The sequence below is a fragment of the Mus caroli genome, chromosome X (assembly GCF_900094665.2).
Source record: "Mus caroli chromosome X, CAROLI_EIJ_v1.1, whole genome shotgun sequence".
Taxonomy (NCBI): domain Eukaryota; kingdom Metazoa; phylum Chordata; class Mammalia; order Rodentia; family Muridae; genus Mus; species Mus caroli.
Window position 1 is genome coordinate 152,207,272 of NC_034589.1, and position 72,089 is coordinate 152,279,360.

The following is a 72,089-nucleotide window of genomic DNA, read 5'->3' on the forward strand; positions in this document are numbered from 1 at the left end:
GAAAAATGTAATATACAAGAACTAGAACCAGCAGGCTGGCTCAGTGGATGGGTAAAGGTAGGAGAGAACAGATAGATGCCCATAAGTTGTTCTTTCACCCTCACATGAAAACCATGGTATACGTGTGTTCATGCGCGCGCGCGCGCGCGCGCACACACACACACTAACCATAAATAAAAATTAAAAGTCATAAAATGGCATTACTTCTTAACGTTTCGAATCCATTTAATTTACATTTTTGGATACCTACTCTGTGCAAGGCATTGGACAAAGTTATGAGGCATTATGATTAATTACTAAGACATCCTAACCTGATGGTTGCAAGGGTTTTTCTTAGCAGGCTGGCAACGTAAATACTTTGCCATCAAGCAGAGCAGTCAGAGATAGTAGAACTGAGGTTTATGTTTTGAGGCTTTGTGGGCTTTTCAAGTTCTCATTTTCTTTGTCTAGAGTTCACGGGCGAGTAAGCAGTGACATTAAACATAGTGTACCTTGGTGGGAAGAGCATTGCCTGTCTGAGAAAAGAACACAGGGTTCCTTGATTCTTCACCTCCCACTGGCTGGAACAAGTTGCTCAACTTCCTTTTAATTTTCTCATTTGTCAGATGAACTTCTAAAATGAAATGACCTTTAAATTTCTATTATTTTATATATTTGTCACATTTAAAATATGAAGCAGCTCTAAAACTTTTGCAATCATCTGATTAGAATGTCAGTGCAAATGAAGAACTACTAATATCACTTTAAGTGTACTAACATTTCCTATAATGTTTAGAAGCTAAGGTCGTAACATGGTCACACATGGCAGGCTTCGATTTCTTGATTCTAAGAGATGGATAATAATAGTTACCTTTGCCAGTTTGGGACAATTGGCTCAAATGTGCTTCGCACTCCACTTTCTCAGCCTTTCCAGCCTTATGATTGATTTTCTTTTTATTTTGCTTTTATGTATTGCCTAATAGGAATGCTAGTCTTTGTTAGAGGAATGCAAAGGAGTACTTCAAATAAGTGGGCTGATTTTTTTTTTTAAACCTGCTTTGATAAATGAGTCGTTTTAAATTCTGGACTCAGACCATGTGACAAATGTCTTCAAATATCAGTGGAAGTTAGATATATGAAGGCACACAAAAAATAGGATCAGAATCATTGAAAAGAGCTATTTCATCACCTGATCTTTTCTTTGTAACGAGGCATGCAACAGCTTACGAGAGTGGTCAGAAATGCTAGCGGCTGTAACAGATGAGCCCAGAAAGAGCAGTGACTTAAAATAAGGCCATCTCTCTTTCATTTACAGTACAATTGTCCGCAAGAGTGATGGTGGTGCTGATGTCTGCCCGTTCCACGCAGTCTGTCATTCAGGACAGGGACTCAGTTATTCTCAGGCACAACCTTTGACCTCCAAAGACGCCCAATTTGTTAACATTCAGATGTCAAAAGCAAAGTTTAAGAGTATGGGAGGGAGAGGTCTTACTTTTTGAATGTTTTGTGGAGTAGTGGCAGGATTTTGTTTTCTTTGTTGTCTTTTTGACACTGGGTCTTAGCAAAGTAACTCTGGCTAGTCTGGAACTCATTGTATAGACAAGGCTGGCCCCAAATTTAGAGCTCTGCCAGCCTCTGCCACCCAAGTGCTGGGGATTAAAGCCACGTGCCACCGTGCTCTGATGTTTGCTGAATGATTTTTGTGACTAGTCTTGGTTCTGTTCCTGTTCACATCCAGTTGGACTGACCTCAGCAAGATAGGCACACGTATTTGCAGCAGGGTTTGAGGAAGAGGATCTAGTTGTGTGCTAATGAAGAAAAATGGCACAGTTTGATTGCCCATGCTAGTCTTTGGTCTCTGCCTTACCCATGGACCCATGGATATTGCTTTTTTTTTCTACACGTTCCCTCTCAGCTGCCTCTTTTCTACCACGGCTACACTTGCTGATAAAATATTTCAGAGTTGATACCAACGTGCCACAAATAGTTGGAAAGCAGAATCCGAGTGTTGATATTCATCAAGTAAGCATGGTTTTCATGGTGCAAGCTTCAGGTTTCTCATTTGTGCCTTAGAATCTCAGTATGTCACTTCATACAGCGTAGATAGTGACCATATGTCACTCTGGATGACACATAGATTTAGCTTCAGGTTCATAAAACTATGAATATTACTTGCCTAATGTTATCAGGTTTAAGAGGTCAATGATTAAAAAGAAATCAGGCTTCCACTTTCCCTTAGGCCATTTATCTAGGAAATTAAATCATAGCTGCTGACTTTAAGAACCTTCCTCTAAGATCCGTAGCTTTTATTTTATGTATAGCAGTATTTCTCAAAATATAACCCCCAAAGTATTATCAGTTCTATATGGGAATTTGGTAATACAATTTTTCAGGTCTCAGTTCAAATTCTGTCATATATATGTGGCTAGCTTTTGCCGCAGTTTAGGTAATATTGCCCAGTAGTCTGCACAAGTCCTGTAATAGAGTATTCTAGAGCCACTAATCCAGTTATTTAGTAGAGTTGGATTGGGGAGGGGGAGTATTTCAAGAACCAAGTCTAAACACTATTTCTTTTTTTTTTTTCAACTTTTGTATATGATCTCTCTCTCTCTCTGCGCGTCTGTCTGTCTCTCTGTCTCTCTCCCCCCCCGTGTGTGTGTGTGTGTGTGTGTGTGTGTGTGTGTGTGTGTGTGCGCGCGCGTGCGCGCGTGCATGTGTATGTGTCCGGGGTAGTATGCGTGTAGAGGTCAGAAGATAACTTTGCTATAGTCCCAGCAGTCCTTGCCTTTTACCTTGCTTGAGACAGGGTCTCCTGCTTGCCTCCTGGCACCAGGGTAGCTGGCCTGAGAACTTCCAAGCATTCTGTCTCTGCCTCTCATCTCCCCCTAAGGAGTGCTGAGACTATAAATATACACTACCACTTCAGGCTTTACGTGGGTTCTGGAAATTTAAGCTCAGTTCCTCATCTTTGTACAGCAAGTGCTGTGCTCACTGAGCCATCATCCCAGAAAACAAACAACAAGCATAAACCTTCTCCTTTTTTCTCATGTTGCTGTGAATTAAGAGTGATGGAGTAAATTCCCCAAATGAAAATACTGCTGCTCTTGAGATAGCACAAAAGCACCTTTCAAAAATGTCAGTCACAAATATCTAAAGTTCTAATGAAGCATGTCTAGTGGCTTGTTTTTAAAAATGTAGTCATATATGTGAGCTATGACTGTCCCTTTGGCCATCCAGCGCTTGTCTCCAAGTCATGAGCATTGAGGCTCACAACTATAATGCCAGCAGTAAGAATAACGAGGCAGGACTGTTGTAGGTTCCAGGCCAGGCTGGGTCGGTGAGTTCAGAGCCAAATGTGAGATTGTGAAAAAATAAGTAAGAAGAGAAACAGAGAGATAAAGGAAGGGAGGAAAAGAAATTGTCAGAATTATGTTTGCTTAAGGACATAGCAAATACTGAATTTATCTTTATATCCCTATTGCCTTCTAGCAAAGATAGATAATAAGCATTTATGTTGAATGAATGAGTAGTCATTTCATGGATTCAAGTACCTTTGACTACTGTTCTGGAGTGGGGTCAGTTATTTTAATCACACTTGGGTGCTTTATTCTATTTAAGTATTATTAAAGAATTCTGACTGCCTTAGATATATGGATATCCTTTTCTGCAGCTTAAGATTTTATCTATCAAGTATTAAGACTAATACCTCCAACTCCTCTGACAGACACAGAAAAGGCTTTCCATGAAGGCTGTGCTGTTCCATTTCTGGAAATGTCTATAAAAGATCTGCTACTTCATGTTAACATTTGCAGTGACTAAGCCAGGCTTTGTCCCCCTGGTAGCATTGATATTTGGAGCTGGGTCATTCTTTGTTGTAGGGCTACCATGTACACTGTAGGAAGCACCTCTGTCCTCTGTTCATCCACTGGATGCCTATAGCACCATGGACTCCAGGTTGTGACAAGCCAGATATTACAGGTACTGCCAAGGATACCCTTATCCAGGAAGAGAATAACCTAATAATACTTTGTATAGAAAGAGCATACGTTCTCCATTTTTCTCTAGCTCACTGTTGAGGCCTCTGGCAGTGATAGAACTATTTTGAAAGGATCCAGTTCACAAACACTCATCATTCTATGTCTGCCCTCCCCCGGGACAACTTTTTTTTTATCATGAGATATGCAAATTTATAAACTCTAAGCATCATTTTTTGCACATAACTTATATGCCAATTTAATGCTGGATTCTATTATTGGTAATTTCTAAGTAATCTAAAGGCTGGCTAAAGGAACTCTGTATAAGTCAGTACTATAGAATGCATCTCTAACTAAATGGGTTTTAGCTACTTTAGGATTTGTCATTTAAAAATTGAAATATACTAATCTCTCTTGTTACATCCTACCTCAAGATTCTATCCATGGAAATTCACTATTGTTTCTGGAGGTTGCTTCCTAGAATCGAAGAAGGCTTCTTCAGCTTCTAGGCTTATTTCAGATATCATTTACTGCAACATTACTATAACCTCTCCTTACTTCTACTTGAATACCCCATATTTTCAATTTTTTAACTTTTTAAGTAAAAAGTATTCCAATATGTTGATAGTACACCCTGATATCCTGACTTCATCATATTCATGTCCCATCAAACCATCCATGTGGTCATGTTTTAGTTCTCTTTATAAATGTAATTTTATGTACAATGGTGTTTTGCCTACATGCATATCTGCACATCTCTTGTGTCCCTGGCTTCCAGAGAGGCCTAGAATCTTCTGGGATAGCAGCCAGTATTCTTAACCAATGAGCTGCCTTTCCAGCCTCATGCGGGCATGTTTTAAACACTGCACTGTTTTTCCCTTTTCATTTAGTCATATTTTGAGATGAAACAGACATAAAAATGTATGGGTATCACAAATTTAACAGGAAACTAAAATTATTTAATAAAACCTTAGATTTTATAGTATCCAAATTTTATTGCTAAAAAATAGCATCTCTATTTTACCATCGTGTCTTGTGTTTAGCATACATGACAGCAAAACAATTTTTGAAATTTAACAAACAATTATAAATTCTGGTTATTAATTTTTCACACATAATTTTGTATAATTTTCCACAGTCGCATAAAGAAGGCAATATCACCTTGTAAACAAACACAAAGGAATTTTATATATATATATATATATATATATATATATATATATATATATATATATATATATAAAACAAAGCCTACAATTTGAAAAATGTGGAAATCAAAGTCAAACTACTTAATTACTAACAAAGATGGCAGCCGTGCTTCCTTTTGTCTTTCACAGTGAATGCACCATTAGCACTTCGAACTAAGACTGGGGAATAAACCATCTATAATCTACTGAAAAAGACCATCTGCTTCTATAAATTTTGTTCTCATATACTTGCCAAAGGAAGAGAACGTATTAACAAAATAATGGGCCCTGCTCTGTTAATTGTAGGTTGTTTGCAGTTTTGCTGTTGGTATTAGAATTTAATAAGCCATTCCTTCTGCTAAATTAATAAGCAGCCAAGATTATGTAATAGCTGCTTTCAGCTGCTAATTATTTTCCCATAATTCCTTCTCTACCCCCCAGCCCTCCCCACTTTCCTCTCTCTCTCTTTTTGGCTAGGAACACAGAAATGAGACTGCCAATTTGCCAGTCTCCCATAATTTCCAGAGCTACTAACCAACATTAGTAACACATCCAATGAGTTTAAACTTGGGAGGTAGTGACTTAGGCACCCTGAGGACATAGGTGGTTTGAACACAAAAAGAAAAGGCAGTGTTTAGAAGGCCGTTTTTCATTGTGTAATATCATTGCTATCTTTGAACTGGCTAATGACATCTGTTTCTTGTGAGAAAGTACATTGGCATTTTAGAGGCATGTTTCAACAATAAACAGAGAAATTTGGGCCGGGGACCTAAAGACCTACCAAAAGCCAATTCTGCTTTCTATTGACCACTTTAATACTCCAGTATATTTCACTCACACACGTTTGTAGGAAACTTTCCAAGAAGCATAGTATTGCTGAGAAGGGGAAAGTATTCTAGTTTTATTTTTGCTAAACAAAAGCATATACAAAATGACCTCAAATTCCTAAGGTATAAGATCCTATTACATTGGCACTGTAAGACATAAAAATCAACATTGATGTCTAATAAGGGGGTTCTTTCAATTAAGTAAACACAGCTTCGCTAAAAATGTAGCATCTTTTTTTTCTTACATTAGTTAATTTACAATTCCTTTTTAGTAATCTCTGCAAAGAAGGCATGCCCAACAAATACTCTGTTCTGGCTTTTGTTGTAGAGACAGAGGTGACAGTAGTAATGAGTAGCATTTGACAGGGGAAATCCATGGCTGTCCAAGCAAGGTCACCTAATCCTGTGGATCTCCATTCCCCTTATCTATAAAAGATGAGTTGAACTCGATGATCCATCCATTCCACCACTCAAATAAAACACAGACATCCATCATACGCCCAGAACTAAGTCAGCATTTCAGCTCTTTAACAAGTCTATCATCATTTTATAATTTTATTAAGCAACTCACATTTATCAGTAGTGTTAAAACCAGGCAGAGAACTATGTTGTTAAACGAATAAAATCCAAGGTGCGCTAAACAGAAGCATGTGGGTAAAAGAGGAATTCGTTGTTCCGGGGCTTTAGGGTGAGGCTTTATAGATGTGACATTAGAGGAAGGACATGCCAAGGCGAGCAAGTCATCAGCCAAGGCTAAACTGGAACCCGGGATGGGGAAGGTGGGGGGCGAGACCGTGAGAAGGAAGCGCGATCTAAAGGGACTAAGCGCTGTCTGGATTTTTTTTTTTTTTTTTTTTTTTTTTTTTTGCAGCAAAGAGCGGACCACAACTCCTCCAGACCGCCGCACTGCTGGGGGAAGCAAGCCCTGCAGAGAGGCTCTTGCAAAGCTTGTGGAGAGAAGTGTCTAGGCTAGCTGGGGCTGGAGCTGGAGCCCGGCGATGGAAAGGAGGGGCCTCCCTGCAAACGCGGGCACGAGCACCGCGACAGCGCTGACTTGTTTTCCCCTGAGTTGCAGCACTCCTGTCCTTGGCTCCCACCATCACCGCCGACTGTCACACCTCCCCGCCCAACCCTCTGGAGACCCACGTAGTCACTGGCGCTCGGAATCAGCCCCTTTGCGGTGCGGACCATCCTTTAGCCTGCACCACGGGGTCAGCTAAGGGCGCCGCGGAGCCCCATCACCCTGCCACCGAAGGAGCCAGGACAGCCGCGCGCGCCGCGTCCCGGCAGCACAGCCCAAAGTACGCAAGCGCGCTGGCCACAGCCTAAGCCGCTTCCGGGTCACGTGGCCAGACTTCCGGCCCTCGCCACGCCTACCCTGCGGTCATTTGACCAATCGGCTTCTCGTTCTTGCCGGCAACTGCGCTCACTCTAGAGGCGGTTGGCGCCCCCTCGGCAGCTTGGCGCGCGGCCTCCGGTCCGCCTCTCCGCTCGCCGCAGCCCGGGCTCCTCCTCCGTCCAGCCTCCAGGGCGGGATCTGTTGGCTCGCCCTACCCTCGCAGCCTAAGCCTGCCCTCCACCAGACGGGTCCCCTCCCCGCGGCACCACGGCTTCCCTTCCACAGCACGGCGACGGGGGCTTCCCCTCAGCAGCTGCCGGCGCCTCAGTCTCTGCGGCCAGCCCAGCTCCGCCGCGTCCGCGGCCCGCCGCCGCCGTAAGTGCTGAAGGAGTCCGCTGAGCTGGCAGGGATGGAAAAAGGGAGCGATGGCTGGGACGCGCCCCCCGCCGCCCCGTGAGCGCCCCGACGACCCCACCCCGGGTCCTCCCGGGGCGCCGCGCCCCGAAACTCACTTCTGCCGGCGGTAGCGCTCCGCTCTCCACTCGGCAGCGCGCCGGTGATGCAGGGGAACCGGTCCTAGGTTCCGCGGGGACCCCGCGGCACCTGTGGTTCCCTGATCGCCTCAAGTTTGACGGGGCGTTTTGGGGAGGGGCCGGGGTGACGGCGACCGAGGACTTGGCGCCCCTGGCGGGCCAGCGGATGCCATTGTCTCCGCTCCACTCCTTGCCGGTCACCTCGCCCAGCTTTGGGTACTGATGGAGTGTAGTCCCGGGAGGAGGGGAGGCGTCCGAGACTGCGGGACCCCAGGGATGCTGGACCAGAGCCCACTCCAAGGCTGAGCTCATTGTTGGTTTTTTTGTTTTGTTTTGGTTTGGTTTGGTTTTAATACCAATCTGGAGAAATTGTTGTCCCGGGATTTGCGGCAAAATCAAAGCGAGGGAAAAGGAATACTTGTGCCGCGGGGTTTCGTCCCATGTTAGCACATCATTTGTTTTGAGGAAAATGTTTGGTTTCTTCGTCCTCCAAAGTGGTAGGGCGGATACTGGACCCCGCTACAGATAGCCTAGAGCACTCTCCAGTCATTAGCAAACCGTCTCTCCTGGTCAAGATTTAAGAAAACCGATCGGTCCCTTCCCCAAGTTCTGATAACGGTTTGCGTTCAATGTCCAGTTCTTTCGATGCCGTTCTTTTCAATGCCGCTGTCTTCAGGACTTACACTTTGCTCTCAATGAATTATATAGTGTTGTGTGGGGTAATAGCCAATTTTAACTTTATTAAAGTTAAATGGCTACGCCATAAATATCGGATGTTTTCTTGATGCCTTTTTGGGATATTGCGAGGTGGATTTCCTGTCTAGAGCCAATTTGATTTTATATTAGTTACGTAAATTCCTCCTCCGGGTGTTCAAATTTAAGGTTGTGTGGTGAATATTAAGAATCGCCCTTGGGTGGATCTTACTTGCACTGTCACTGTTAAAGGAACTTAAAAAGGTTAAAACAAAACACCTATCCAATTTTTACCTTCAAATTAGCTTTACAATACAGCTCGGTTTTACCAGTTGAATTATAAAATACATGCCTTAGAAAATATAGACTGACCAACAGACATGCAAATACTAAGTAAATCTATGCAAATTAGCTTCGGTATAAAACATACTCAAATCCAGCATAACATTCAAATGTGGTTTTTTTTTTAAAGAAGTATTCTGTGCACTGTCCCAAAAATTTGTTGTTTTAGATTAAATAACCTGTGTCTCAATATGAGTAACTTTGAGTAAAGCTTTTTAAGCGTGTATTTTCTTTTACATACATTAACTCAGTTCTTGAGTGCTTGTTTGTGTTGGATTTTATGAAATGCAAACATAAAAATCGGGCTTTTGTCTTTAAAATGTGTTGTTTGTGAGATCTTTTTGATTAATATTGTGTTTTTGCTTAAAATATGCTAGCATAAATTGAAGGGAATGCTTTAAATGATAAGCAGTTTTTCTGCAAGAAATTCAGCCTGGAACTAGAATAGCCTCAGGGTGAAAAATAGTAGGTCTCCTCTTTCCTAGAAATGTACCTAAATCAACTACCTGATGTCTGCATTTGCCTTTAATGCACATAGAGTGGTGGAGTGTGGAACAGGTAGAAAATTGTTTCTTGAAATTATCAGAGTTTTTTGTTCTTCAAAATTTTCACTCCAGCTTACCACCTGTTCTGATTTCCACACACTCTTCCACACTTACCTACATATAGTAAGATCTTTCCAATAGAATTTCCTGCTATTATAACCTGCTTAGAAATGTTGATGGCTTATTGATCATGTGTCAGGGTGTTTACTGTACCCCCCAAAGCAGCTCTGAAACATCATGTGATCTTGACTGTTGATCCTAGGTAATTGTATGTAATTTTGATTTTACTTATTTTAACAGATGCAGTTTATGTTGCTTTTTAGTCGCCAGGGAAAGCTTCGACTGCAGAAATGGTATGTCCCACTGTCAGACAAAGAAAAGAAGAAGATCACAAGAGAACTTGTTCAAACCGTTTTAGCACGGAAACCCAAGATGTGCAGCTTCCTTGAGTGGAGAGATCTGAAGATTGTTTATAAAAGGTATTTTTGTTTGTTTTTTTTTTATCAGAAAGGTGAAATACTGTCAAATATTAGGGTTATTTCTAATGAGGAAATTGCAGACTTTTATGTCAATAAACAAAGATTAATAAATATTAAATGAAATAAATTTAAAGGAAAACTTTCCATTTAAAAATAAGTAACTGCTATTTTGATTGCTTGCCTTAGGCTGAAGCAATAGCAGCAGGGAATCATTTTTAAATTAATTAATTATATAAAAAAGACAGACAATTATTTCTGCTTAATCACCATTTTAGAAAAATTTAGTAAATTCATTACTGGGGTAAATAGGGTATTTTAAATTTTTAAGTACTTCGCTAAATTCAGGCATGCATAGATAACAGTGTAATAATTCCTTGTTATAACAAATCTATAAAATAATTACTGATATTTGGTATTTCTTTTCTGACTTTTAGAATTAATCTTATTCATAAAGATCCTGGACACATAGACCATCTCAGTATACAGATGTTTAAATATTTTGTGTATATACAGAATGTCTTTCCTAGTAGCATTTATTAATTTAAAATGGACTTTTTGCTGTGAAGGAGTTATGTTTAGATATGATAATTTTACCAAGGATAGATTTTTTTTAAAGTGATGTTTCGAAATAACTTGTAAAAAAAATAGCTTTTTACACAGTTTTTTCTTTAATGGTACATATCTTTATTTTGTTGGTAACCAAAAGTTTTCTAAGCAGCTTAAAAGAAATATAATTTCTTCTTTTATAGAATTTTTTGAGGGAACATTTCCTTATTTCTTCCCCATTTCTGGTCCCCTTTGAATAATTTACTGAATTCAACATAAAAGCATGTCTTCATATAAAACATTGTCTTGTATGGGGAGTGCTCAGAGAACAGAATGGAATTCAATGATGGTGGAGAGAAGTCTAATTTTCTATCACTATATTTCAAATATGGATGGGTTTTATGGAAGAGGTGGCAGGGGAAAACAGAGATTAATAGGACATTGAGACCATTAGCCTTCTCTTTCTTTCATAGTGAATTTCATCAGGTTGGGTGATTTTTGTATCCTATGTTTGGTTTAGTATTTGTTGAGAAAGATCATACATAGCATTTGAGAACTGGAAGATGCCTTAAGAACACACTTACAATCTTTTTGCCCAGGGTTAGAATCTTGAATAAAGCAAATAGAAATAGAATTGCTTTTGTGGAATCAGAAAAAGGAACCTTGTACTCTGGCTCAGTTGGTCTCTGCTCTCTGCACAAGAGACAGGTACTGGATTTGAAAAACATAGTTTATTGTTCAAATTTCAATTTATAAAAGATGAGAATTTGTGAGTGGTGACTTGGCCCAAGGTCATATACTAGTGATGGGCTTTGGACTACAATCTAAGTCTTAAATGTGGAGGCAATAGTTTTAAATAGGTGTGGAAAGACATAGAGATCAGATTTGCATTTTCTGCAAAGATTGCAGTAAAACAATGGCTGAGGAGTGGGCTGAGACTGGCACCTGCAGGATCAGTAGGGGACTGCATGATAATTGGTTCCTGAGCTGAGAGGCCAGAAAGACCTCTGAGAGAGCTGTTTGTTACCTAGGAAAGGAAGTGGAGTCACCATGTGGCCTTTTATTGTTCCCTTGGCTCTCTGATGGGATGTGGTGGGAATAGACATGGAACTTGAGGGTGAAAGTTAGACATAACATAGCAGATAATCAGCAGGTGGAAGGGATAAAGAAGCCACCGAGTATGTCAGGTCAGTAAAGTCATGGAGGGAGGCAGAGCCATTGGAGAGTAAGAACACTAATGCCAGGTTTACATGAAGTTCACTAAGAGTGAGAACTCTTGGAGTCTTACGGTGAGCGTTTCATGCATTGACTGTTGCCAGAACATTTTCAGTGGAGTAGAGACAGAACTTTTGATATAATGAGGCAAAGGTGGAGAGGTGGAGAAATCAAAACAGCATGTATAGAGAGTATTTAGGAGAGCTTTGCCAAGGCCAGAAGAGGTTGTAACTACCCATAGACATGAATTCTGGATTCCTGGACAGGGTTTATAAAAGGTGTGAGAAGTTTAAGCTTATTGTAGATAGTGAAAGGAGTCCCCCGTGTGGAGGAGGAAAATTCTAACAAGAGAACAAGCCCATGAATAGGCCATTCGGAGGGGAAAGGAAAGAGCGGTTGGGGTGCACAGACAGCTGCCACGCAGCCCGTCCCTGTCCATCTGTCCATCTCCCTACCTTTTTCAGAATTTCAAAAAGAACTCCAACCTGATCTGATAATTAGATCAAAGATTTTTTTCAAACCTAATTTGGACTTTTATTGAGATGTTTTGTATACTGAAGACAAAATGTATAATGCTTTTCTTTATCCAGATCATCCTGAAACCCTCATCTGCTAGCCACTTAACTGTGTGTACTTTGTTATTATCAGGTGATGTGTTTTCCCTGTTCCGACTGGAAGACCTTTTAAGCCAGAGACTTTCTACTGAGCGTCTAAGAAATTGTGCCCTAGCACTTGAACTGTTCCTCTTAGCATGTTTGTTATGCCGCCGTTGTTCCCTGAGCATTTGCCATACATGTTTTCCCTTGTGAGAGGAAGCACTGGCTAGTATACTTACTATTAATAATCTCTGCAATAGAATTATTTGGGTAATATCGTTGAAAATCTGAGGACTTGGGTTGTGTCCCCATGTGCCATTGTCTAGTATTTTGACTTTGACTAGGCTGGGTTTTGCCTTTTTGTCCATCTTTTAAGTAAGTGCCCCTGAAGCTCACTTAGAGACAGGACACTATATGCCGAGTTTGTGCAGCATTTCAGAGGAAAGGCAATTGAATTTTGGTCTTTTAAAATTAATGTTAAAATGCATCCCCATGTTACTAGCTTGAGAATTTGTTGAAGGATACTTAATAATTTTCTTTACTAACAAAAGAAATGTTACCAACATACCAGTGGGTGTTGAGAATTGTTTAGCTACATTCACGCACAGTCAGCTGATATTTAGCTGACTGCGGAGAAGTCATGTGTTTTGAATATAAGAATAGGCACTTTCAGATGTTCTGAGTGCCAGTAATTAGAGTAAGCCCTAATCCATGGTGCTAAAAATAACTAACCATACCTCTCTCCTTACTAGTCTATTATTAATTTTACTTCAGATTTAGACTTACAAATATGTACTTAGAGAACAAAATGAGCCCATTAGTGAGTTTTAAAGCACCATTTGGCCCTAAAAATAGGGAGTATTCTCCAGGTTCTCCTAGTAATCTTTTACTAAATCTTTTTTTTTTTTAATCTCTTTCCCTTCTTCAAAGCTCTTAATATATTGCGTTGAGCATATTTTAATTTTAACCAGGTGCAGGATTATTTTAATACAGTTTGCAGCTGTGGTTTTTAATAGAAAACTTGGGCTCCAGGGTCAAATTTCTGTTCTGAGCCCGTTACTCAAGCCTGGGTCTCCTATAAATGCAAATAGTAATGATATCTTAGTAAGGCTGTTGTGAAGATTAAGATGTAAAGTATGCAAAAGCCTTGGCTAACATTTATTGTCTCACTGATGGTGAGGCTCTTCCTGGAGCTTGCTACTCTACTTGCTTCTTCTGAAGAGGTGTTCTTATCATGCTAATAAGGAATACTTCTTCAAGGTGGCTTTTTCTCCCCCAGTCTCAGTGAAGGAAGCATTTGGAGGATTGAAGTTGCCACTGAATAGCATAGGAAACCCTGCTTGGATCTCTAGTATGACTGAAAAAAAAATTAACTGCTGTTGGGTAGTTTTCTTCTTACAGTGTTTTAGGTTGGTGCCTAGACAATCAGTCCTGCTTATTTTTAAATGCATGGCTGGTATAATTTAGGACCTTCAGATGTTTTGTTGCTTAAATATTTTTTTTTATTTGTAAAGAAAGAGGCAGTATGTAGATCAAGAAACGAGGAGAGAGTTTCCATACCAGATGCCTAACAATAGCATGGGACAAGTTTGAAAATAATCTTATTCCAAATTTACTATTAATAATCTCTGCAAAAGAATTATTTGTTATTCTGTTCATAGAAACAATTGTATCAGCCTTTTGGTCTGTCATTTTTATATCATTTCATCTTTAGTTTTCATAATTCAAAGAATCCCCTATATCGGTGATTCTCAACCTGTGGGTCACAACCCCTTTGGCAAACCCCCATCTCTAAAAATATTTACATTATAGCTCATAACAGTAACAAAAGTATGGTTTTGAAGTAGCAATGAAAATAATTTTATGATTGGGGGGGTCTCCACAACATGAGGAGCAGTCTTAAAATATGGAGCATTTAGTAAGGGGGAGAACCAATACCCTATGAAGTTTGTGCCAGGCTCTCCAGATGCTGGCATGGATTAGGGAGGATGGAGAGTCGGAATAGCCCTTGCTTTTCTAAATAAACAAAACAAGGTTAGGATGGGAGCAAGAGCAAGTGTTTTGCTCAAGTTAGAGATGGTGCCCTGTTTTGTCTTTCCTGACTTCTCTTACTCTGGACAAGGGAACACACTGAAAGGTAGATGTACTTTGAGAGACCACAGGCTTACAGATTAGAGATTTCTGTGTATACATTGTCCTTCAATAACATGTTCTAAAACATTGACAAGATCTTCAATAAGCTCTTCAGTTGGGATAAATTGACAGCTTGTTTTCTCCCATTTGCTTGTAGCGTGAATCAATCACACTGTATATTTTGTTCTAATTAAGTAAACTTAAGAAAACTGGCTCAATTATATTTTTCAAATGTGTAGAAAGCAATCTGAAAGAAAGAAGAGCAAGAGCAATTACTCCTTCTAAGAGACATGATGAATTATTTTTCTCTTTTTCTTTTTGCCTGTGTTTTCCAAAATTTCTCTTGCACATTGATTACTTTTGTAATCTAGGAGAAAAAGAATTTGTTTTAAAAGAAGAATAAACATGATTATAATAAGCATGAGGACTTGACAACAGGGCATGAAAATATATTTAGATAACATGATTATAGGGGTAACATTTTTCTGTAATTCTGTCTCATTACAGATATGCCAGTCTATATTTTTGCTGTGCTATTGAGGATCAGGACAATGAACTGATTACCCTGGAAATAATCCATCGTTACGTGGAATTACTTGACAAGTATTTTGGCAGTGTGAGTAGTAGTTTTAGGGTTTTTTTTTTTTATCCTGTCTCTTACAGGCTTATTATTTGAGGATTCTAACTTAAGGAGAGGACAGGGCTGGCTCTTCTTGTTGTCAGTGTTTCTAGTCAACTTTTCAGAATCTCTGGCCCCACAGATGTACTCATTTAATTGTAATGATGAGAATAAGTTTTAAAATAGTAAAATAGGGATGCTGGAAAGATAACTCAGTTGGTGATGTGCTTGCTACTCAAGTATGAGAACCTGAATTCAATCCCAAGTATGCACATAAAAAGCCAGTGCTGGCTGCTGCTGCTGCTGCTTTTTAAATTTTGTTATGTATGGGTGTTTTGCCTACATAGACATCTGTGCATCAATTGTACACTGGTGTCCACAAAAGCCAAAAGAAGATGTCAAATCCCCTGGAAGTAAAGATACAGATGGTGATGAGCTATAATGTAGGTGCTAGGAAATGAACCTTGGTCATTTGCAAGTGCAGACAGTCTTTTTAAATGATGAACCATCTGTCTGGCCCCTGGCTTTTGCTTCTAATTCCCAGGGTGGTGTTGACAGATGGATCTTTGGAGCTCACTGATCAGCCAGCCCTATCCTAGTCAGTGAGGCCTAGGTCCCAGTGAGAGACCTTGTCTCTAAAATCCAGGTAGATGGCTCCTGAGGAACAACAGCCATTTGTACACCAGTGTACACATGCACACACATACATGCACCCACACACGCACACACGTGTGAAATAGAAGAATTCTATTACTGACATTAACATTCTGGAAGAGTAAAGTAAGTCATTCAGAATTGTTAGCAGCTTAATCACATTACTCAAAAACTGTGTATTTAAAGATCAGTTTTAATGAGTGGAAAATTATTAAGTTGACTACATAGGGAGTGTGCAGAGCTAGATCTTGTAGGCATTGTGCTGTCAAGTGCTTGAGATTTGACAATTAAGCTTACTTAAATCAATGGTGCTTAATCAGCAAGATTTCCATTTGGAAAAGAATTAAGATCAATTCAGTCTGATGAGATTTTCTTCACTGCCCAGTAGTGAATAAGCATCTTTGGCTTAAGTTTTATCAGGCCTTGTTTTTGTCTGCTTATTTCTTTTGTTGTTGCTTTTCAGGTATGTGAACTTGATATCATCTTTAATTTTGAGAAGGCCTATTTTATTTTGGATGAATTTCTCTTGGGAGGAGAAGTTCAGGAAACATCCAAGAAAAATGTCCTTAAAGCAATTGAGCAGGCCGATCTCCTGCAGGAGGTAAGCTACTTAGGCTCCTGAAAAGGAACTAGCATGTTTCGCTTTGCTAGGGAAATCTCAGTCATCATTCCTTCGAGTTTTAGCAGTGACCTCAAAGCATGCTTTGTATGGAGTGTTCATGTGTCAGTCACATCAACTCAGTTATCTATGAATGGGTGGTTCTCTGGGGAGATGGGCCTCCCCATCAGGCTTAGAGGAAAGACAGCTTTAATTCAAATAAATAAATGAATCAATAGAGAAATAAATGCATATATTAAAAGGGGGAAACAATTGGCCAAAAGTAACCATCATTTAAGAACTTGTCATCCTTTGTTTTGAATTACTTAAAGCCCCTCCACCTTTTTCATTAGTTTGGATAATTAGGAGTTGACTGTGAGATTATGGCATTTCCTTTCCAAATTGGTTCATGCTTGCACCTCATGTCCATTAAGAGGAAATGTAGTCAAGCAATTGTTCGTGTTTTCTAATTAAACTTTTTAGAGAACCCTCTGGCTTTGTGTTAACAAAATTAACTTAAAATGAATTAGTACTTCTTTGTTCTTTTGAAATAACTAACCATATTCTGTCAAAACTGTTATATTCTTGTCTTAACTTCCATATCCCAGAACCATAGCAACCCCTTTCCTTTCTAATTGCCTTCACCATCCTGAGCTAATCATGTGTTTGATGCTGAGATACCAAGTTAAATTATGGTTTAGAGCTTATGGTGGCTATTAAAATATAGAGAGTTTAGCATGAAAATGTGTTACTAAAGAAAATATAGGGTGTTTTCATTAAGGCATATATATATATATATATATATATATATGAGATATATATATATATATGAGATATATATATATATGAGACATAAATATTTGTGTCCTATGGGTTCATTTACTAGAAGTATTAAAAGTAGATTTGTATTTCTCATTTATTTAACCCTTTCTTATCTATTACATATTAATTTTTAATTAGTAAAATAGACTTTAAATTCAGTGTTTTCTAGTATTTCTGAAATTGCTACCTTTAAAGGAATAACTAAGAGAAGAAGACTAACTTAATTTTCCATTATAATTTCTTTACTTTTGGTATTTGTAGTGGAGGGTACTCCTAGTCAATCCTCTGTATCAGCTGTAGGGCCTGCTTAAAGTTTTCTTGATATCACCCAGACTCTATCTACAACTGCTAAATGTGAGACTACAGACTGTGTGTTTAACGTAGTGGTTGTCAGAAAATAGGTTGGTGAGTACAAAACTGTAGTATTTCAGTGGCGGCCTTCACACCATCTGCTGTTTGGTAGTCAAATGAACACAGACCGTTTTCCTTGTGTGCACAGTTTGCCATGGTGGATTATTGATTACAAACATGCCATTTCGGAGGTTTGTAATTCTAACATCAGGTATGCTGACTTTAAGACTATAGTCTACTGTTATAAAATTGGTTTTAAAGTTAGCATCTCCTTTTGTTGTTTACTATCAAACTTAAGAGAAAACAAACAAAAATGATGAGGTTAAGTTAGGGGTGTCGAATGTTTGCTTACCTTTCATGAAGCCCTGAGTTCAGTCCCTAGCTCAGCATAAACCAAGATATGGTGGTGTATGCCTGAATATTAGCACTTGGGAAGTGGAGACCGAAGAATCAGGAGTTAAAGGTCTGGGCTACAAAGGAAGTTTTGAGGGAAACCTCAGGGTAACCTGAGGCCCTGCCAAAAATAAAACTAACCAAAAGTTAGGCCCCAAGATTGGGAATTGAAAATTCTTCATATTTGTGTCTTGTCTTACTGTTTAATTATTATAGAACTATAATCTCTCACAGAACTTATTTCTTCTAAGTTTTTTCATTATTTTCTGGTGAATTTTTTGTTGTTTTCAAGACATTTTTAAAGCTGTTAAGAGTTCAGTATTTGCTTTTAATGATGTTCCCAGAGAGTAATGCTTAGGGCACTGGGATCTCCTTGATCCTGGGTTACTTTGTAAATGCTACTAGAAAATGGCTCCATGCTAGGAGCCATTTACACTAGGACAAGGCCATTGTGTTTACTTGATAGTGTGCATTTCCCTTGTGAGGGTTCAAAGCATTCTTAAAGCAGTATGTGCTATTTACCACTTCTTAGGCCTGAGGACAGTCACTGTTGTTGTTACCAGTAGTTAGAACTTTTCATGGATATGGAGATTTATAGACAGTATTTTCAAAAGTCTCTTCTTGTTAGATTTACCAAAATGCCTAGAATATAATAGCTTTGTAGGTCTTATAATTTGAGATATATTAGTCACTTTGACAATATCCTGAAGTGATTTTGTTTCTAAAATTGTCTAAGGATGCTATTGTAGCTAAATTCATCCTAAACTTTGCAGTGAAAGTACTAAAAACCTGATTTTAATGTAATTTTTCATTTATTTTGACTTTTCTATTTAGTGTCAAAATCTTTATTTGGACTATTTTAAGCGCTGAAGATGATTTTGAATTGACAATGAACTTCATCTGTTGGCTGAAGAATATATATATAAATTAAAATAGTTTTGATTTTAGATATTTTTAAAATTTCTATTCAGAAAATTTATTAAAATTTTACTTTGCACAATTTATATAAATATGTAATTTAGGTAGTCTTTCATCTTGTGGGCAGATATGCAGTGGCTAAAGTAGATTTTCTTGTTATCATGCTACAGAACAAAAAGAATGTATATCTGAATAATAACTGCCAAAATATTAGCAAACATTGTGATTTAATAGTATATTTTGTCATATTTGGCATTTGCAACCAACTCTGTATTTCTAGCTTTTGGTTGCATGAATTCATAATTACCTTTCGAAGGGAAATCCCAGAAATTGGCCTGTTATTCAATTTGTTACTACTTGACTGTTGGAATTCTAAACATGTCACCTTAACATGCCACTGGTACTAAAGTTGATTTTTATATGGACATATGACATGATGGATTAATAAAGTTATATTCTTTACAATGCTTAGCATATTTCCCTCCCCACATACCTAGTTTGGGGGTGGTCATGTGAGGGCTAATGATGCAATTGAACATAAGGAAATAATAGTATGGTTATTTTTTCCTGTGAAGTCAGGCACTTACCAGCTTTTCTCTGCTCCTTAATTTTATAGAGCCAGAATGAAGAATGGGGAGGTTTGTCTGAGGATATCTTATGATAAAGAACAGTCTAAGACTTTAGTTCCTTTGATCCCCAACTTATTTATTGGTAACTACTAAATTTACCATTTTTGTGGCATGAATAAAATGGCACTATGCAGAGACTGTTGCACGTGAGATGATTTCAAGTCCTTGCTTGATCTGTGAAGATCAAATAGTTAAATATTAGGCATCAGGCTTAATATAACCTTAGCGGTACATGCATGATGATGTTGATCAGCGCTTTGAGATGTGCCGACCTTTCTTTCTTATACTAACAGCATCACTTTGAAATTCGTGGGGATTTTTTTTTTTTTGAGCTTTGTTTGCTGTTGGTATTGCTTCTCACTAAAGTAATCCATGGAATGGAAAAAGGTGAGGTGCCAAAAGCAAGCACTGTACTCATGAATTTGCTTCTACTTGAAGATGATCCAGTTTATGAATAGGGTCATGGGACTCGTAGATATTTGTCTCATCTAGAACATGATAGTCTATGGAGAATTACTGCTGCTCAAGTTGATTTGTTTTAGTGCTGAGGCCTGCATGAAAAATATCTTAAATAGTTTGCTATGTCTTTGTAAAAGTAATCATTAATCTGTGGGACTGCATAAAAATGGAAAGGTAAGAATCTTGAGAGAAAGGATGATTTCTGTAAAAAACAAATTGAGGCTTTTATAATAACGTTAAGCAAATAAATATTTCTTAAAGTATCTTATAATGTGAAGATTTAAATTTTTCAAAAAAATTAAGCCTTGCTACTTAAGAATATTTAGGCACGCTAGTGAGATTCAAGAATATCTTAAATTGTTTAAAAAGCACATATCCTTTCAAATATATAAAATTGTCATTTAACAGCAAAACATTTTATTATAAAACTTTTGCTTTATTTCCTTTTATAAGATAAACCCCCTAAAACTCTTTTGTAAGTACCACTCTTTCATGTTATAACTTTGAAGCCTAAACCTCTTTCTTTAACTGGGTTAAAAGTTAAGGCTATAGTTACTAATGCAAGAGTACTTTAAATGTAGTTTGGGATCTGCTAGCACAGATATGGAGAAATGAGATTTGATTGATACTTGAAATAGACAATCCAGAAGCAGGCAGATATACAAGGCAGAATAGATCTCTATCCTTTAGCTTTATTTTTAGTACCATATACTATGACTAGTGTCACTGGTGTCTGCTGTTCAAATTGTAATCATTTTGTTCTATATAGTTTTAGTCAGCTTCCTCTTCCTCCTCCTCCTCTTCCTTTTTGTTTATCCTTTGGAATTTTGTAGCCACCCACCCCCCTTTGTTTCTTTTCTAACTCATAGTGGCTAGCTACTGTGAGCTCTTTGTTTCTTTTTTATTATTATTATTTTTATTAGATATTTTCTTTATTTACATTTCAAATGCTATCCCGAAAGTTCCCTATAACCCCCCCCCGCCCTGCTCCCCTACCCACCCACTCCCATTTCTTGGCCCTGGCATTCCCCTGTACTGGGGCATATAAAGTTTGCGATACCAAGGGGCCTCTCTTTCCAGTGATGGCCGACTAGGCCATCTTCTGCTACATATGCAGCTAGAGACAGGAGCTCTGGGGGTACTGGTTAGCTCTTTGTTTCTTGTTTGTTTTTGCAGCACCTTGGGCCAGAACTCAGGGTAGAGTCTACCCTAGGCAAACCCTTCATCATAGTCCTATATCTCTAGCTTCACTTGGGTTTTTGTAATGATTAAAAATTGGAATGATTTAAATAGTCAATTATAAATTTAATCTTGAAACAATTTTTTACGAGAACCCATAGTAATGCAGTTTTATATTAATGCATTTATATTACTGTTTTTGTACAAAGTACAAAAATTATTGAATAATATTCTCATTACTTGCTTTGCTCTCTCAAATTTTGTCTTCTATTCTATTTTTTCCTTTTTTAATGTCAATCTTAACCTTCATAATTGATTTCATGATCCTAGAGTTAGGACCTACTAAGAGCATATTGTGAGTGGTCAGTGGTGATTTTTTTTCATTAAACAGTACTTGCTGAAAAATTTTAGATTTGAGTTATTCCCCTACTGACATTATAATTTGTTTTGTTTCCTGTTACTTTAAAAAATTTAATTTCCATAGTAGAAAAATTAGTAAATACAAGCCAACATACTTGAATATAATCTTGCCCACCAAGCAGAGCCAAAGCAGTGCATAGCATCTCCTAGGTAGAGACCAAGGACACTGTTAAATATCCTATTCTGCACAGGACACACCTACCAAAGAATTAGCCAGCCCCTAAAGTCACTTGTATCCAAGTTGAGAAACCCTGACTTAATTTAACACTTTGAGCTAAAAATTTCATTTTTCTTTTATGAAATGTTACATCTTTTTAATACGTAGTATTATAATATAGTAGTATATGTAATATTCAGTATAAATGATGGCTGAAAATTAGAAATACTAAGAAGTGCAAAAACTTTAAAATTATGAAAAGAAGAACATGTTAACACATAAGTGACTATAAAAAAATCACCCCTGTGATTCATACAAATTACCTTTGCCCGATAACTAGCAACTGGGGCAATAATGTATGGTTGCCTTTAGAACCTAACCCACAGCAAAGCTTATGGGATGTCATGGAATGATCTAATTTCCTCAGCAACAACTAGATCTGTTCACTTCTATTAAGGTAATTGAGTTTTTATGTGGAAACAAGATTGAATCTACCCTGCAGGCAGGCAGAACACTATTGAATTAGTTGGTGATTTTCTCATCCACTTTAGGATGGGATCATTCCAAGGAAGACTAAAGTGACCAGACTTTCCAGTCAGACTTTCTTTTGTTACAGATTTTTTGTTCTTCCTCATCCTATCAGACTTGAAGAGTTTGTTTGAATTTCTGATTCTAAGGAATCGTTTGTTTAGAAAACTGGCTAAATTTAGAGAATTTCAGGGCAAATTCACCTACACTAGAATAAGCTTAAATATTTCTTTAATCTAAGCTAATTTTTCTGTTGTTTTATTTTTTTATTTTAAAAGTATAATTAGATGCCAGAGAAAGTAATTTGTCCTTAGTATCTTATAATTAACAGGTTTAAAGTAGCATTTGTAAGACATAATTAAAAAATTACTCAACTCGTTCTTTTTAAGGAAATAATAACAGAAATAGATGAGTAGCCCAGTATGAAAGAGCAGAGGGCATGACTAAGTCAGGGATGAGCAAAAAAACGTCTTTCCAAAGGGAATACAAATTAAAACACCAACTAACCCTTTTAACTATTGTCTTACAACAATCAGAGACATTCTTGTTACTGCTTGTAAACACTTAACGTTGTATTCCATTAAGGATTGGTTTTTGTGGTGTCTGTTTCATGATGAAACATGTACTATACCTGTTGTCCCATTACATATACATCCAAGTATTTTATCCAACTAAGAAATATATATATATGTATATATATATAAATATATATGTATATATACCATGCATATGTATGTATATGCACCAAGACATAGTCTCAGCATGATATTAAGCCATTGGAATCTACCCAAATGTGTATCAGTGGGAAACAATTGAAGAGAATTATAGTAGTCATACCTGCCATTGCTAATCTAACTGTGAAATACAAAAGACTAAATTTCCATGTAATGATATGGAAAGATACTCAAGATATATGAAATTACAAATGATCAAGAAGCAGAATATTGACTATGAGATAGCTTCTCCCTCCATTTTTCAGATAAGAAAATCAAGAAAGTTTTAAAATATTTATTTTATATTATAAATTTTTTTGGTGGAAGAATGCTGCAGTCTGAATGTATAACACAATGTAACATTGTGTTGTTACAGATGGACTACACCATGAGCCCTGTCATCTTAAAGGTGCCTTATAAACTGTTTTTAATCCTCCTATTTTTAAAATTCATTGCTCAAAATAGATCTTAGTGGTTTTGTATATTGTGAGGCCTTTTGGCTTTAAAATAAGGTACAAAATACACTATTTTATAATACAAGGAGTATGGAAAGAAACTCCTTTTAAAACAAGTGAAGTAAGGTAATAAACTTGAAATCACACTTTCTTATATTTGCTCTTCATTAAATATAATTTTTTCTCGTATCACATTGAACTAGAATCAGGAGAGTAGCCATTCAGTCTTGGATATGTACCACCATTAGGTTATTTAAGTATCTCTCAGTTTAACAGTACTTAAGCTAATACAATTGCTAGTTTTGGAGTATTTCAGCTTTCTGGTTAGTTTTACTTATGAGCCACATCATAATCTTATAATGGTGAATGAATATCTAGGAAATTTTATGGTACTTAGGGAGACAGTGATTTTGAAAAGAGAGCTAAGTTGATTCTTGTCTGATGTTTTTGACATCTTAAATTTGCCACACTACATCTAGTCCTTTTGTAACTTGAGAGTGGAATTATTCTTAGTACAGAAGAAAGATGAAAAAGCATGCATACTGACGAGAAGGAGCTCATGCAAAGAGTCATGAACATTAGAAAGAAAGGGGTTTAAAATATGCTGGATTGGAAGGGGGATGGAGCAGAATCAAAAGCACTGGTTGTAGGCAAGCAATGTTTCCTCTGTTAGAAGGCACTAGTGGAGTAAAGCTGGAGATCTTTCTTGAGTTAGATGAGCAAACTTGAGAGGGTCTTATTCTTGGACTTGAAAAATGGCATCTAGAGGAGACCCACTGGGGACTGGGGAAAAGAGAAAATAACAAGCAAAGTGTGGGTTTTGGCAACAGACTCACCAAAGAATAAATAAGTGCTGAGCAAAGGGATTGTCCAAAAAGGAAGACTCATTTCAGGTTGGAAATAATGCATTTGTAATATTCATAAATTCAGTTTGCTGAGTTATATATGTGTGTGTGACTGCTTCCAAAGGTGCCCACAGGAAGTTCAAGATAGTAGACCTAGTTGTGCAGGGTCTTTTGTATGTTGTGATGGGCTGTACTATCACCTCTAATTCTTATGTACTTGTTTTTTACTCAGAAAATGTACTGATAAGGGTCCAGAATGATGTTTATGTTGAACTTACTGTATATCCTTTGCATATGAGAGGGGGAGAATCTTGGTCAATTACATAGTTAAATCTTTTACCTAAAAGTCCAGCGATAATGTTAAGTAGTCATTAAATCACTTATTTATAGCAGAACTTCTTCAAATGTTAACAGTCTGAACTAGACATTTCCTAGTACCCTAAAAAGGATTAAAGGATACCATTTACTATATATACCACCATTTATTTTTGAGCATTTTAGAGGTGTCTTTCTTGAAGGATGCTCTTCCAGTGAAGAGGGGTTTCTTCCTATAAAGACTATTCTTGACAATTGATAGGTGCTAATTTCTTGTTTCACTATAGTAGTGTGGACCCTTGGCTTTCAAAAAGTAGTTTGGATTCTCATCAACCCTTTTGCTTACCAAAGGGTCATTAAAAACAAACAAACAAACAAACAACAAACAAACTGAAACCTGTTAGTTAAAAAACAATGGCAGTGCCTGGGGTGGCCACATTTCAAAACCTGTTCATATAGAACTTTTGTCCTTGTAGGTTTTCTCCAGGAAGGAATGACTGCATTTTAATCTATTTTTACTTTTATTATAATTTACTTTATTCAGCCCTGTTGGGAAAACCACCTTTCTCCTTCAATGGGCATAAAAAGTATTGTGGTTAGTTTTCATATGACATGATATTTGAGAAATCAAAAACTTTAAAAACTGTAACATAAAGGCAAAGAATTGGTATTGAAGTATAAGGTTTTTTGAGACTTAAACTTTTCTTGTTCTCTCTCCAGAAAACAGAGACTATGTATCACAGCAAGAGTCTCATTGGGTATAAGAAAGCGTACTAGAATACGTGCTGGAAGTACAGACATGCATCAGAATGTAGTAGGATATATGAATTCAGTTCTAATTATCATTTTGTCAAGTTGATTGTTTGTGTTTTGGCATTATTTGGAAAATTAATTGCAATACCAATGGATAGCCCTATTATTTCATTAAATTGATGGGTTTTAGGAAATTTTCCCTGTAATTCATAATTGAGATTATAATTTACCTTTTATACAGAATATTGAAATTGGGTGAGACTCACTGACAAAGTGTTCTTAAATATAGTAAATCAGTAATGTTATTACAGATGAAGCCTTCCCTGTGAGAACGAAAGCGTCTATAAAGTGAAGCACTGTTACTAACATTGCTTTACTTGTTTTATCATTACTCTACTCTATTCTAAATGGGAAAGGGGCAGCTCTTGTAGCCTAATATGTTAGAGTTCTAACTTTAAAATTCATCGGGGATGCTGTAAGGTCCATTTAAGACCCTACCTTGGGATATTTTTGTCACTTTTTGATGTGAAAACATCTAACATCTTATCAGATATATTTATAAGCAGATAGGTACTTAGCAATACCATATGATGAGTAGTTTTAACTTATTGGGAGGAAGCCTTTTCTCTGGATCTCTCCTTAGTGTAATAGGACCCTAATGAATGTGACACACTGGTGAAAAGGGATTCTAGCTGAACTTGCCACTAATTAGCATTTATGTAAACTGGCAATCTTTTCAGATTAGTAGTAAGTACAGAGCTCGAGGATTCTGTAGAATGTAGGGCATCTTGTTTACTGTTACATACCATGAACTTGAAAAAGATAAATCTGAACTGGGCATTAAGAACTTAAGTGTTCAGCCACAAACCAAAGAACAAAAGCAAATCTGATGCTTTAGATAATTTTACTGTGAACTAAACATTCTGATTGTGTCTCCATCAGCTTGTATACTATGTGTAAGAATATATGCATTTCTTTTGTAGCCACGCCATGAATATTTTAATGTCCCTGTGTACTAATGACTGCTCATCGACTATGCAGACTTTCACAGAGGAAATAGAGAACTGATATACTTATGAAAGAAAATGTCCTCAACTTGGTGACTAATTCTCCTGTAAAATAATATATAGCATTTTATAGCTAGTACCTTTATGATTGTATTTTTCTGTGCCTATTCCTAATTCTATTTATTCTGTATATGATATGACATAGTTTTTTTGTCTACTACTGATTTCTTCTTCACAAAATATGACTTGTGAATGTTTTAATATTCTAAACACATACAAGTTATCACTAGTAAATCATCTGTGATTAATCTTATGAGAGTATAAGAGAAAGACCGGGAACAATCACAAATGTTTACCAAAGAAAATACAGTTAGGAGCTCAGGCAAAATTAGGAGCACTACAATATTTAATGTAGTTTGATCTTCCACTGTTGAAGAAAACCAAGCTTTATTTAGCACTAAGATTACTTTACAGTCTGTACAAGTTAATATGTTGTACTGTATCACATAAAAGTGTGTTGAAGCAATATAAGAAAAAAATCAATTGTATAATTCTCTAAGATCTAAGGTTAAAACATTTCAATTTTTAAGAAATTTTGTATTGCCAATATTTATTAAGCCACATTTATGCAGTGTCAAAAGTCTTTTAAGAACTATCAGAAAGCTATGTCACAGAGTCTCTTGTATTGTTGCTCCGTAACACTGAGCCTACTTATGTGATACAAAATTCTCATATTCATTTATATTTATTAGTTAATGGCTTCCTAATTAATATATTAAGCCTTCTTCTAAACACTCAGTGCTCTGTTAACAATGGTTGTATATTTTGGAATACTAAAAGCTTTTAATATTAATTTTATAAAAAATATGCCTTTAATAATATTTATCAAATTCTACTATTAAAATACCAGATAACTCATTTGTCTATGTAGAGAGTTTAAAGCCTAAGTAAACTGTTACTAAACAGTAGTGCATGCCTGTCATCCTAGTACCTAGGAGGCTGATGCAGGAGGAAGATGAGCTACTATAGTACCTAGGGCATCCCTGTCTCAGAAGACAAAACTCTAGTAACTTCAGAAGGTACCCAAACGAGTTTCCCACTGAAAGAAGATCTGTAAAATGTCGTAGGAAATGTAGTGTTAGGCAGCTGGACAGCTCAGCTCTCTCCATTACCATCTGAAACAGCACAAAACATTGCTCTTTCATTTCCATTTTTCCCATCCTCCCACACTACATGTTGTTCACCTGATTTTAATGTTGCATAAATATGCATTGTCTCATGCCTGTTTGTTTTGGATGCTGTGTGCTGAGCTGTAACAAAATGTTGTGCTTTTGTGAGGGGGAGGGGGTATCTGTATACAGCTGCTTGCTTTAAATTAGCACATTCTCAAATAGCTTTTCCTGCATGTCTGAAATAAAGTATTGCATGTACTTTGTCTCATGTGAATGACTTCTTTCTTCTCCATCCTTTTTGATAAAATAACATTTTATATTTTCATTTCTCCAGGTAATGTTTTAAGTTGTGATTTTTAAAAAAATAACAATTTCTGAGCCTACAATAGTACTAAGTCTATTCACATTGTTGTACAACAGCTCTCCAGAACGTTTTCAGCTTGCAGAACTGAAATTACGTAACTCATCAGCCAACTACTTCCCATTTCTCTCTTACTGAAGGCAGGCCCTGGTAACAACCATTCTATTTTAATTGTTGCCCTAAATAATTTTGAGCTACAATTTCAGTGTCAACTTGCAAAAATTACATTTTGTATTATAAACACTTTGTAAAAACATTGAACTTGTCCAGTCTTAAAGGAATATAATCTGTAAATTAAACCAGACCTTTAGAAAGGACATATATTATTAAAGAATGCATGTTCAAAAAGCAACATGATTCTCTTCAGACCACAGGCAGTGAGCACCTTGGAGAAATCTGATCAGCTCTAGGGAATAGTTATAGGGCATTTTTATCTAGAGATGTTGAGCATATAAACTGTATAAAATGCAGTGTAGTGATGCTTTAACAAAGTCAAGACTCCATGAAGTTGTCCTTTGAGTTGGCATTAGGTGGAATCACTGTTAAATTCACATGTCCTTTCACTCGGGGGAATGACTATTTTCTTTTCCACCTCTTTTGATAAAATATTTTACATTTTCATTTTTCCAGGTAATGTTTTAAATTGTAAGGAAAAAAAACCATAGAATTCACCATCTTAACCATTACTGAGCCCACAGTATGAAATAGTTAAGTGATTCAGATGTCACTCTCAGTATATTTAATGGTTATATATAAGCCAAACATTTTAAGCAGGGAAGATGGGACTCTATTGCTACTGTTGTTAGACTGTCTTAAAAAAAAAAAAAAACCTATCATGAAAACATCTAGACAAACACAGAGAATCCCATACAAAGGATTCATACATCCATCATTCAACATCAGCAGTTATCAACCTCACATCCAGTTCCTCAAGCACAAACCCTAGACCAACTGATACTTCATCTTTAATGCTCCAGTATTTATTCCTAACAGCTAAGAACCACAGCAAACAAAATGAACAATAAGTACTTTTGTCTTGTGATTGGCTCCATTTTCCTAATTGCCAGAGGGGAATGAATGACTTCTTACAGTTAAATTAGGTTCCAAAGACATTTTATATCAGATGGTTCATAGGCCTTCAGTCCCTCAATTTTTAGCAAGCCTGTTTTCCCCCCCTACTCTTTGCCATTAAAAAACAAAACCTTTTAATACCAGTTTGCCACATTCTTATTTAGGTGATTATATTCTTGTGGCAGTGTTTACCTTTCTCTTTTATCCTCCATCTTTCTTAGATCTATAACCTGATTCCACTGAAGTGAAATTGGGGTGGCAAGTGTACTTCATAGATTATACTACCACTTGGAAAAGTGTCCTTTCCCACTTAAGCTGATTTTCACCCATATCTCATTACTAGATAAGCATATTAACAGACATTCTAAGAACATTTTTTGGCTATGGTATTTAATACTAAATGCTAAACCCTTCATTTAGATTTCAGTCGTGTAACTGTCAGCTAATACTTGTTGAAGCACTTTCTTTAAATCAGGCATTGAGCCTTAAACTCAGTCTCAACACATGGAGGTAAGTACTACTACTTTTGTTTTCCAAATATGGAAACAACAGAGTTTAAGTCACTTAAGATTACACTGTATAGATTCCTACCATTCAACCTAACATTCTAAAGATTCCTGATGTAATTTAATTTTTCTTTTCCTTGTTTTGTGCTGTCTCATAATTAGGATGCAAAAGTAAGTTTATTATTGGATAACAAACTTACATTGTTTTCATCTATTAAAGTTGCTTGTAATAGCCAAACGTCTGGCCTATATGGTCCTTTTTTATTTTTGTAGTGTATAAAATTGGTCAGTTTGGAAATTTTTTAAATATCTCTTTTAGATTCGGCTGATTTGTCTTTAATATTTAAAAACAAATATTCATTCTTCCATCAAGACAAAAAAGCTTTTTGTTCCATAGTGTTTTTTCCGTATGTCACCTCCAGCAGTGCCAGTGGTTGCCCAGGGGAGGTGTGGGGAGGTAACTTTTCTAAAGCAGACATTTCTCTCAATAACATGTGACAAAACTGACCACTAAAAACTTTGAGAGGAGGGAGCTTTCTATTTGGAAGACATTTTGAATTTTAGTATTTTAGATAATATTTTTCTGTATGTAATTTTATACATTGTTGCTAGTTAGTTTACAATGGGCTTGACTGCTGTTTGTGTTATAGCAATGCCCAACACATTAGTCAATAGTAGGTATTTAGTAAGTGCTAAAACCATTCTTCTGACATTTTAGACACAAACCGGAAAACTACTGGCTGTCAGCAGTAGATTATTCCTGTGTTCCTGAATTGCCTTCTTTAATCTCTAAAATGAGCATGCCCTTCATGTGAGCTTTTTATATTCCCAAGACTCTCTGTATCTGCTTACCAGAGTCTCACATTTTCCCTCCACAGGAAGCTGAAACCCCACGTAGTGTTCTTGAAGAAATTGGACTGACATAACTGTCCTCCCTTGCTGATGACTTCTTGTGGCATTTCACACTGTAGATGGTCACTGCCTCTCATGTCCATGTTAGCTAATGGTGTAAGATGATGTCTTGTCAGTATTACTGTTTTGCTAAGCTGCTTCATTCAGGCCTACCCAATTTTTTTTTAAAGGGAACTTTGGTTAATCAAATGATAAATTAAGGGACATAAATATGAATTAGGAAGATACAGAAAAAGTAACATACCATTTGTGGACATTTTAAAGTGTAAAGGTCAGTCTCATAATTATGTGCTTATATAAAAATATGTCTATATACATGTATTATCCAACAGTTTGGCAAAATACATCTACTATTGTACTTAAAAAAGGAAACTTAAATTATGTGAAACCTGGTTTAATGAAACCAAAGACTAGAGTAGCATTTCAGTATACATAAAAAAATAAAAGGAATTGACACATCACACAGATCAAATTAATGCAAGTTTATTGAAAAGTAAGCAACCAAATTTATATACCAAATACCCATATTGGATACAACATACTTTAAAACAAAGGGAATTTAGATGCTTTTAGAGGACTAACTTAGAATGATGCTGTCTTATTACTAAAATTCATTAAGTATTCTGAATGAATAGAACAAGGAACAAAGACTTTCCTAATCTTGAGCACATAATTTTTAAGGCCAAGAAACATTTGACTCCCTGAGGTGAAGTTTTGGTGGTCACAATCATGTTTTCAATGCCCCAAAATAAAATAGCACGGTTCATTACCAGGTATTCTTCCTAACAGTATGTTGCTCTCTTCACGAAGTATTACATAAAGTCATTATCTAAAGCATGAATGTTCCTTCTGGGGTGCTTGTTAAAGCCAAATTTATTTTGCTTCCCTATTGCTTCCTTCCAGTTAGAAGTGCTACAGACTTGACAGCAGCTCCCTACCTTTCATGTCACTGTCTAGTCGTTGGAAGTCTTATGACAGCTTAAAAGTTACCTTTCATATAGCAAAGTGAGAGTTGACTGAAGCAAAGTGGCACTGGTTGGCCCTATATTTTTTGAAGCTGTATAAATGTGCGGCATCACTTTTATACATCCTGACACATACCTGAACACATCTCCCTGATTTCTATGTTCCCTTGTAATATGCTAGGCTGGAGTAAGCTTTGCTGTGATTGTGAACAACTTTCAAGCCACCTGAACACTGTCTTATCACATCACCAATTAATGGTAATAAATGTTCTGCAAACACTGTGGTGTACTTTTCTCTTTCCAAAAGTTTTGTTGAACTAGGGAGATCTTCTAAAGGAAGGGTTCTCTTTTCTTCCACTATAACAATTCCTCTCCATCTGACACCCCAGCCCTGCAGGGAAATGTGATGGTGCTTGCACGCACACACAAAAATAGCAGAAGGATCAAGGAACGTTCATGTATTTCAACTCAGTAAAACAAAATCACATAGACTCTACGCTACTTACAACACATTTTCAATTAATAAATGCTGCTTTTAAGCCATGATACAGTTGACTTTTATACACTTTCTGATTTAGCAACTCAATTATTCCAGATAGTCAATAGATAGCCAAATGACAACTCCTCATCTCGTACGTATGAGAAAGTTGCTAGCTTGTGCAACAGAAAGAGATTCCTATTTGCTGACTGTGCTGCCTAACGTAAGCAGCAAACCAAAACTTCTAGTTACAGGAAGAGTATGGCTATGGGGCCTTGCTGCTGCTGCTGCAAATAGGAACTATTGCATTCTAAACGGGAGACATTTAACATCAAGGGAAGGATTCTCAGCAAATTTGAAAGAGGCCTTTGTAGGTCTAAAGGGCCTTTGTAAATGCAGCTGTTCACTATCAAGCCTGTTGGTTTCTGTCAGTGATGCAGATTTGATAAGTAGTAATCAGGTTTATCAGAGACATATGCAGGCACCCATTCATTATGGAAAATGTAGGTTCAACGTTACTACCAGGGTAATGACCCAATCAGATTTTCTAAACGTCCCTTGTACTCTATACAGGCCCATTAACATTGGAGGGGAAGGTCCTAACTTGCTTAATTGTCTTGAGTTCAAGATGGATTTTATTTCCTTTCCCATCATGATCTAAGAATTCTCAGCTTTAGGACTGGGTATGTAACTCAGTGGGAGCAGCCTTGCCTACCATGTTTGAAGCTTCAGCACCACACATACAAAATTATCTTTACATAATCTTAGCTGCAGTTTGAACAGTATTTTAAAAATACCAACTGTACTTAAAGCCATACAGTATTAATAAACCAAATAAATCTAGAAACCTATCATTTTGGGGATGAAGCAGGCATTTAGAATTGAAACAAGTTGGATTTTGTTAAACTTTGAGCACTTTGTACCTGTTTTGGTTTTTTTTTTTTTTTTTTTTTTCTTTTTAAAAAGGAGGCAGAGTCGCCTCCCAAGTGCAGGGCATAAGCTACTGCACATGACTTGTATGCATCTTTACTGAATTCTCAAATGTCAGGTTGCTAAATGCCATGTGACACTGAATTTGGAGGCCCAAAGCCTGACACTGAAAGTCTGAGAAGCAAGCATCTCAGGAAAGCTGGGATAATGCCCAGGAGCCGAGCCGATAGTCACCACATTCACTGATCACTCTTGTGGTGGTTACATACACAAGGACTGATTTTAACACTGCATGTACTCAACAGTGACAACTCTAATTTCCTGGGAAATGACAAAATCCTTTACCTCTTCATAAAAAACTTTCACAACACACTATTCAATATATACCCTGACAGCCCCCACGTGAAGGAGGAACTCAGATGGGGAAAGAGAAGTATGGAAATGGTACTTCAAAATTTTGAAATAGGAAGTAAGTTTTAGAGAAAAAAAAAATCAACTTTTACATATAGAAAAATAAAATAGAATATTTTAAAAGAAATGGCCAGTAAGTAGAAAAACTTAGTGATAATAAAAACATTCACTTCAATACCTAAAACCTGCTAAAGTCGGAAAGATGAAAATTCTAATTCTGTGCTGTGAGTGCTAAAAGGTTAGAGTGATTCTTGGAGTCTTCCTGGGAGGAAACCTGGATTACCTTTCTTGATATAGTTTACTCTAAGAAATAAGAGGGTCACCTTTAAAATCCATTAGGAATGTTGTCAAGTCTATTGGTAGATATACTCTATGTAGTGAGTAAAAATAAGAATTATGGGACTTAAGCATCAGATTGACGAAATGAGACGACAATTGAGTGAAAACCATCAAAGCAATATGGCCTTTGAATTAAAAAATAAAGTGTGTAGGGCTGGAAGGATGGCTCAGTGGTTAAGAGTACTTTTAAAGGATCTGGGTTCAATTCTCAGGACCCACATGACAGTTCACAATCATCTATAATTCTGGTCCAGGCGGATCTGGCATACTCTTTGGCCTCCACGGACACTGGGCTCACAAATGCTGCACATAGATACATGCAGGCAAAACACCCATATGCATTAAGCAAAAATAAAGGGTGTGGACCCCTAACAAGACAAAAGGTGAGCTGAAAAGATGGCTCCGTGAGTAAAGGTCCTTGGTGTCAAAGCTTCACCTCAGTTCAATTCCTGGATCACGTTGTGTAAATGACCCCTAAAAGTTGTCCTCTGAATACACACATATGCACACACATACATAGAGACAGAGAGAAAGAGGGAGGGAGAGGGAGGAAGGGAAAGATGGAAGGAGAGATGGAGGGAGGGGGGAGAGGTGCGCAGGCAGAAAACGGACAAAAATAGTAAAGCATCATTCCAGCATTAACTGATGCTCTCAAGGTTAGGATTACAAGTAATTTCATGTGTGTGTGTCTAATTTCTCAAAAAGTATGCTTTACAGGATAGCATTTAGCTAGCATCATCAATCTATACAGGTGAGTAGCTGCTATAAAAGGACAGACATATTTAAAAACAACCAAGTTTATTTAGATTTGGGACTCTGGGTGGTTTTGTCTCTACTATCTGACCTCCTGCCACGACTTCTGGACCTTGATGAGCTACTACTCCGGCTACGGCTTTGACTCCAACTCCTGCTCTGGTTCCTACTCTGGTTCCTGCCCCTGCCCCGGCCCCGGCCCCGGCTCCGGCTCCGGCTCCTGCTCTGGCCCCGGCTATGGCTCCGGCTCCGGCTCCGGCTCCGGCCCCGACTGCGGCTTCGGGTCCGACTGCGGCTGCGACTCCTACTACGGCGGCTCCTCCTGCTCTGGCTCCAGGGGCCCGGACTGTGGTCCTTTCTTCTTCTACTGGGTGAACTGCGCCTCTCATGACTCTTCATTCCATGTCTGTGAGATTTCTTCACCCTGTGTCTACTACTGCTCTTCCTGTCAGACTCACCATTTCTCTTGTAGAAGTCCGGACTCGGGCTCCTCCTCCTCCTTCTTGACCTGCCATAGTATTCATCATAGTGACTGGCCCTTTCCCTCCTCTCTGAATTCTTACCGAAGGAGGAGCTAGTCCAATCTGGAGTCGGGTAGAAGTCTCTATTAGCGTCCCTATATTCATTGTTGGGATTTCTGAACACGTGAAGAAAGTTGCAGTGCTTTCCTCTTGGACACTGCTGGACTTCAAATAAGCCTGTAAGGGCAAGTGAGAGGCAGCAATTACCACTGTATTACTGCGACTCGTTCTGTTTCTCAAGTCTGAAGATGGATTGTTTTCATACACTGCTCTGAAGAAGGTCTAACATAGGTGGGGGAATCCTTCAACGTTCTTTACAAGATAAAAATAATAAATACCCAGGCATGGTGACACACTAGTGTTCAGCCAGGGCTACATAGTGAGTTTAAGGCCAGCCTGGGAATACATGAGGTCCTATCTCTAAAACAGACACACATACATACACACACAAAAAGAAAACAAAATAAAGGAACTTTTGTGGCTGAAAGTATTTTCAGATGACCTTTGTGATCGGGTACTGGTATGGAGAATCTATCAAGAACTAAGGCTGAATAATAAAATGATGTAACTGATTAGACGTTGGTAGCTATCTAGAGATCTCTCGAAAGAAGCTACACCAGAATAATGAGACAAAAAAGTTATTAGTTACTGAGAAAAATACTAAAGCTCTTTATATTTTGTTGCTGTTTTTAACGAAACAAAGCTCCTGGTTTGAGGTTTCAGTTATACTCAAGTCTATCACTGGAATCAGCCTGCATTTCTAGAACTCTAGAAACTTGCAAAATTAAACTTCCGATAAAAAAATATACTACCATCCTGTTTATGTGCCCAACCCTTCATCTTTTATCTTTTTTGTTTGTTTGTTTGTTTTTCAAGACAGGGTTTCTCTGTGTAGCCCTGGCTGTCCTGGAGCTCACTTTGTAGCTCACTTTGTAGACCAGGCTGGCCTCGAACTCAGAAATCTGCCTGCCCCTGCCTCCCAAGTGCTGGGATTAAAGGCGTGAGCCACCACACCCAGCTTCCAACCCTTAATCTTAGGGTGTAATAGTGGTTTTCACTTTCCTAGCAAGGAATTTTAAAATTCCATACATATATATGTATGTATGTATTCCTATATATAATAGAGAAAGAGAGAGATTGATTTTTCAAGACAAGGTTTCTCTGTGTAGCCCTGGCTGTCGTGAAACCCCCTCTGTAGACCAGGCTGGCTTAGAACTCACTGAGAAAACACCTGTCTCTGCCTTCAGGGTGCTGGGATTAGAGATGTGCACCATCACTGCCCAGGTTTTTTTATTTAGTTTTGAAACTTTTAAGGTTTATTTTATGTATGTGAGTGTTTTGACTGTGTTTACATATGTGCATTATATACATGCCTGGTGCCCATGGAGATCAAAAGAAGATATCAGATCCCCATCTCTCTAGCCCCTCCTTTTTTAAATTGATCAATAAATTAGTTTATTTATTTCAAGAATAGGTCTCACTATATAGTCCGAGCTGGCTTTGAACTCACAATCCTGTCTTGGCCTCCCTAGACAAGTTTTGGAATGTAAGGTGGTACCCTCCATGCCCGTCAGAAATGTTTCTTAATGACAGCATCCATTAAGAGAAGGCTGTTAAAGATTTAGACTTGCTTGATAAATTACATATTTTTTACTCAAGTTTTAAGCACCTGGGAAGGAAGAGCAGAAAAACCCAGAGAGAAGGGAGAAGTATATCCCTGAGGTATTAGAGCTCTCTTCATCTGGGGAACTTGCAGATTGATCTGGCTAGGCACTCTTAGAAATCAGAAACTGATGAGAGCTTCAAAGCAGCTGGTTACTCTGCAGTGCTGAATCATTCCTGGTTTGGCAGCCGCTCTCAGATGAGTCAGTGTAACTGAGAGCACCCAATGTACAACTAAACTGATCCACACCTACTTCAAGTAATGTGGGAAATGTTAGCCATGGGTAATGATTGCGGTGGTGATGATGGAAGACTGCGTAGGGACTGAGCCTGAAACAAACAGCTCAAGTGAGGAAAGCCAATGAACAGAAAACACCTTTGAAAGTGCAACATGGTTTAGCGTGGGTATCTTTAGTTTAGATGCTGCTGCAGTGTCACACACAGAACCCAGAACTGAGGATCTGAAGACTGAAAATCAACTTGCAATTCTGTCACCAATACAGTGTGACCTCAGACATTTATCTCATCCATATAGTGAACCACAGACCTGTTAGAGATCTAAAACATATCTAAACTGTGGTGTCCTTTACAGAACTCCTCATCTGGAGTATGAGACAAAAACTGTGCTTCATCCCTTTAAAATACTGTTTTCTTCCTATGAAGCTCCCTTTTGTATAGTGCAGCTAGCTGTGGGGGAAGGGTACCACTACATCGGCTTTTACCACAAATTGCCATTTTCCACCGGGTCACTGGGCAGAATTCACACTGGAGCTGTCGTCCTGCATACCATCGTCCATTAAAAACAGAAAAAGCTGCTTGACAGTCTTCTTCCCTTGGAAGCAAAAATCAAAGGGTGTGCTTTATAGTAACTCTCCCAAGCAGAGCAGGCCTATTCTAAACTAGCCCCTGTCCGCTTATTGTAGGACTTCAGTTCTTGTATTGTCTAGGTAGATCTCAGAGCATTCAGATTCCCACAGCCTAGTTTTTTATTCAGAGACCTTTGTCATTGACTTCTGAAAAGTTTTGTCACATGGAAATTGGCTAGAGTTAAGGCTTCTTAATCTGCGATTTGACCATTAAATCTGCAAAAGTGTTTCCCCTTGTTAGAACCCATGCTTTCTCTGCTGTCCTTACTACAATGGCTAATTGAAGCCATTAGCCATGGCACTGCTTAGAGAAATGGCAATACATGCAGGAATGACTTAGTAACTACATTGCTATCTGGTCAAGTGCACACTATTTGGAGCTTTAACCCTTTGTACCTTAGATTGGTATTTTCTACTCTATTCCAATTAGCCTTTATTCAGTTTGTATCTTTATGAAGATTATACTATATAAAAGAATCAAAACTACAGAAGTATAAAAAGAATGAAATAAAAGTGTATTATTTTCAAATCTTGACTGTTTATGAGCTCTTCATATTGACATTTTGAAAAGTATCATGCATAGGAAAGCTACATAGTCAGTGAGAGACATCAAAGAAACAATGCCGTAGCTATGTTGAAACATGGACGATGTATGTATGTATGTCCCCAATACTTACGACTGGTACTGAACATACACATTGCCCCTCAAATGAGGTTCCAGGTTGCAGCTGACCTAAGGAACAAAGAACAATTCTGTCTCACACACACACACACACACACACATACACATACAAAGTATTCAAAAGCAGCAAATGATCACATGCATCCTGTCCAGGCAAATAGTCCCTCAGAGTCCAAGATAGGCAGAACACTTTCCTATCAATTCAAGGCCAATCTAAGCACCTAACAACATTACAGATTCCCACAGCCTGGTCTCTGTTGATCCTTGTTTGTTGGTTTTAAACCCTATCAAGTATAAAATGTTTCATAACATGTACATAAAATGTACAAAAAATAGAATACAGGGGTTGGAGAGATGACTCATCAGTTAAGAGCACTTGCTATGTGTGTGTGTACGGATATGCTTCTGTTTGGAATATAGAGTATGTATATGTATACTTTTACAGATACATGTATACATATAGGCATACATATATTCTAAAAATATATCATACACATAAATATATAGTAACCAAAATGATATATAAAAGTTTTATGTATGTGTGTGTGTGTGTGTGTGTGTGTGTATTGATTGATTCAGGTTGAATATATAGCCAACACATGTAGCCTCCTGTGGACTATGAGTTGACAGAAATGTGGCCAAACACAAAAATCACAAACTTAATTAAAACATTATGATTTTTTCTAATTTGTTTTTGCTTCTGTCAGCTCAATTGTAGTTCTCAGGCATGAACTCTGTAGATCACATTGTGTCACAATGTCAAAAGTTTGGACACACTTGCTGGTATTGCTTTGTATTTTAAAATTCTGTAGAAAGAGCCTGTCTCATTCAGAATTTTAAAGGTACAAAGCAATACCAGCAAGTGTGTCCAGATGTTTTTCCAATTTGTCTTTATTAACAACAACAACAACAACAACAAAAAAAAAAAAACCCAAAAAACAAAACCTCAATTTAAACTCAACTGTAGTTGTCCTAAAACTCACTATGTAGGTCTTGAACTCAGAGATCCACCTCTTCCTTCTAAGTGCTGGGATTAAAGGAGAGTGCCACCATGCCTGGCTCTATAATTTCTATATAGATGGTATTCTTTATTCTTTGTCAAGTAATACAAGCTTAATGCCTCAACTACTATAGAGTATACATATCAAATCCTATTTCTATGTCTGCTCATACTTCTCTACAGTGCTTGCACTCTCCCATTGACAAAGCCATCTCTGTAGATGTAAGGCCTTCTCTGGTGTGCATAAACAGAAGGAGCATGCTGATTTATGGGTTCCCACTTCACTGTGCTGTACATGAACTGCTCTCACGAGTAGTTTTACTAGTACATATTTTCTACTTCATCTTGATATTAATAGAGTTTACATCATATAGTTGTGAATAATACCTCATTTTCGTATAAGTAGGGATAAATAATTGATCACTGCTTTCAAAAATTACAAATTTGATTTGTCTAAAATGACATAAAAATATCTCTTAAATATCCCTACTAGTGTTTAGCTTTAATCTTCGAAATGAAGCTATTCCATCTTACTTCAGGGTGTTGTTATTAGAACATCCTAAGGGGGACAGGATCCTACTCAATTTGTAATGCCATCTTTAGAAGGAAGACTAAAGGGCCTCAGCAGTTCATGTCACCCATGCCTAGGGACCTTAAAAATCAGTTAATCCAGTCAGGATTGGTGGCGCATGTCTAAAATCCCAGTAATAAGGAAGCTAAGGCAGGAGGATTACTATGGCTCCAGGCCAGCCTGAGCTGCAGAGTGAGCCCTGTCTCAAAGGAAAAAGTGCTACAGCACTTTTGCCCAGTGTGTACAAGGCCCTACATTCAATCCTTGGGACACCACCATGTGGGTCCTGAAGATTAAATTTAGCTTTGTCAAACTTGGTGGCAAGTGCCTTTACTCACTGAGTCATCATGCCAGCCCAAGAGGAAGACCAATTTTTACTTCTTGTAAATTTAAACTTTGTTTATCTACTATTTACTTATTTATTTGGGGTTTTTTTTTGAGGCAGAATTTCTCTGTGTAGCGTATTTGTTTATCTATCTATCCATCCATTTATTTATTATTTATTGGGTTTTTTGAGAAGGGATTTCTCTGTATAGCCTTGCTGAACTCACTCTGAGGACCAGGCTGGCCTCAAAACTCAGAGACCTCCCTGCTTCTGCCTCCTAAGTGCTGGGATCAAAGGTGTGTGTCACCACCACCTTTAAAATTTAAATGTTATTAAAAACAAAAAGCCTATTCCCCTCCCCATTTAATTGCCCTTTTCTAGTTTCTCCTTTATCTTTTTATAATATTATGTTCTGTTTCCCCTTCTTTGGAAACCAAATTTTAAAGACTATATTTTAAATCTGGAAAGCAGATTGTAATCTCAGATTTCTTGAATATCCATAGCACTTGATTAGTCCAACCATATACTTTCATTTCTGACAGCAAGAAAAAAGACCTATGGCTTTATTCCTACTTTCTCCAAAATAAGGGGTACTTCCCTTGTCGTTATATAACAAAGTCACTCAGGTTCAGATATGATCAACTCACAGACAAAGTAAGAGGCCTACATGTTGGGATTCAGCCACTGAGTCCCTGGAATAGCAGAAGCCAAATCTCACCCTCCTCAGTGAGTGAAACTGAACATCGGTATATATAACAGGGTTCTGGGTGAGGCGCTGAATGAGGGAAGGAAAGGACCCATGTCCATCAGAGACAGCAGCTAAGTGAAGGCTTGGATGGCTATGTACACCAGGCCTGACAGTGAGTTCAACTTCTGGAAAGAGCTGTAACACAAAGGCACTGAACAAGAGAGTCCTTTCCAACCCAGGCCCTAGCATTCAGAACACATGCCAACACATGCTTATGATTTCCGAGCGTATCTACATGGCACTGTCCAGGGTAGAGGAGTGGAAAGGAAGACAATGTTACCAAGTTTACCATGCTCAGCCTCAGACAGGCATATATGGAACAAGACAAGTGAACAGCCTAAGCCCTAGCTCTGCCCCTGTATGCTTATTTCAGGAGATGTGTCAGGTCCCATTCCAGTTTGTGCTCACCTTAAACTGAATCACTTTTCCCACACTCTTGAATTCAGGCAGGACATCATAATAGAAGTCTAGGAACTGTTGGTAGATCTCTTCTTCACTGAATTCTAGGCTTGAGTCAGGGTCATAGTCATCCCTCCTACACTGCTCCATTCCAAATGTTGTAAACATGCCCTTAATCAGCAAGGTGGGACTTGATGTGGGGAAGTTGTGTTTACGTGAACACCTGCAGAAGAAAAGTGAATTCATTTGTCCAATAACAAAATCACACATTAAAAGCTTACCATTAAGTTCAAGAGCAAGACTCAAGTAACATGGCTGTTTAGCCTTAACTACACAGTAATGAACATTGCTTAGAGGCTCAGTTACAGCACTCAAGCAAAGTGTTCTAAAACTGGCTGATTTCTCCCTGAAATATAAGATTAGGAATGGATTCCAAGGTCATATGCCATTCAAGAACCTTTGAACATGTTCATAGAGATTTCTCTATGTTGAACTATTGGGAAAAGGAAGGCCCAGTCATGTGACAGATTGCAGTGACAAGAATAAGATGCTGTATGTAGAAATATATTTTGCTTCTACACAATCTTCAACTGATTTTCATGCCTATGGAATTCAGTAATCTGAACCAGTGAGCTAGCTCAGTGGGTTAAAGCACTTGCTGCATAAGCCTAATGATCTGGATTTGATCCCTAGATCTCCATATCCCCCCTCCTACACATGCGCGCGCGCGCACACACACACACACACACACACTACTCTCTCTACACATTACAATAATAAATAATTTTTTAAAGCTGGGCACTGTAGTGGACACTTTTAATCCCAGCACCCAGGAGGCAGAGGCAGAACTATGAGTTCCAGGCCAACCAGTGTTTTAAGGTGAGAGAATATCTCAAAGATAGATAGATAGATAGATAGATAGATAGATAGATAGATAGATAACAGATAGATGATTGATAGACAGAAGAGATGATTGATAGACAAAATTTTAAAGTTCTAATTTTAAAAGAGACAATATGATAATTTAAAATTTTCCAGTTACTCAAGTATTGTCATTTTATCTACATATAGCATCATTCTAAAGTTTCATGTATTTTAAGTATTTTCTCCACTCTGATCCTTAACCACCTAGTGAGGCTGATGGTACTTGTACCTTTTCACTTTGCAAAGTGTGATGGCTAGTTCTAATTGTCAACTTGACAGAATCTAGAATCATCAGAGAAAGGAGTCTTAAGAAAGGATTGTCTAGGCTAAGGTTGAGAATGTCTGTGAGGGATTGACTGCCTTGGTACTTTAATTGATGTGGGGAAAGCCACCTTAATTATGAGTGGGACTATTCCCTGGGCAGGGGACCCTGGAGAGGTCAAATAGCATAGGCACGCATGCATTAAATCACCACCCTTGACTAGCTGCTTTAAGTCCCTCCTACCTTGGCTTCCCCACAATGATGACTGTAAGCCTGGAGCTATGAGCCAAGTAAGCTCTTTCTCCATTAAATCCCACAGCAACAAGAAAAGAATGCAATACAGTTGAAAGGCAGCTGAAACCTAGAGCAGCACACCTTCCCCAGTCATGTGGTGGAGAAGAGCAGGACCTCTGGCATGTGGTCCATTATAGAGGATAATAAATATAACTTAATTGCTATTCACGTAAGGTAACTAGTAACTGTGAAGAACAATCTCTTTTCATAGTTTAAAATGGAACAAGGTTAAGCTAACTATGCTGTTTTAGAGTAACTTTAAAAAAAAAAAATCATAGGATTTTATTTACTCCTTTCTCTTGAAGCAAGCAGTAGAAGAGATAATACAGTTCAAAGTCCGAAATAAAATTTTCCTGGATGGGGTGCTAATTAGATTATCAGTAAGACAAACTTAAGGGAAAGAAAAACTTAGGAAGGAAGTTTAAAAGTAGGGAATATTGAAGAGGAAAAAAGGGTACAATGGCCCTGGCCGGACAATGGCTATCCTGGTCTACATAGTGAGGTCTAGACCACCCAAGACAAAGCAACAACAAAGTTGTAAATAAGGTATCTCTGTGGCCTAGCACCTAACTACTGCTGCTCTCAACCTTAGTTAAAGAAACTTCTTTCTGTAGTGGACAGAGGTTAATAACTGACCAAGTGCTAAGAATAAGTGGCTATTGAATGCTCACCTCTAAACTGCTCCAAAGCCCAGGGAACATCACAGAAGGAGATGAAAAACATAAGTGCTAGTGGAAGGAATTGAATATTGTGAAACACTGTTTCCTAGACACAACATGGCCATTGCATTCACGAACTCAAAGCAACTATGGTTACCTTTGCAAGATGTGGTGGTTCGAATAAGAATGGACCCCATAAGCTCATATATTTCAATGTCTAGTCCGTGTTGGTAGGCTGTTGAGGGAAGGGTTAGGAAGGTATGGCCTAATAAGTGAAGGTGTGTCCCTGGGGGTGGGCTTTGAGGTTTCAAAAGCCCTTATCAGCCCTGCCCCTCCCTGTAGCCTCTGGATCAGTGCTCAGCTACTGTTCCATCACCATGTCAGTCTGCTTCCCACCATGATGATAATGGACTAAACACTTTGAAACTGTAAGCCAGGCCCAATTAAATGCTTTCTTTCATAAGAGTTACCTTGGTTTCTTCACAGCAATAGAAAAAGTGACTTAAGACATAAGCCCTGCATACAATCAAGCCCGTCAACATCCTAACATGGATAGGGGAAAGGTACTCAAAGGCCTTGTCCCTGGCAGTCAACAACTGCTAGATAGAGAACTTTAGGGATGTCACCACTAGTAAATTGCCAAAACATCTAGTAAATAACCTCACACTTGTGCACATAGAAGCAACACTCATTAAACTCAGTGGGTTATTTAAAGAGAAAAGACATTCAAAGAGGATGTAGTGGAAAGAAGGGATCCAGAGGGATAAGAGAGTAATGGAGGTGAATATGATCAAAATACATTACAGACATGTATGAAATTATCAAAGAATTTTTTAAAAACTACAACCAAAAAGTTTAACAAAAGCAAGCATCCAAAAAAAATGCTTAGGTTAAGGAATTATTATTATTATTATTATTATTATTATTATTATTTCTCTTCCTGACAAGGTGTTTACATGCCTCTAATCCTAGTTACTCAGGACAAGTTCCAGTTTAGCCTGGATTATAGATTAAGACCTCATTTTGAAAAGAGAGAGAGAGAGAGAGAACAAGCAATGGAAATGTCTCTCTGGCACGTGGCCAACTGTAATGCAGATGACCTAGTTGTGTCACTTGAAGTAAGGGATCTGGCCTCTCTGCAAAGGGAAGCACAACAGTGTTGTCTGAAAAGACAGCTTTGGCTTCCAGAACTACTAAGTTCACACAATGTTATGCCCCAACTCATTACTTGAACAATGCAAATAGCCAAGTTGTTCTCATCCTCTGATGTTCGTGATGGTAAAGTTTCATAAGCCTCTGACAAGGAGAAGTAATCTGACCACTGTCCGTATTTTATTGTTTTAATGACTGTCAGAGATGTTGTCTGAGAACCTGAAAGGACACTATTTTTCACAAGGAACTGCAGGTCTAGTTTTCATAAAACTATTTAATGTACCTATCCTTTTCTCATACCCAAAAGGAAACCCCTGAATCTGGTTTCCACAGATCTTAAATTTCAAAGAAGTATTAGAAATGCATCATAAATAAGAGCAGCTGGAAAACCTTAAAGGCAATTTGGTTCAACTACCCATGCAAATGGGAACCATATTTGGGGCTCATTTGGCCATCTGTTCAACATATTTCTTTGGCAGGAGGTGTTTTATACAGACCATTATTTATTTTGTGTGGATGCACCACGCCATAGCATAAATGTGAAAGTTGGAGGATCACTAGAAGGAGTCGGTTCTCTCTTTTCACCTTGGAGATCCAGGGATCCAACTCAAGTAATCAGGCTTTGCAGTAGGCACCTTTACCCACAGAGCCATCTCACTGACTCTTAAGCCATGTTTTATTATTTCTACTTGAGACTGAATTTTCTTAGAAAAAATGTTTCTAAAGGTACGAAAGGGAAGGTAGCCTCCTTCTCTCAGTTCCCCCAGTCCCTCAGAAGAAGCCCTTTCTACTTCTTTACCAGATTCTGAGTCACAGACAGGCTGGCAATCCACAATTCTAGCCATCAAATTCACAAGGTATTACATATTATACATCAATCCTGGAGCACACCAGAAATAGCTGGAAGCATCTAAATACCCGCTACACATCTCTACAATTCTGATTTACGAAATCTGAGGTGAGACAGTTTTGTTTAGCCTTTTTCCTTTTGACAGGATTCCCCCGTGTGTCCAGGGTTGGGAACTACTCCTGTCTTTTCATTCTTACAAAGTTCTATTAACTATGTGCAGTTGTGTGTACTGCAGAGTATACATGAGTATAGGTACCTGTAGAGGTCAAAGAAGTATCAGATCCTCTGGAGCTGCCTGACACAGAGCTGGGAACTGAACTTAGGTCCTCGGAAAAGCAGCACATACTCTTAAGGGCCAAGCCATCTCTCCAGCCTAAAGCTAGTACTCTTGAAAAATAAGAAATAAGCTCAGCATGATGGCACACACTTGGGATATGGTAGCAGGAGGATCAGTAGTCCAAAGCCAATCTTGGCTTCATAGAGTGTCCAAAGCCAGCCTGGGCTCCATGAGACTGTCTCAAGAAACCAAATGATTACTAGGTATGGTACCACACATCTTTTTGTTTTTTGTTTTTTGTTTTCGAGACAGGGTTTCTCTGTATAGCCCTGGCTGTCCTGGAACTCACTCTGTAGACCAGGCTGGCCTCAAACTCAGAAATCCACCTGCCTCTGCCTCCCGAGTGCTGGGATTAAAAGCATGCTCCACCTTGCCCGGCTGGTAGCACACACCTTTAATCTCAGCATTTTGGAAGTAGAGGGACATGGATTCCAAGCCTACTACAGAGTAAGACCTCAAAAACAAAAACAAAAACAAAATAACAAAACAAACCCCAGAAGAAAAAGAAAAGCCAAGCTTCAGCTTATCTCTTGTCTGGCACAGAATGGGGAAGCAGTAATTAGACGATGCCTCCAACAGATTTACTTACTGGTAGGAAGTGCTTGCTTCCTTTGACTTCTACATAAAGTCATCGTATAAAATATCATCATTACCTTGCCTTACCTCAACTAGTTGCTAAATGACTGAAAACATCAATACTATGTCTCTGTGTATCTTACCTTTGAAAAAGAAGTTGGAGGGCAAGAAGCATGACCATATCAGGAAATGACAACAGTAACAACAAAAATAGTGAACAATGAAAGTGATGAAAACTCAGGACCCATGCACCCAGCCCTGTGTGTTTGCCATGCTCAGCTCAGCCTCCAAGGCACCTCAAAAAGGTAGGATTGTGCATCATCTTCATTTCCCTGATGAGGGAGTTACAATGTAGAGAATTTAAGTAAACTTTCTCCCTGCCACAAAACCAAAGGAGTCGATTCCTAAGTCTGAACATACTGACAGCAGAGAATTAAAAGCCTATTCCTCTACTTGCTACAATACTATCTTTCATAAACATCTCTATACTCATGCCAAATTGGAAAAGACTACTTAGGGTATGAATTCACTCTTGGAAAGGTATTTCTGGCTATTCTAATCACTTCCAATATCTAATCTCCCCAACCCAAGTTGTTTTCCTGGGACTCATGTGAGCATGGAAGAAACCAACAAGCAAAGGGTCCTACTAGAGTCTCACTAGGCATACAAACCACACTTAAGGACACAGAAAACAAACTCAATGGTATTTTGGGAGTTTTTTTGTTTTGTTTTTTTTGTCACAAATACTTCAGACATTGTTTTTTGGTTGGTTGGTTTGGGTTTTATTTTTTTAACCTTTTGCATGCATGCATGCATGCATATATATATTCTCGTGTGTGGATGTGTGTGTGTCTGATTTTTGTGTTTTCATGGAATTTCTGTGTGTGAGAATGTGTGTCTCTCTATCTGTGTGTATGTGTGTTTTTTCTGTTTATTTTGTCCTATTCTGTTTTGGGGTTTTTTTGTTTTGCTTTGGTTTGGTTTCGTTTCGTTTTTTGAGACAGGGTTTCTCTGTGTAGCCCTGGCTGTCCTGGAACTCACTCTGTAGATCAGGCTGGCCTCAAACTCGGAAATCTGCCTGCCTCTGCCTCCCAGGTGCTGGGATCAAAGGCGTGCACCACCACGCCCGGCCTGTTTTGGCTTTTATTTGAGGTTTTTAGATGCTGTTTGTTTTCTAATGAGAAAGAAAGGGTATGGATTCTGGTGGATGAGGAGCTGGGGGAAGATCTAGGAGGAATTTTTGGAAAAGGGGAACCATGATCAGAATATATTATATGAAAAAAATCTAACTAAAAGTAAGTCTTCCCTAAGGCTAAAGGATTCACTCAGTTAAGCCCATTTCGTTAGCAGGCGAGGGGGCACCACATATGTGATGGTGAGCATAGCAGACTAAAGTCTATGCCGCTTCCAAAACCCCAACACTTTCCACAATTTCATTCTCACAGAAAGCCAAATCCATTACCTATCTCCAAATCTGCAAGCTCCCGTTTTGCTGTAGAACGGACAGTTGGCTCGATCTTTCTCCAGTACTCTTATATCCATGGGCGGTTCTGGGTTCTGCCAGGTGCCACCATTTTCCAGCTGTTAAAAACAACCATGACTTTACTGGTGATGTGAAACCCATGAAAGACAGTTTCTCCAATTAGTCAAATATTTTAATCAGAACACAAATGGTTTTTACATTTAGACATGCATAGTTAAATTAGAATAAGGAATCAAGACTATAGGCAATTGTTCAGAAACATGAGCTATATTTCTCTCTTGGCTCCCAGTAATTTTTCTTGATTGGGGGGGGGGCGTCACTTAATTTAACAGATGTAGTTAGGAAGGTCTTTAGGAAGGTCTTTTTGCGTGTGTGTGTGTGTGTGTGTGTGTGTGTGTGTGTCTTTTCCAAACAGGGTTTCTCTGTGTAGCCCTGGCTGTCCTGGAACTCACTTTGTAGACCAGGCTGGCCTCGAACTCAAGAAGGTCTTCTATCCATCTATTCTGAAAAGAGTCCATGGATGTAGGGAGCCAGCAGAAAGAACTACAAATTACTCTGAATCAAAGTGGGTGAACCAACCATTTGGGACTGTATGCGATGTCACTTAGATACATTTGAAGTACTTGATACAAGTATAGCCCATGACATGATTCAATAACACATCAATTGTCTTCTATTGTTATATAACTGAAGGGTTATAAAAGTGATTCTGGGTATCCAAAAATAATCAAAACCACCTACCACAAAAGCCATATTATTTAAACTATTGTTTCTAATGAAATATCAATTGATCTCAAAACCTTTTTTTAAGGCAATAGTCTCTCTGTTGTAGGCCACACTGGCTGCAAACTTGCAGTCATTCTCCTGCTTCATGCCCCCCCCTACCCCCACCCCAGCTAGGATGACTGGAACGTGCCACTGCTAGCTATCTCAAAGTCTTAATGAAAGGTTTTGAAAATACCTCATTTTCAGCCTGATCCAGCATCTTCTGCACAGCTTCCTATAAGTGGTATAAACATAGGACTAATGAAAACCAGGATGTCAAGCAAGTCATGTCCGGTTTCATACATGACAATACACACGTGAACACACACAGAAAAGGATTGACTCTGATTTCCTTTCTAAGCATATTATCTCCTAAAAAGGTTTTAAAAGATATAGAGCTTAGAATTTTTATTCAAATAAAAAATTTGAATAGAGTACATTGCAAATATTTAAGTCATAATAGCTTCAGCAACATATTTATATATAAATACCAGGTTCTGGTTTTTGAAATAATAATGACTGTTTTTTAAAAGTTAGATTAAACATCACAAATATTTAACAGAAGCAAAGACATGAGGGATAGTAACTAGGATTTATGAAAATTTTTACAGGAAGCCCAACAAGGCAGCAATAAATCTCTAAATGGTTGGTTTTAAATACGTACAAAGTTAGATTCCTTAGTGCCTCAAAACCATACATATGACTGTGTTTAGCTTACTTGGTAAGTATGTCTCGTTCTGGCAACTTAATTGTCATTGTAGCAGCTAGGTGTGGTGGTGCATGCCTTTAGTTCCAGCACTTGGGAGGCAGACAGGTGGATCTCTGTGAGTGTGAGGCCAGCCTGATCTACAAAATAAGTTCCAGGCAAGCCAAGGCTACATAGAGCAACCCTGTCTCAAAAACAAAACAAAACACCAAAAAAAGTCATTATTGCTTAATGTGACTAGTTTTGATTGGGAGTTAAGAGATCAAACCCAAGATTCTACTTTTACCACTATGCTATACCACACTCACAAAACAGAACTCTTTATCTCCTCCATCTCCTCACCCCCATGACCCAACCTAAATATCCTCAGTAACTGGGACAGCCATTTTCCCATTTGTTTAAAACAAACAAAAAACCCAAAACACCTTAAAACATGGCTTCGGTTCCCTTCCCTTCTTCCTCCCATAGAATTTGCCAGCTACAGTCCTGTTAACTGTGTTGCTTATCTGTTTGAAGGTCTGACCTCATCATTATCACCCACATTGTAATTAATTATTCATCCAATATTCTCTCTGGTCCCTGTTCTTTGTAGAAAAATCAGGATAATCTGTTGGAAGTAACAATACTAACAGGTTGAAGTCACTCTTTGTTAAAAAAAAAAAAACTCTCATTAGTATGATAAATAAAACCAAACTCTTTTCCATCTAAGAAGCTTGCAATCCTCCTGCCTTTGCCTCCTTCTGCAAATCCAACTAGTATGCACCTGGGCTCACAGGGCTGAAGTGTCAAGTACAGGGCTTGCATGGGCCTGCTTTAGGTCCTCCATGTATGTTACAGCTGTTAGCTAGGCGTTCTTGTCAGACTCCTAAGAGTGGGAACGTGTGTATCTCTGACTCTTTAGCCTATTCTTGAGACTCTTTTCCTCCTATTCACTTGCCTTGTCCAGCCTCAATATGAGAGCTTTCAACTTGTCATATTCTATCTTGTTTTTTTTTCTGTTTGACTTTTCTGTTTGGCTGTCTCTCGGAGGCCTGCTCTTTTCTGAAGAGGAAAGGGAGGGGGAGTGGATCTGGGGGAGAAGGGAGGCCCGGGTAGACAGAGGACAAACTGTGGCCAGGATGTATTGTATAAGACAAGAGTCAATTTCAATTATGATCCTCCCTAGTGTCTCCCATGCTCTTCCTCCAGTCTCCTGTGCTCTCTAAGTTTCAGGGACCACCAGGTCCCTTCCTCCTACTATCTCCACACTCAGTTAATTATCTCAAACATCACTTCCTCAGTGACTTCCTTGGCCAGCAATTCAAATAAGTATCTTGACTCCTATTATTCTATCACACCACTCTCCTTTTACTTCTCTATAAGCCTAACATCCTATTGTATGATCTACTTTGCTGACTTACCCTCAGCCACTCTAATCCAGAAGTCACTCAAGGAGAAAACCAAGACTGTGCTTTTCACTGCTTTTTCTTGTATCTGTCTAAGCATGAAAATGATACACACCGTCTTGTATTTCTTTATATATGCTTAGAATGGATTTCATTTTACCCACTTTGCCTTAACCAAGCTTCCTTTAAACAAGTGCTTTTAGAAGCCTTAGCTTTTACCTGATCCCTAGAAGTTAAAGAATATTCTGTTAAAACAGGAATTGATTCACGTCTGTAAAGTATGACAATACAGATAATTTTTGTGCCCCTAACATCCCATCTGGAAAGTGACTCATCTGAAAGGCAGTGCTCAAACAATGCTACCAACAATGAGCAATGGAACTGCCGTCTGAGACACGACCTGATTGTGGAGACTGCTGCCACCTTTCCATACATCTCTCCTCATTTTAAGATGAGTGACTATGGAATGTCGTGCCATTCAAATTTAGTGAGGGTAAAGAGAAAAAATATCTTCAAGGCAAGATGAGCTGTGCATGTTATATTTGAAACAAATACACAGTTGAGGACCAGCAGCAAAACAAACCAAGCTTTTAAAAAGAATCCCAGGAAATGTACACAATATAGACATATACATTACAGAATTTCTTTTTTTAAAGCAATGGTGGGGATTATTAAGGGAAGNTTTTAACAATGATTTAAGCATAAGCATTAAGAGACAGGGAGAGAAGCATGTTAGAAAAGGACATTAGCATGTGCCCTAGAGTGAGCACAGGTTTCTCAGAATTTCTTAAATGAGTATTATTTGCTCTGACAACAAAGTTAGACAGGATACCAGATATAATAACAAAATAATTTTTTAATTCTTTAATGTCTATTAAACTAATTCTTGCTGAGACGTCATTAGCTATTAAGTCTCTTTATGAATTTAGTAGGTGTAGGAACTTTTCACAATACTGTTCTTCTGTGAAGAACTCAACACATATATGACAGAACCAGAGGAAAGTCACACTTGCCACAGAGTGGTACAGGGTGTAAAACAGGGCAGCTGCCCGGTTTACAGAGATGTTTTACTACAACACAACCACATCCATTCATATACATATTATCTATGTCTGCTTTAGGGTACACTGGCAGAGCTGGATGTCCACAGAAGCCATACAGATATCACAGCCTAAAATATGACCTACCCCTTAAGGAAAATGTTCACCGATCTCTAATATAAACAGGAAGGTAACTTGGGTAAAGGTTATCTGTCATTGCACCACCCCAAGAGGAGAACTATTTGGAAACTAGTATTTCCACTAGTGAATCTGCAAACTCTTTACATTCACACGTGCACACCAAGAAGATACGCAGGGTTCTATCCTCCTATGACAGAAGTCACCTCTCTTTCTCTCTTCTCTTGTCGTTTCTGCTCCTCTTCCTCTTGCTCTTTTCTCTGCTGTTCTTCCCATTCTGCCTTTAACTTTCTCTTTAAAGGAAAAAAGAGAAGGTAATTTTTTTTCACTCATTCTTAAAAACACATGGCCTACAGAGTAAATACTTGAAAAGCTTTAGAAAGTGTTCATTGGAAAGAGAGACAATATCAGTTTCTATTATGTTTTATGTTAACATATGTAGCTCTCCTTTTGTTTACACATGCTGGGGAAGGGATCCAAGGCCTTGTACATGCCTGGCAAGAGCTCTATAACTGAGCTCTATACCCCAAGAAAGACAGCTTTTATTTAGAAAAGATTTTATTTGAGTGTCCCTATGAGTGTATGTGCATATGTGTGTGAGGGTATACACACTGAAGCACGTATGTGGGTCCTGGGAACAGAAGCCAAGTCCTCTGGAAAAGCAGCAAGTGTTTTTAACTCCTGAGCCTTCTCTCCAACCCTGTAACAAACACCTGGTTTTTTTTATTATTAACTAACCTTATTTTACTTGATGTGTACTGGTGCTGTGCCTACATCTATATGTATGTACCACATGCATGCCTGGTACCTCAAAGTCAGAAGAGGGCATTGGATTCCCTGGGACCAGAATTATGGATGGTTGTGAGCCACCATGAGGGTGTGGGAATCAAATCCAAGTTGTTTAGAAGAGCATCCAGTTCTCTTGACCTCTAATCATCTCTCCTAACAGCTCTTAAAGAGACTTAGCTCAGCTAAGCACTTACTCAATGAACTAGATACTTAATGTCTACCTCTAGTTCTTCCTTCCGTTTTCGAGCTTCCTCTTCTTTTTTCTTCTTTGCCCTGAATTCTTCTTGTGCCTTTTCTTCCCTCAGTAACCATTCTTCATGTAATCTCTGCCTGTTAATATAATGATGTAGTCCATAAAAACAAATGGGAATTAATCTAGAATGTATAGAAGACAGGGAACCAATATACAACATGGAAATCTGAACATATTTTCTATAAAGCAGTGAAGATGGGAGTGTGGCTCTCAGAAAAGCAACTATCTTCCCGGACAGAAATTAGTTACAATTACTACTTGGGGCTTTCAGAAGCATTTGCACCTGCTATGCCTTTTCTTTCTGTAAGAAAGTACCAGTGGTTTTCATCTCAGGCAAACATGTCAAAGCAATATCTGTGAATTTTCACATTCGCATAGCATTATTCTTCCTAACAGAAGCATTCTTTTCCCACTAACATTACTTCCTCCTCATCCTCTTCTGTTTTTGTTTGTTTCAAGACAGAGTTTCCATGTGTAGCCCTGGCTGTCCTGAAATTCACTCTGTAGACGAGGCTGGACTTAGAGAGATACCCCTGCCTCTGCCTCCCCAATGCTCAGATGAAAGTTGTGTACCACACCTGGCTGAATGTATATTTACTAACTTATTTTTATAACTCCGTTTCATCTTGTCTTAAAACCTTTAATTTGTGTGTGTATGAACGTTTGTCAGCAAGTAGGCATGAGTATCTTGTGAATGCCTGGTGGGTAGAAGAGGTGAAAAGACTGGGGGAATAGGAGTTTCAGACGATAGTGAGTCACCATTGGGAACCAAACTTGGATAATCTGAAATAGCAAAGTAAGTGTTCTGAATTAGTGAGCCTTTTTTCCAGCTCCCTTAAAACTTTTGTTTTAAAGACATGCTCACAACTCACAACATAACTTTTCCCTAGAGGTTTAAAAGTTTGAAGGCAAATCATAGGAATCCCTTGATTCTATGGAATAGAAACTCAAAGGTTATAGAGAAAGATGCCATGGTTTTTTTTTTTAGAGCCATAATCATAAAACTGACTTTTAAAATGCACAGACTAGCCAGGTGATACATGGCAATGATCATAGCAATTGAAAAGCTGAGACAGGATTACAAGTTCTAGGCTAATTTGAGCTTATAAAACAAGACCCTTGCCTAAAACAAACATACAAACAAAACATACCTCCCCAAAAGGTAATGTCACCTTAAATCAATAAGTCCCAGACATCCAACAGCACAAGATTCTCATTTTAAATCTTTATTTGACTAGGTTTGTAATCACCTATGAACCACTGCTCTGGTCATGTCTGTTGAGGGAGTTTCCAGAAGTATTAACTGAGGAGGGAGACTTACCCTAAATGAAGCCATCTGTGGACTAGGGTTCCTGGTTGGAGTAGTAAGGGGAAAGGGAAAAATGAAGCTGAGTACCTGCTCCCTGACTACAGACACACCTGGAGCAGGTACTTCTAGATTGTTCCTGCTGCCACAGCAGAACAGCTCTCATCACCATACTGTCCCCACTCTGGTGAACTATAGAAGACTAAAAAGTATGAATAAACAATTATGCTATATCCATATAGCTTACCGTTATACTGTCAATAGAATTAGGCCTTTATGTCAACACTTTATATGTATATTTACTATACATACATACACACACATATTTACCAATTAGGAAAAGAAATAAAAAATACTTCCACTAAAAAAACAAAACAAAACAAAACAGCCGGGTGTGGTGGCCCACGACTTTAATCCCAGCACTCAGAGGTGGATTTCTGAGTTCGAGAGCAGCCTGGTCTACAAAGTGAGTTCCAGGACAGCCAGGGCTATACAGAGAAACCCTGTCTCGAAAACAAAACAAAACAAAACAACACAACAAAATAGGTACAATGACACATGCCAGTAATTCCAGCATTTGGTAGGCTAAGGCAGGAAGATCCTGAGTTGGAGACTAGTCTGGATTTGTCACACAAAAAAAGAGAGGAAAAAAAGACACCTAACTTTAGCCTGTCAGCTAGGGATTTAGTTTATAAGAGGCTATTTTCCAAAACCCATTTTTTTTACAAGATTTTATATGAAAAGCTGCTACTAGTTGATATTACAATAAAATGAGTTTAAATGTTTCAGTTAATACTGACCTCTCTTCCTCCAACAACCTCTCTTCTTCTAATCGTTTTTCTTCAGCAAGAGGATCTTCTTCCTCCTCTTTCTGTGACAATTCTGTAGAAATTCAAATACTTTATTAAATAAAGTCTCACAATCCTTGGTCAGTTATTCATGAAAAAAAGATAAATATTTAACCTTTATAATTATGATAAAAACCTAAACTTAAGGCCTAGTGGTAAAGCTTTTAATCCCAGCACTCAGAAGACAGAACAAATGGATCTCTGAGTTCAGGACAGCTTGGTCTACACAGTAAATTCCAGCCAAGGCTATAGATCCTACCTCAAAAAAAAATCTTGAAAAGAATAGTAGTTATAAGCTTCCACATGTGTGCCGGGCCTTGAACTCTGCTCCCCTGCCCCTCTCTCCTGAGTGCTGGGATAAAGACGTGCAGTGCCAGAGCGCTGGCTAAGCGGGTGTTCTTAAGCATTCCTCTAACCGCACTTCTTTTTAATCAATGCTTCCATCATGATACTCATGGCATGGCTGTACAACGGGTTCAGAACCAAACAGGAAGAGGAGAGGGGGAAGAGAGAGGGAAATATTTAATGATTTTGCAAAGTTATCGAAGTACTCATGAATATTTAAGTGTTCTATTTTTTTTTCAACTCTGTGTACACTGGAAGACTTTTCAAAAATAAATAAAAATCTGGCAAAGTAGTTTTAATGGAAGAAAAGTTTATACCTTCTATTCAAAGTTTAAATTTGAAGGGGGAAAAAAAAGGAATGTCAGTTGAGACAGGTGGAAGGGGATAAATGACATGAGCTTAAGAAATTGTAGCAGATCAGCTTCAGACTTAAAGCAGGAGGGTTTTGTCATCAATAACACAACAGCTTACTGTTCCTTTTTGTTTTCATCCTTGATGTTGGAGCCTGCCTCTCCTGAACTAGTTCTCAAGTACTGTTCCACAGTCTCTGGTGGTAGGGCTGGCCATCATCTTAACCGAGTACTGCTGTGGGAGCTCAACCCTCTTGACTGCATTTGTTAAGTGCTTGGTCATTTTATAAACACCTAATTTTATGAATCTACTAAATGTATAGCTCTACCACTTAGAATATCGGGTTCTGTCATGTGCGGGCCATTTTTAAGTGGCACGGTGGCTGGCTGCAGAGATGAGCTGGGCAGGAAATCGAGGGAAGCAGCTGCATGGGCTGGGGGTGTAGCTCAGTTGGCAGAGTGGTTTGCCTAGCATGCACGAACCCATCAACTTGCAAAGTGCCATGGTCGCCGCACCATGACACTTCGAAGGCAGAGGCAGGAGGATCAGAAGTTTGAAAGAGTCGTCCTCAGTTACGTGGTGGCTGTAAGGGCAGCCTAGCCCGTCTGAGGCCGCGTGGGAGGGCGGAGCAGAAAGAGAGGGAGCAATTCCACATCCAGAGCAACAACTACCTGCCTCTCGGAGCCGAGCGAGCGCCTGCCGTCGCCTCTTACGTCTCTCCTTCTTCCGGAGGGCCAAGTATTTCTTTCGGCTGGAAGATTGAAAAAACGCACGCGCACACAGAGTGAGCATCCGCACACCCGGCTCTGCACCTTCAGGCCAGGCGCCTGCCTAGGACAGCGCTTGGAGGCAAAGGAAGGAGGCGGGCTAGCCGCGCTCCCCTCCGGCCTCCGGTCGCCCCGTCCGTCCCCCGACCCTCCTTCCGCTCCCCTCCTGCGCACCGCCCCATCTCCTCGGGCAGCCCGGGAGATATTCGTCCCCGCCGCGCGGGAAGCCCCAATCGCCTCGCCTCGTCATTTCCTATACCTCAGTTTCTGCGGCCCCGCCGTGGCCCCCGCCGTTTCCATACTGCCGTCGCTGTCTTCTCTCCCACGGCAAGGTCTCAGCGGAAGCAGCCGCCCAGGTCCTCGGTCGCCCACTCCGCGCGGCCACCAACCGGTACCTGCCCAAGACGGAAGGAGCCGGCTTTCTTCCCGCAGCTAGTCAGCCAGGCGCCGCGGCCTGAGAAAACAGACCCTCAAAGAGGCCGCCGCAGCCACCGCGGCAGACCTGAGAAGCATTTCCTCCCTCGGCCAGTCAGCCAGGCATCGAGGGCTGAGAAAATGTCCCCTCACCGAAGCCGCCCCCTCGACCCCGGGGATCTCCCACCACCGGAAACTCGGGCCCCAGCTCCTCGGGGCCTCGCGGCGGCCTTAGCACCGCCCTTACACCGCCCCTTGCCCAGAATTCAAGGCGTTAAGGCCTAGCTCCGCCCCCTCAAATCAAGTTCCAAGGCTAGGCCTCTAGGCCCCGCCTCTCTCCGCGGCTCCACCCACGAGCGCCCCAGATGAAGTTTAAGAATCCGCGTCCTCTTTGCAAAGCCTTGCAAAGCCCGCTGGTTCTGGTTCCAAAGGGATCAGGTTTGTCACCCTTGTTCTTACTCCTGAGAAGCAGAGAGGGACCGGCGTTAAGTGCAGGGGAACGGGATCTGTTCCGCTGGCTCTGGAGTTGTGCTTGGAGAAAGAGAAAAAACAAAACAAAAAAAAAAAAACAAGCCGAAAGCGTCTGGAGGTGAAACTGACTGGAATGTGCTGGGAAGCAGGGAATTTTGTTACTGGAACAAAAGTACAAAGCAAGGGTATCTAGAGATTGGCTGCTGCTACCCCATGCCTTTGTGCAAAGGGGAGGAGGGCTGGAGAAGAGGGCTCAGCTGTAACTGTAATGAGTGCTTTACTACTATTTCATAAGATACAGATTTGGTTCCCAGCACCCACCAGACAGACAGTTCACAACCATCTGTAACTCCAGTTTCAGGGGATCCTGTGCTGCAAACACGCAATGAACATACATAAAATAAATCTTTAAAAATATTTACATATGCAACGAGAAAATGTTAAACTATAGCAGCCTCCAGGAGTGTTTGTTTTATGGGGAAATTTTACGTTGCAATGTAAAGGATTAAATTAGCAGGACAAGGTAGTTCACACCTAATCCAATACTCTTAGCACTTAAGAAACTAAGGCAAGAGGATCAGGGGTTCAAGGTCAACCTTGGCTATTTAGAGAGTTCAAGGCCAACTTGAGCTACCTGACACTTCCATTAAAAAAGAAAGGCAGCCGGGCATTGGTGGCTCAGGCCTTTAATTCCAGCACTTGGGAGGCAGAGGCAGGCGGATTTCTGAGTTCGAGACCAGCCTGGTCTACAGAGTGAGTTCCAGGACAGCCAGGGATATACAGAGAAACCCTGTCTCGAAAAACAAACAAAACTAAATAAATAAATAAGAAAGACAAGAAAAAGGTAATACTGTATCACAATCATCTAGGGGCCGTGTGATGTGGAACTAGAGAGAAAAATAAAAATAGGGCTGGCAGATGATTAAGCAGGTAAAGATGCTGAGGATCTAAACACGATCCCCAAGGACCTATATAGCAGGAGAGAACAGACTCCCACACATTGTCCTCTTTGGCATGCATTCCCACACTAAATAAATAAATGTAAAAACAACAAGTAGGCAAGAGACAAGAAGGCAAAAGTAAGAGGCAAGAGAGGGAGGAGGGGGCAAGCAGTCCCTTTTATAGTGGACCAGGCCTACCTGGCTGTTGCCAGGTAACTGTGGGGAGGAGCATACCTGACTGTTGCCAGGTAACTGTGGGATGGAGTTTAGACAGAATGCTAACACTTTGCTCTTTCTGCTCTCAGGGGCATCAATGGACATCTCCTTCACATTCTGCGGCAACTTCCCTGCAGTGCTTATCAGAGGCCTTACCTGGGGCCACAAGATTCTTGTTTTGTCACAATTGATGAGCACTTGGTTCCTGGTTTTTGTTGAGTTTGTTGTTGTCGTTGTTGTTGTTGTTATTACTTTGTCGTTTGTCTTGTTTTGTCTTATTAGAGTGTCAGCGGACTGTCCTGAAGCTTGCTTTATAGACCAGGCTAACCTTGAACTCGGGGATCCTCCTGCCTCTAGCTCCTGAGTGCTGGGGTTAAAAGTGAGCTCCACCAGGCCTGGCTTAGTCCCTGTTCTGAATCCAACAGCCTGACCATAGAGAACAGCCTGGTTAAATTCCTTCTCCTTGGCTTTTGCAGCCTGCCTCTAGGATCTTGGTTCCCTGTGTTGGTTGAGGAGTCTCCTTCTGCTCCCTGCCTCTGGGGAACCCAGACCCCCAGGCTCATGCTGCGGAGGTTGAGCTGGCCATTGCTTTGCCTCCCTCGATGCTTTTCGGTTTTTTTAATGTGTAGAGTGCTTTGCCTACATACCCAGTTCCTGTAGAGCTCAGAAGAGGGTGTTAGATCTCCAGGAAGTGGAATTGCAGATTATAAACTGCCCCCTGGGTGCAGGGAATCCAACCCAAGTCCTCTGGAAGAAGAGCCAGTGTTCTTAATGGCTGGGCCATCTCTTAAGCTGTTTCCCACCCTCACCCCCACTGCCTTTTGTTTTTGTTTTTGTTTTTGTTGTTTTGTTTTTGTTGTTTTGTTTTTCGAGACAGGGTTTCTCTGTATAGCCCTGGCTGTCCTGGAACTCACTTTGTAGACCAGGCTGGCCTTGAACTCAGAAATCTGCCTGCCTCTGCCTCCCAAGTGCTGGGATTAAAGGCATGTGCTACCACTGCCTGGCTGCCTTTTTTTTTTTTTTAAGACAAGTTCATAAATATCCCAGACTGGCCTCAAATTCCATAGTAGACAAAACTGACCTTGAACTTATTTTCTGTCTTCATCTGCAGGTGCTGGCATTGTAAGTGTTGACACTATGCTTGTTTCCAGTTTGCTTCCTTCCTTTCTCCCTTCTTCCTTTCCATCTTCCTTCTTTCTTTTATAGATTTGTTTCTTTCCTCTCCAAGTTAAAACTGCTGGTACACCCAGTGGCTAAACTGTTTCTTCCCCTCTTAATTCCTCTTTGGAATCTTTGAGCTGAAGGCCAACCCCTATAGAAAACATCACCCTTCTCTGTCTTATTAAGACACCTAGCAAGCTAGTTTTGGTGGTGTATGCCATTAGTCCCAATACTTGAGAGGCCAAGGCAGGAGGATCTTTGTAAGTTCAAGGCCAGCGTCATATGTAGAGAAAGTTCCACAACAATCAGGGCTACGCAGAGAAAGCCCATCTTGAAAATTCAAAAGTCTCCTAGTGACAAATGCTTTTTTTTTTTTTTTTTTTTTTTTTTTTTTTGTCTCTGAGTTTACTTTGTCCAGCCCAGTGCATCAATAAGGAGATTGACTTTGGAGCTGAATGAGCCAGGAAACTCAATCTTTGGTTCTTAGTGGTCTAAAATGGATCCCTGAATATCTAGTCTTTAGATTTCTCATCTGTAAATATCAAAGTGTAAATATAGTTCCTATTTTAGGAAGTATTTTATTGTGAAGGTTGAATAAGATAGCCCCTGCTATATGTGCACACAATGTTTAGCAATGATATCCCCAAACCTCACCTGTAAAAGCATCGTTGGCATCATCACCACCATCATCATTAGTATGAAAGCATCCTGACTCTCCTTCCAAATGTGGGTCAGTGCTGGTGGCGTCACAGTCCCATCATATGTACCCAGTATGCTGGACTGGCTTTCCTCACTTGTGTGCTTCTTACATTAAACCTTTCTGCTTGCTTGTTTGTTTTAATTTCTTGCAAACAGGGACTCATGTAGTCTCAAATCTACCTGAGACCAAATATGCCTTTAACTCTTAATCTACCTGTTTCTATAGCCCAGCCCGGGTGCTGGTATCAGGGGCGTGTGCCAGGTGCCTAGCCCTTATATGAATCTTAATGTTTTGTGAGATGTGGCCAAAATAGCCCCAAGCTACAAACAGCCTGGATGGCACTGATGATCGCAGCTGTGTGAGTCACCAGTTGTACAGATTCCTGTGACTACGATCGGTACTTCAAATTGCAGCTATTCTGAAAGCAGAGCTTTAGTGGCTGGAGCATGCACTGCATGTGACTGTCACTTTAGAACAAAAAGCATATCTTCCGGGAAGATGTTCCAATTTTTAAAAAGGACACAGATGTAGATTTCATTTTATTATGATTGATAAATGAATGTAAATCTCCTTCAATTGGAGGAAGACATTTATTTTTCAAGTTAACTACTGAATTCATTTCCAGAAAACAGGCTTGAATTGCTCAAGTTAATTTCTTTGCAGAAGGAATTCTGAAAGCCAATTCCATTTCCAAACTGAAATTACTGTCATTTGAATTCAATAAAGAAAGATGCCTTTGTAAACTTTGGGGAAGCAATGCCTAGTTTTAGAATAGACAACCTTATCCTAATGCATGTGCAGGATAGCTCTAGGTGATTTTGAGCCTACTCTGTTCCTCCTTGTGGCTTACCTATACTCCTTCAGAGTAATTGTAAAATCTGCTGGCAAGGCATGGCCTACCCAATGTCGCCTGGACCTTGTTCCTGCCCTTCCTCTGAATGTCCCATTTCAGATTAAGGAGCAACTGCTCTGGATGGACAGCCCAAACTTTATTCCACACCATTTTAAGCACAATGCCCTTTAAATTTTTGCTTAGTAAGTCCCACAGCCCTTGAGGGATACACCTTGGAGACAGAAACGTTTGGTGGGGGTGAGCCTCAACTGTACTAAAAGTGATGCAGATGCAGTCCCAGACTCCATCTGCCCTGGGAAGCTTTGGAGGACCAGCTCACAAATGATCCTAAGATCCACTTGTGCCTTATACCTACCTATGAGAAAAATGTCTGCTTTGTGAAACTTCTACACAAACATGGTTTGTTTTACCACTTAGATGAGTTGGGGAATGTCTGCCCAGTGAACATACTCCACACGGAGTAGTCTTGGGAAGGAAAAATGAGGCTGGCAGCCAGCTCTGCCTTGTAACATCTAAAAACTGCATGCTAGGCTGTACACAGAGGTGAGCCGTGGGGAGTTGGCTGGTCTGCCTCTCTGGTAAATCCCTTATGTGTTTTCCAGTTGCTAGCTGATCTGTTAAAGGATATCTCTTTAATTTTATGAATAATGAGAATGAAAATACATTAAAAACCATTGACATTGTAAATAATCATAAGAGCGTGGAAGAGCTCAGTGCTCTACTACTACCTACTGGAGATGAGCAACACGTTTCATGCAAAACTGTTTGGGCTGGGGAGGTAGCTCAGTGGGTATTGTGCTTGCCAAGAATGGATAAGGTGCTGAGTTCAGTCTACATGAAACCTTTCATGGTGGTTGCTATGGTTTGAATGGGAAATGTCCCCCATAGACTCATGTATTTAAACACTTGGTTCCCAGCTGGTGGCACTGTTTGGAAGGCTATGGAACAAACCATTAGGAAGTGGAGCCTTGCTGGAGGAAGCACATCATGAGGGCTGGACTTTGACTGTGTGTAAATATCCACCTTCTCTTTCTGCTTCCTGGGTGAATGAAAATGTGATTAGCCAGCTTCCTGCTCTGATTATCATTTCTGCTTTCCACTGTGCCCTCTGCTCCAGTGTAGACTCAATCCCTTGGGAACCATAAGCCATATAAACCCTTTCTTCTCTAAGTTGCTTTTGGTCAAGATGTTTTGTCACAACAACAGGAAAGTAATACAGTGATACACACTTATAACCCCAGCACTTGGGAGATGAAGGCAAGAATATAAGGAATCTGAGGAAATCTTCCGCTACACAGAGAGTAGGAGGCCAATCTGGGATACATGAGGTATGAGATACACACACACACACACACACACACCCCTCCAGACAAGCCCATGGGCCAATTCATGTTTAGGAAGGTACAAACAAAGCATATTTTAAAGGACATGGTTTGTGATGGCTTGAATAAAGATGGCCCCCATAGGCACATATATTTGAATTCTTCATTATCAGAGAGTAACAATATTTAAAAAGGATTAGGAGATATGGCTTTATAAAGGAAGTATCCTCACTAGGGGTGAGCTTTGAAGTTTCAGAAGCCTACACCAGGCCCAGTGTTATCTCACTCTGTCTATGGATCAGGATGTAGCTCTCAACCACTTCTCCAGTACCATGCCTGCTGCCATGCTCCCCACCAGGGTGATAATGGACTAATCCTCTAAAACTGTAAGTAAGTCCCTAATTACATGCTTTCTTTTATAAGCGTTGCCTTGGTCATGGTGTGATTTCACAGCAATAGAACAGTGACCAAGACAAGGTCTCACTATGTACCCTTGGCTGTTTTGGTACTTGCTAGGTAGACCAGGCTGTTGAAGCCTGCTCCTTTTAACGTAACTGTAGCCATTTCGTATTCAGTCTTCATTTTGCTCATATGGTGAAATTAAATTCAGACTCTTAGATTCCAGGTCCCAGAAGTAATTATACATAGATGACACCAAGTAATGCTAATAATAAGTCAAAAGTTATGCTTGAATTACTCATACTCTGTTCTCTTAATGTACTGGAACTCCCTAGTTCACTACCTGTGCCTCCCTTTTTACTTTACCTAGGACCACCTACTTAGCCAAAAATGTTGTATCATTTCACTGCATTTCACTGCTTGCCTTTAAACGTTTGAACCTGGTTTTTCCTATTAAAAAGTCTGCCCTGAGGACAGACTGATGCCACAATTGGGTTATTCCTTTTTGTAGTCCTGATCACTCAGTATTAAGGTGTTCATTCAATAAACTACTCTTGCTTAACTGAGATCAGTGATCGTATGGTTTGTGTGGCAGTTCCTGAACCTCAACACAGGCCTCAAGTTCACAGTGATCCACCTGTCTCAACAACCAGAGAGGACAGTGGTGGTGCCCATGCCATGAGGCCTGTGCTGCTTAATCGCAAGCTGGCAGGCACCATGTGCAGCACCCAGTTCATAAAGTGTCAGTATATGCTACACCCACTCCAGTGACATCTGCTTGACAGGCCGAGAGGCCTGGAAGCACTTATGAGGCAAAGAGTTTCAAGGAAACTATGCCTCCTGGAACCTTGGCATTCCCATAGCTCGTATACTCAAACCCTATCCCCGTGTTAGTCTGCTGTATGGATCCACATGCTCTGTTTCAGTATTGCCGTATTATAAGTGCCTTTAAGGATTGATTTCTTGACATAGCTAAGCTTGGAACTCAGTAAGAATTCAGTAAGAATGTTACCTATTCGGTAATGTTCAAATTCACTTCTAGTAGAGACAGTGAAACTAATTAGGCATTACAAAGAACAGAGCTGGAATAGCTCAGAGCTGGTCTGCAGAGTGTTTACTTGGGACAGTAGCCAGTCTCACCCAAACAAGTTGCAAATAGGTGGGTTAACCATGCAAGAGTTAGGGAATCCCCCTGGGACAGGTGTCTTCACTAGGTCCAAAGGAACAGCATAATCAGGCATTTACTAAGAACCCCTGGTGGTGGGCTTAACAATAGACCAGCATTACACCTGGTTCCTTCCTTTCTCTCTCTCTCTTTCTCTCTCTCTCTCTCTCTCTCTCTCTCTCTCTCTCTTTTTTTGCTTGTTTGTTTGGTTGGTTTTTTCGAGATAGGGTTTCTCTGTATATCCCTGGCTGTCCTGGAGCTCACTTTGTAGACCAGGCTGGCCTCGAACTCAGGAATCTGCCTACCTATGCCTCCCAAGTGCTGGGATTAAAGGCATGTGTCACCACTTCCCCAACACCTAGCTCCTTTCTTAGTGGTAAACAGCAGTCTTTTGATGTATGCATTCTTTTTGTTTTGTATCACTGTAACTTGGTGGATGTATCCCGCCTGGCTTTTCCTGTTTTTTCTTCTGTATAAAAAAGTCCAATTTTCATTTGGACATTACACTCAGATTCAATACGCTCTCTCGTGTCGCGTCTGTTTGTCACTTGTAGACTCTCTGCCCATCTGTCCGAGACCTTGATTCACACGGGTTGAGGAGGGCCCATTGAGGCCTGGTTCATGGCAGGTATAGATGGCAAGTTGGTGCTCAGGGAGTGGATAGGAAGATGCACAGGAAGACGAGGAGAGACCAGAGACTATGATCATGGATGGGCTGGATATTGGGGGTGAGGACGGGGGGGGGGGGGTCCTAAATTCCTTGCACTTGTCTCCACATTTTGCAAATTACAGGTGTCATTGTGAAAGATCCAAGGAATATAAAAGAGGGCAACCCAGGTGGCAGAAAGTAAAATGCAGGCACCCAAAGTTCAGGAGTGGGGAGGGCATGGCCTGGACAGCAGTGATCAATGTGGAAGAGTCCTCCTCTGGCAGAGGCACTGGAACCTTACTGAGTCACTGTTGGGGGCCCAGTGGGGATGGAGCACCTCCTGGGAAGCACAGACCTTGACTTGATTGGTCTGCTAACCTGCCAGAGTCTGTGCAACCACCACAGGCAGCAGAGCAAAGAGGCAATTCAGTTCAACATGACTAAGTGGCCGGTGTTGATTCAAACTTTGAGAGCCTGCCCCCAAGTACTTTATTTAGGCATATTTGAGCGCAGCACAATTTAGTGAAAACTTCACTGGTGATAAATAACTCTGTCCCATGTGCACAATAAAACACACATAAATCTCTTTGAGGAACAAAGTAAGCTAAATAAAAATCAGAAGTGATTACAACAAAAGTATTTGTAAAGTACAGGTGACATCCTCCATGGTTCTATAGATTGACTGAGAAAAACAAACTTATGATAAGGGTCACAGAGCACAGGTCTCCAGATTACTAACCACATACATCCCTTCCTTTGAAGGAACAACCCTGTCCATGTGTTTAACGGTCTATGTTCCCCTAGTGCTTATCTTTGAGCACAAGGATCTCCTGGTCTCCTTCACCTACCCTCTCTAAAGAGCATTTTGCCCTGTTTCATAGACTCTGGGTCTGCAGTCTAGAGGATGCCTGAGGAGTTCCTTCATAGCTGTAGAGATCCCCAGAGTTGTGTGTCAGTCTACCCTTTTTAATAAAACACTACTAACAGGAGGGGAAAAATGAAATTCAAGGTCATTCTCAGCTACAGAGTGAATTTGAGGGAGTCTGGTATACATGAAAGTTTCTAAAATAGTCATGATGAGTATGATGATAATGATGGTGAAGATGATGATGGTGGTGATGATGATGATGTCTGAAGATTCCTCCAGGAATGAAATACAGTACTCATTTTGTAAGTGGTAGCAGAACTTCTCCCCTGCCCTTCAGCGAACTATATGAAAATGTACAAGTATCTGAAATAGGGGTCAAAAGATGGTTTGGTGGTTAAGAGCACTAGCTGCTCTTCCAGAGGACCCATTTTCAGTTTTCACCATCCATGTGATGTCGCACAACCATCTGTAATGCCAGTTCCAGGAGATCCAGTACTGTCCTCTGGCCTCTATGGCACCAAGCACATATGCGGTACATATATAGGCAAAATATTCATACACATGAGATAAAAAAATAGATCTCATAAAACAAGCATCTGGAAAATAAAAGTAAGCCTTATGTTAAGATGGAATGGGCAAAAACTGGTTCGTATGGGTTGCAGCACCATAGTGTTTTGTTTTTTTGTTTCCAGAAACCACAGGAGCCTATGAACTAGAAAAACTATGGACCCTGTGTTCTTATGGCCAGCTAGTTCAGATAAGACCAGTGAGGCAATGTTTTTCACAGCCCAAGTGACTAAATTCCAGGGCCAGAGGTATAGGGATCTCCAAGTAGAAGTACCAGAAAGACAGAAAGGATACTTGCTTGATTGGTTGGCTTATTTTTGGTATATAGTAGGCCATGGCATTGAAGGGTGGGGAAATAGTTCTCCTATGGACTATAAAATAAGTGTTGTATGTCATTCCTGGAGGAATCTCCTGCATCATCATCATCACCACCACCACCACCACCATCCCCATCCCTCAAATTCACTCTAAGGCATATGAGAGCAACAAGAGAACTTGGTCCCAATAAAATCTACTTTTTCCTGGATGTAGTGTACTTGATAGGGATTAGGGGACATGGTAAAAGATTTGATGCTCCTGCACGTGCACAAATTCTCATTTTAAAAAAATAAATTAAATTTTATGTGTGAGCACACATGAGTTTATGTGTAGCGTGTGTGTATAGATGCTCTTGAAGGCCAGAAGAAGGCATTAGATCCAGTGGAAACTGGAATTACAGGTGATTGTGACTGTGTTAATGCTGCAAACCAAACTCAGGTCCTCTGTAAAAGCACTAAGTGCTCTTAACCACCAAGCTATTGCTCTAGCTCCTTATTCTAACTCTTAAGGTAGCTCCTCTTCATGTTTTAAAGTGAAGACTCTTGTGCTAGCTAGTTTTGTGTCAACTTGACACAAGCTAGAGTCAAAGGGAGAGAAGGGGAGGGAGCCTCAACTGAGAAAATGCCTCCATAAGATCTGGCTGCAGCTAAGTTTGTAGAGTATTTTCTTAGTTAGTGATTGACGGAGGATGGGCCAGCAAATTATGGGTGGTACCATCCCTGGGATGGTGGTCCTGGGTTCTATAAGAAAGCAGGCTGAGCAAGACATGAGGACTAAGACAGGAAGCAGCATACCTCCATGGCCTCTGCATCAACTCCTGCCTCCAGGTTCCTGCCCTGCTTGAGTTCCAATCCTGACTTCCTTCAATGATGAACAGCAATATGGAAGCATAAGCCAAATAAACCCTTTCCTCCCCAAAGGAGGTCATAGTGTCTTGTCACAGCATAGTAACCCTTGGGCACCTCTTCTTTCCTCTACGGTCATATTTAGATTTCCATTTATTACATTTTTTTTCCTGTCTAATGTTCTTCTTCTCACCTGAAGGCTCTTTCTCCCATAAATTGCATCTTTAAAGTAGAATTGTGACAGTGTCTTTTCTTGTCTAACACCTGCTCTTTTATTATTATTATTATTATTATTATTATTATTATTAGTTAATTTAGAAAGAAGGCATGGGGAAGTGGGAAGATGATGAAGAGAGAAGGAAAGATGGATTTGTATCTCTATGATATATTGGGGATGTTTTTGTGTACTGTGTATTCAAATGCTGATTTCTGTACCCAGAGATCTGGTTGCAGTCTAGACTTTGGTATTTTCATTATTATGAAGCATCTCCTGACTCGGTATTTTGTAAACATTGTACTCCATCACCTTCTAATTGGTTAAAGTAAGAGACTGAACAGCCTATAGCTGTGCAGGAGAGGAAAAGGCGGGACTTCTGGGGGGAAGGGGAGAGAGAGAGAGAGAAAGAAAGAAAGGAAGGAAGGAAGGAAGGAAGGAAGGAAGGAAGGAAGGAAGGAAGAGAAAGAAAGGAAGGAAGAAAGAAAGAAAGAGAAAAAAGGAAGGAAGAAAAAGAGAGAAAGAAAGAAGGAAAGAAAAAGAAAGAAAGAAAGAAAGAAAGGAAGGAAGGAAGGAAGAAAGAAAGAAAAAGAAAGAAAGGAAGGAAGAAAGAGAAAGAAAGAAAGAAAGAAAAAAAGAGAAAGAAAAGAAAGAAGGAAAGAAAGAAAAGAAGGAAGGAAGGAAGAGAAAGAAAGAAAAGAAAGAAAGGAAGGAAGGAAGAGAAAGAAAGAAAGAAAGAAAGAAAGAAAGAAAGAAAGAAAGAAAAAAGAAAGAAAGAAAGAAAGAAAGAAAAGAAAGAAAGAAAGAAAGAAGGAAAGAAAGAAAGGAAGGAAGGAAGAGAAAGAAAGAAAGAAAGGAAGGAAGGAAGAAAGAGAAAGAAAGAAAGAAAGAAAGAAAGAAAGAAAGAAAGAAAGAAAGAAAGGAGGGAAGGAAGAAAGAGAAAGAAAGAAAGAAAGAAAGAAAGAAAGAAAGAAAGAAAGAAAGAGAAAGAGAGAAAGACAAGACAAGAAAAGAAAAGAAAAGAAAAGAAAAGGTGTGTGTGTCTCAGGTGCGGACCAAGTGGAATTGCCATCAGGACAGCAATGAAGAAGGAAGATCCAGGAGAGACTAAGACGGTAGGTAACAGGGGAATAGACCAGGCCAGCATTATCAGGTTAGATTGGCTCAGAATCTGCCTAGCTATAATGCTTGAAGCTTTTAATAAACATAAATGTGTCTGTGTCATTATTCAGAGCAAGAATGAGCATAGGAAAAAACCCTTACTTTTACAAAGATATAAAGACAAATCAGTTATTCTTTACATTGGTTCTTGATCCAATCTGGAAGAGTTGCTGCAATAAGGTGTAAAAGGTGTGTAAGAGGCTAGGAGACACAGAAGGAGCTCAAGTACCCTGATAAATGAATATTTTGTGTTTGCCCTTTGGAGGGAAAATAGTTGAAATACATGAATTTAATAAAGTAAATAGAATTAATTTTCAAAACTTTTATTTTTGTGGTAATGGGAATTGAACCCAAGGCCTTGTACATACTAGGCAAAACACTCTACTACTAGACAGTATCCCTGCTCCTTTTAAATCATCTCTCAATCTCTCTCTCTCTCTCTCTCTCTCTCTCTCTCTCTCTCTCTGTGTGTGTGTGTGTGTGTGTGTGTGTGTGTGTATTATCTCTCCCTGACTCTCTCTGGAGTATTTGTGTGTGTGATTTAATGTGAGTTCCAGATATTGGAACTCATGTTAGACTTACACAGTTTTATCAATTAAGCCATCTCCCTGTACCTTCTTCCCTGCTTTAGTTTCATTTTTGTTGCTGTAATAAAATACCCTGACAGAATTATCTTAAAGGGAAAAGGGTCTATTTTAGTTCACAATTCCAGGTTACAGCCCATCATTGTGAGGAAGTCAAGGTGGCAGGAGCTTGAAATAGCTAGTCACATCCTAGCCACAGTCAAGAGCAGAGCAAATGCATGCATTCTTGTTAATGCTCAACTTGCTCTCTACAATTATATAATCCAGAGCTCCCTTGCCTAGGCAATGGTGCTACCAAAGTGGGCTAGGTTCCCCACGTCATGTAACAAGACAATCCTCCCCCCACAGACATGTACACAGGCTAATTCGCTCTATGTAATCCCTCATTAAGACTCTCTTCCCAGGTAACTCTAAATTATGTCAGGTTGACCATTAGAACTAACCATCACACTCCCATTTAATCACTTTAAGCTGATAGGTTATTTCTCCACTGTCAAAGGAACTAATTCAAGCCAGATTAGATTATGTTAAAGGCAGGTTTATTGAGAAGCTGCCCTCAGGCAACTTCACTAGCCCCAAGGACTGAGGCCAGGGGAGTCTCCATTGGGGTAGGGAGAGAGAGGGAGAGAGACAGGGAGAGAGACAGGGGGAGGAGGAGGGGGAGAGGGAGAGGGAGAAATTCTGGATAATGTATGGAGGAGCCTCTGGGGGAAGTGCTGCAGTCCATCTTCTGGAAAGTTCTCGGTTGGGGGACTGGGTACTGGGTACCAAGATAGAAACTTGGGAGTGCTGGGAGAACCTGGAGGCCAGAAAAGCTTTGATATGTAAAATATGCACCTCAGTCCCTTGTCCTGGGGGTCTGAAATCAAACATAAGCATGTTTTGCAGGTTCTAAGACACACATGCAAAAGTCTGCTTCCACCTTTTATTTAGAGAAGAGATATCTCCAAGATCTGCATGTATACCTCCAAACTTACCTTTCTTTAAAACTGAATTTGTTTTGGACCTCTGTGGTAAAATACACATAAAATTTACCATTTTAACTATTTTTAATATTAGCCATCCCAAGTCTTTGTAAGTATACAGTTCAATAATGCTAGATATACTTTTTTTTTTTTTTTTTTTTTTTGGTTTTTCGAGACAGGGTTTCTCTGTGTAGCCCTGGCTGTCCTGGCACTCACTTTGTAGACCAGGCTGGCCTCGAACTCAGAAATCCGCCTGCCTCTGCCTCCCGAGTGCTGGGATTAAAGGCGTGCGCCACCACGCCCGGCTTGCTAGATATACTTATATTCAACAAGTCTTTGGGACGTTTCCATCCTGCAACACTAACACTATCCATCTGTGTTAGACTTTTTGTTACTATAACAACTAGTTGAAAGAAGAGGAACAGTTTAAAGAAGAAAATATTTATTTTGGTCAAAGGATTTAAAAGTGTTGGGTATGGAAGTTAAGGGGGACACTGAGACAGATTGTTGGGGTTAAGAAATGTATTAGAAGTCATTAATTCTACGGACGGGCACAAACCCCAACACCCACAGATAGACTCTGTACATGATGGTGACTCTGAAGAGAAACTGGAGCCTAGAGAGGAGGCAGGAGTCAGGGTTCCTTCTTACAGTTTTCTGAGGAAATACAAAAGGTGTAGGGCATGCACCTCCAGCCAGACTTTCTGATCCCCCAGCAGATGGCAGGAAAGGGAATGAGGAGGGTGATGTGTGCCACTGGGAGCCATCCATATCCCTTTGATGTATCTGAGCCTGAAAACTCCCAAAGTGAGAAATTAAGACACCTGGGAGCCTGTTAGCTAGATATTCACAGAATTGAATATCTCAATAGGCTTCCTGTTAGTATCAGTGGGGCTGGGGAGATGAAAGTGGCTATTATAAGTATTGTGGCCTGACCAGCAATCTGGCCTGGAGTCTAATGGGTTTTAGTCCATGGTAGCTGGTTCCATGTGTTTGGGCCTGAAGTGAAGCAAAACATCATCACAGAGGAGGTGGTGGAGTAAAACTATTCCCTTAAGCAGCCAGGAAACAGAGCAGTAACAGAACTCACCCATAATAGGTCACACTCTCAAAGATCTATTTCCTCCAGCCAGGTCACACCTTCTACAGTTCCACCACCTCTCGATAATCTATTCAAATTCTGAATCTATCATTAAGTTAAATTGATCATCGTTAAATCGATCACATTAGATAGTTCATGATCTAGTCATCTTTGGAAACTTCCATGGGTACTCAGTAAAAACTCCTGTGAGCCTCTGAACCAAATAAAGTTGACAAGATTAACCATTATACCACTAAACCCAATTCAGCTTCCCTCCCTTCCCAACCCTTAGCAACTGTCTAATTTCTATTCCCAGGGTTTTGATGACTTTAGACACATCGTTGGAGTGGAATCATATAGTGTGTGTCCTGGAACTGGCTTATTTTACTTAGCAGAATGGCTTTTGCTTTCATCCATATTGTACACCCAGCAGGGTTTTCTTCTTCAAAGCTACTGTACTACATTCCCTTTATAATTTATCTGGTTTGGCCATTTAGGTTGCTTCCTTGGGTATTTGAAATAATGCCATGAGAAAGAGTGTGCAAGTATTTCTCTGAGATCTTGGTTTGGATTCTTGGTTAATCACTGCCCAGAGGTGGAATTTCTGGATCATATCATAATTTGGGTTTTAGTGAATATACCATGACATTTCTCTGCATCCTCACATCATTCTATTTTTTTCTTGTTTGGTAGTCATATCATGATGGCCATGCTGTGATAGTTCATTGTTGCTTTGATGTACATTGTCCTGAAACTTAGTGTTGTTGAGAGTAGCTTTTTGTGTGTATACTGGTCCCTCTTGTATCTGCTTTGGAGAATTGTCTGTTCAAGTCCTTTGCTCATTTTAAAATTGGGCTATTGGGGGGAGGGTCGTTCCTGAGTTATTGACGTTCTTTAGTGTATTATGGATATTAAGCTCATATCATATATGTGATTTACAATTACCTTTTCCCCTTTTATAGTTTTCTTTCCACTTTGCTGGTTATTTTTTGTGATAATCAAACATTGTAAGTTTATGTTACTTCAATCTTGTTTTGCAGACTAAATAAAATACTTCCCATATTTGAAGCTCAAGTTTGGAGACAACTAT

At 39.6% G+C, this 72,089-nt stretch overlaps 2 protein-coding genes across 5 annotated transcripts; one reads left to right on the top strand and one right to left on the bottom strand.

Annotated features, from left to right (window-relative positions):
- Positions 1 to 7,424: 7,424 nt before the first annotated feature.
- Positions 7,425 to 31,737, top strand: Ap1s2 (adaptor related protein complex 1 subunit sigma 2). 4 transcript variants are annotated; one of them, XM_021153258.2, is made up of 6 exons: positions 7,425 to 7,681; positions 9,720 to 9,898; positions 14,896 to 15,004; positions 16,125 to 16,262; positions 29,476 to 29,484; positions 30,192 to 31,737. In XM_021153258.2, exons 2-6 carry the CDS (start codon positions 9,720 to 9,722, stop codon positions 30,237 to 30,239), a joined length of 483 nt encoding a protein of 160 aa, XP_021008917.1. In that variant the 5' UTR covers positions 7,425 to 7,681; the 3' UTR covers positions 30,240 to 31,737. The 4 variants fall into 4 exon arrangements, 3 of the variants coding, with proteins under 3 accessions (XP_021008917.1, XP_021008918.1, XP_021008919.1); XR_003835693.1 differs by lacking the exon at positions 29,476 to 29,484 and adding an exon at positions 19,360 to 19,454 and having other exon boundaries at positions 7,496 to 7,681; positions 30,192 to 31,465; XM_021153259.1 differs by lacking the exon at positions 29,476 to 29,484 and having other exon boundaries at positions 30,192 to 30,656.
- A 2,142-nt stretch (positions 31,738 to 33,879) lies between these two features.
- Positions 33,880 to 56,744, bottom strand: Zrsr2 (zinc finger CCCH-type, RNA binding motif and serine/arginine rich 2). Its single transcript, XM_029473179.1, has 12 exons — positions 56,673 to 56,744; positions 56,365 to 56,500; positions 56,010 to 56,089; positions 54,595 to 54,676; positions 52,457 to 52,565; positions 51,653 to 51,739; positions 48,374 to 48,412; positions 47,392 to 47,510; positions 40,885 to 41,098; positions 37,828 to 37,883; positions 37,007 to 37,116; positions 33,880 to 34,799 (listed from the first exon to the last, which is right to left on the bottom strand). The coding sequence occupies exons 2-12, from the start codon at positions 56,403 to 56,405 to the stop codon at positions 34,147 to 34,149; spliced, it is 1,590 nt and encodes a 529-aa protein (XP_029329039.1). The 5' UTR covers positions 56,406 to 56,500; positions 56,673 to 56,744; the 3' UTR covers positions 33,880 to 34,146.
- Between the last annotated feature and the right edge of the window lie 15,345 nt (positions 56,745 to 72,089).

Coding starts and splice junctions, on each gene's coding strand:
- Ap1s2 (XM_021153258.2), top strand. CDS start 9,720: ATGCAGTTTATGTTGCTTTTTAGTCGCCAGGGAAAGCTTCGACTGCAG. Junction 9,899..14,895: donor CTGAAGATTGTTTATAAAAG/GTATTTTTGTTT, acceptor GTCTCATTACAG/ATATGCCAGTCTATATTTTT. Junction 15,005..16,124: donor TTGACAAGTATTTTGGCAGT/GTGAGTAGTAGT, acceptor GTTGCTTTTCAG/GTATGTGAACTTGATATCAT.
- Zrsr2 (XM_029473179.1), bottom strand. CDS start 56,405: ATGGAAACGGCGGGGGCCACGGCGGGGCCGCAGAAACTGAG. Junction 48,413..51,652: donor AAGAGAAGAGAGAAAGAGAG/GTGACTTCTGTC, acceptor TACCACTTATAG/GAAGCTGTGCAGAAGATGCT. Junction 34,800..37,006: donor GTGGAAAATGGCAATTTGTG/GTAAAAGCCGAT, acceptor TTGCCCTTACAG/GCTTATTTGAAGTCCAGCAG.